This window comes from Phodopus roborovskii, unplaced genomic scaffold (assembly GCF_943737965.1).
Source record: "Phodopus roborovskii unplaced genomic scaffold, PHOROB, whole genome shotgun sequence".
Lineage (NCBI taxonomy): Eukaryota > Metazoa > Chordata > Mammalia > Rodentia > Cricetidae > Phodopus > Phodopus roborovskii.
In genome coordinates, this window is record NW_026126511.1 from 25,055,415 (window position 1) to 25,127,503 (window position 72,089).

Below are 72,089 nucleotides of genomic sequence, written 5' to 3' on the forward strand. Positions count from 1 at the left end.
AGAAGCAATTTTGAGTTGGTTACATCACTCTTTACAGAGCTACATTGCAAGATGGAGGGTTCAATTACAGAAGAAATTACACATCTTTTTTCCAATAGTTTCTATACAGCCTTTCTCAGAATGAGATGAAGTATTGAGGTAGTCACGTTTAAATAAAGAATAGCAAATATTAGGAAATCAAACAACAGCAACAACAAGTTCCTTATTTTGTGTGCAAACAAACTGTATAATTGATGCCATGATCAGATCAACTTCTTACGCCTCCCCCTTTTTTTCTTGAGACAGGGTTTTTCTGTGTAGCTTTGAAGCCAGTCCTAGAACTAGCTCTGTAGACCTCGCTGGCATGGAACTCACAGAGATCCGCTTGCTTCTGCCTCCTGAGTGCTGGGATTAAAGGCCAGCAAGGTCTACAGAGCCACCAAAGCTCGACCGACTTCTTAATTTTTATCATTGACTCAATTATGTATTTCTGCTGACTACATTTCTTAGAGGTTATTCCTGTTTTTTTATTTTGCCCTGAACTTAAATATCACTTCAATTTTGTCAGTAAATTTATTTATAACATAGTAGTTTAAAATTGTATCAAAGAATTTTTGTATAAACTGTTTTACATTAAATTTTATTGCATTCTAAACTGTTTTTATTTTAAAAAACAAAAACAGAAAACCTTGAAAGTTTAGAAGATCACTTTTTTATTGTAGCTATTTATTGGAACCAGTGAATATTATTCCAGTAATTCATATTATTGTTGCACCCTATTATTTGTAATAAAAGCCACACAATAGCCTTGTCTGATTATTTTAAGTTACTTTCTTTGTATAAATTTTAAACATACTATTAGATGGCTTTGTTCTTATTTAGATTGTTGTTGATTTTCCTTAAAAATTATACTTAGAGAAACTAACATTTTCATACAGATACACAAATAGCAATAATATCTGATATACCTGATATTTTATGTACTACCACTGTGTTGAATTTTAGGTCAAAGAAGCTATATAATGTAAAATAAGCTGATTAACTCTAGTTTTCTTTTACTACTACATATGTGAAATAAAATAAATTTTGGTGTGGCTTTAGGTTACTTTAGGAACCGTTTCATTTATATATGTATATATATATACATATATATATATATACATATACATATACATATACATACATACACACACACACACACACACACACACACACATATATATATATATATATATATATATATATATATATATATATATATATATCTCCTTGGTTCTTTAAGTATAGTCTTAGTGTTCTATTGCTATGAAGAGATGCCATGGCCACAGCATATTATGTGATATTTCATTTGTGTTCTGACAAACAAATCTTGCCTGGAGATCAGAGGGTGGAGGTAGCCACTAGTTAACCAAGAGGTCTTGAGGTCTATACAGAGAGGAGACAGGAAGTGATAAGGCTGGGCAGAAAGAAGAAGTGATAAGATGGGGAGGATTTGGAGAAGTAAGGATTGAATATAGCTGCTCCTTTGATTCTCAGATATTTCAGCACTAACCTCAGTATCTGACCCTGGGTTTTTATTGCTAAGACTAATTAGGATCATGCTTCAACAGCAATACTTGTAAAAGAAAGCATTTAATTGGGACTTAATTGCAGTTTCAGAGGTTCACCCCATTATCATCATGGTGGGGAGCATGGCAGCATGCAGGTAGATATGGTCCTAGAGAAGCAACAGAAAGTTCAACATCCAGATCAGCAGGTAGAAGGAGAGAACTCCACTGGGCTTGGCTTGAATTTTTTGAAAGTTTAACACATGCCCCCCATGACACCCTTCCTCCAAAGCCATACCTTTTTATCCTTCCTAAATCATGCTACTCCAGAATGACTAAGCATTCAGATATATGAGCATATGGGAGCCATTCTTATTCAAACCACCACATATGACTGTACATACTACATAGTACATAATAATGGGCATGGATATAGAGAGATGATAGTGTGAGTGTTAGTATATGGTTACTCCAATAATACTCCAATAATAATAATAGTGTTCATCTACTGTAGCCATCTACACACAAAATTTTGTTCATGTACACATACATACATACATATATACATACATGTAATTCCAAAGTGTAGTATAGAACAATTAGTAGCTTTCCATGAAGAAAAATATATGCAAACACATATAACTATACACAAGAAAAAGTTAGGTTTTTTAAAAAAAATCCATCAATATAATTAAAGATAAATCAGAAGAAAATACCCCCAAGGCTTTTGAATACTGTATGTGTGCTAAGAAATTAGGAATGTTAAGACTTTAACATTTCTTATTTTTTTTATTTAAATTAGAACAGTCATATATATATATATATATATATATATATATATATATATATATATATCCTAGTTTCCTCTCCTTCCCATCCTCTAATGCCCCCACAGACCCCCATCCCAACTCTTCTCTGCTCCATAGAAAGGATGAGGCCTTCTATGGGGGATCATCAAAGTCTGTCATATTATTTAGGACAGGGCCTAGGCCCTCTCCCATGTGTCTAGGCTTAGAGAGTATCCCTCTATATGGAATGGGCTCCCAATGTCCATTCATATACTTGGTATAAATGCTGTTCCATTATCAGGGGCCCCATAGACTGCTCAGGCCTTCTAACTAAGACCTACATGTAGTGGGTCTGGGTCAGTCCTATGCTGGTTTCCAAGCTGTCATTCTGGGGTCCATGAGCTCCCCCTTGTTCAGGTCAGTTGATTCTGTTCAGGTCAGCCTGTTCTTGAGCCCTTTACTCAACATGCCTCCCTCTCTACAACTACATTTCAGGATTTTCTCTCAGTGCTTAGCTGGATGAAGCTACTGGATGAAGGCTCTATGATGGCATATAAGGTAGTCATCAATCTCATTATCAGGGAAGGACATTTAAGGTAGCCTCTCCCCTATTGTATAGATTCTTAGTTGGGGTCATCCTGGGGTAGATTTTGGACATATCCCTAGTGCCAGTTTTCTCTCTAAATCTATAATGGCTCCCTCTTTTAAGGTATCTCTTTTCTTGACTGTAACATTTTCCTCTATCTTACCTTTATGTCTATTTATTAATGTATAATGTTTCTTAAAAACATGTTGAGCTATGCTTGTGATCCCTTTGAAGGGAACACTGAACAGTGGTAATAGGCTTTGAAATTTGTTGGTATGAGAGGAAGGAAAGGTTTTTAAGTCTTTTGAGATTTTTCCAGCATTGGCACAGTGTTGCTGTCTCCACAAAATGAGGGTGAACTTTCAGGTTGGCTTTTCTTCTTTATTAAAGCAGACTGATTATGGGGGCATACCATAGAGCCAGAAGAAAACATGAGATTTTCATTTGTTTACTATAAAATATATATATATATATATATATATATATATATATATATATACTGTCAATAAATTGTGGTGTACAGCTGTAATTGAACTCTCTAAGCTGCTTATGTAGGATGATTTTGAGATTGAGTCCGGTATGTATTACATACTGATTTCCAGACTATATGTAGGTACATGATGAGATTGTCTCAACAAAAAAACAAATCAAAACAAAAACTCTCATGTTCCACATTTATTTACTCTTGCATCTGACTGTTGCATTTGTTTTGATATATATTTTAAATTCATAGTTGAATATGCTCATATTTATAAAAATAAACATAAGTACAAAGGAATTTTTATTATACATAATAACAAAAGAGTTTATTAGATATTAGCAGAATCCATAGTGTGAAAGGAAAATTTATTATCTTGCTGTTGTAGATAAGCGAATAAGTAATCTCTATACAAAATTTTCTACTAATCTAAAACTTTTTAATGAAGAAATATTTTTAATTTAATTATGTGTACATGTGTAGAGAGGGTGGATGGGTGGGCATATGGCATATATGTGAATATAAGCAGAACTGCTTATTTGAGCCAGGGCTATCAAATCTCCTCATATGTAAGCTGTCAAAACTGGGAAGTATGAATTGAACCAAGATACTTAGTAAGAGAAATATATACTGTATTGCTAACCCTCCTCCATCCCCCATTTTCTTGTCTTCCTTTCTTTTTCTTTTTTTTTTTTCTTTCTTTTTTTTTTTTTTTTTTTTTTTGTAGCTGGGACTGTTTATTTTGTTCTTACTTTACTTTTTTCTTTCATTGAAAGTAATTTTGGAATTTTGATATGTTTAATTAAGAGCATTTACAGAAAAATTTACTGGTTGCCTTTGAATTAGTCAGATAGCAAAATAAAATAGATATGTTTATTGAATTAATAAAGCTTATTGTTTAAATCATTTGAGAGTTATGAGCATGTATCCATGTGTGTTTGTGTGCATGTGTATGCATGTCTGTCATCACAGACATACTGAATTTGTATACAAGATTTGAAATTTGAAATCAAGACAGTTTCATCCTTACATGTTGAAATGACAAAGTGATGCATCTAATTCCTATTAGTTGGGAATTGGTATCATTATTGAAAGTGTTATTGTTTGAAATCAATAAACTTTTACGTGTGTAAAAATGGCAGTTTAAAAGGAAAGTTTACAATAAGAAACTTTGAAGTGACTAAATATCTTTTAAGGCTATTTTTTTTTTTTTTTGACCATTTACAGAGATTCAGGGTAGAGTTAGTTCAAAGAACAATATCTTGGTGTATTTAATATATTATAAACTTGTAACAGTGATGAACAAGAGCTGGCTATTTGGGTAGTAAAATTATAGAAGGATTATTTGGATGTTTAGTTATTGTGCTGAGGGATAAAGGCGATTACCGAAAAATTCAGGCTGCAACTGCTATTGAAGAGAATTTTTAAGACACCTATTATTCAGATGACTCATCTAAAGTGGGTAACTGCTCTGACTAATTATTGCTTAAGACGATCTAATTTATTTAAATGACTGAATCATGAAAAAGTTCATGTAGAAGTTTCGATTCCAGGTAATAATTGAAAGACAAAAATAATGTTGGTAGACAGTAAGGCTCAGTTTGAAATTAGAAATAAAATGAGAACAATAAAACATGGACCATGAAATCTTTCAAGGTTAATGATAATTCAGCTTTAGGCTGAATGTTCAGGCATGGTTGACTCTTTGTAATACTAAGGAAGAGAAAGTTTGTCACTGGCACATGTAGTCTTTGGTAAGCATTTTTTTGCTTCAGTTTATGGGAAAATCTTCCCCATAACTCCTTCACCTATTTTCAACTGGTGTTCTAGAAAAATTATACCAAAATCCCCTGCACTAAAGGACCTTGATCAGAGTCTCATCAAAGAGCCACCAGTCAAAGCTGTCTAGGATTACACTCAGGTATTTGGGTCCTCTGTGTAGCCCTAAACATTCAGATCAAGGGACTCTTAGAAAAGGAAAACCCAAAAAACACAAAACAAACAAACAACAACAAAACACCTACTTCCTGGTGTCCTGTTCAGTAACTGCATCAGGAGGTTTGAACAAGCAGGAAGTTTAATAGAAGCTACAACTAGTTCGGGAGGATCCTGCACTAGAGGATACTTTTCTAAATTCCTAGAATAATGTTGGGTAATTTTTTTCTTGAGATTCTCCATCAGGGAGATTAACTACTAGTTAAAGCAAAAATGTTCTCTACAAGACGCAAGAACTTCTATAAACTCTTACCCTGTCATAAAAGTACTTCCTTTCCTTTCTGTATTTTCATTTGTTTAATTTTACTCATAGAGAGCATTAAGCCATTTGGATCTGGAATCCCAGATAGTTGAGAACTCAACCAGGGTACTAGGAGCAGCCTGTGCAGATAACTCTGAATCTCCAGATCAAATGATTTTCATCAGTTGTACTGTACAGTAAGGAAAAACTTCTCCAATTTTTTTTTTTAGGAGGAGGAGAGGAGCAGAATAGTTTGAATTGTACAGCTAAGATTTTAAAATTGAACTTTTCTGGGAAAAGACCATATTTCCTAAAATGCCCAAAAGAGTTTTGTTTATATCCATTTTTCTGACATAATCTGACATAATCACTAAAAATTTTCTTCTTTTGGTTGATAAATATATAACTAGTTAACTATAGAAACATATGTTTTTATTTTACACTTAAATTTTATGGGACACAGAGACAAATTTTTAATATATATTTATTATTTTTTGTTATTTTTTCTTATTGATCCCAGTTTTCTCTTCCTCCCTCCCTCCCGTGTTCACCACCACCCTCCTGTCCGCCCTGCCATCCCATCTCCCTCCCACTCCACAGGGAGGGTGGTGCCTTCCAGGAGGGATCATTAAAATCTGTCAAGTCATTTGGAGTAGGGACTAGGCCCTCCCTCCTGCCTCTAGGTTAAGGAAGTATCCCTCCATGGGGAATGTGATCCCAAAGGCCTTTTGAGCACCAGGGATACCGTCAGAGGCCCCTTAGACTGACCAGGCCTTCTAACTGAGACCCAGGGGATCTGAGTCAGTACAATGCTGGTTTCACAGCTATTAGTATGAGGGTTCATGAGTTCCCCCTTGTTCTGGTAAGCTGTCTCTGTGGGTTTCAGTAGCCTGGTCTTGACACTTTTTCTTATCACTCCTCCCTCTAACATTGAGCCAAACTCCTGGAATCCAGTTGCAGAGACAAAATTTTAAACCTATTTTTCTTTTCATATTGTTGCAGGGTAGAGACCCAAAGACCAAACAACCAATGTCCAAAGAGACAATCTGCATTGAGCTGTTAGAGACTGCCTTGAAAGAAACAAATCTCACAGAGCACTCCCAAATGGATTTTACAGAACGCTATTAAAGGCAACAATCACAGAAAAACCTATGTCCCTTTTGGCAGTTACAGAAGGAAGTAAAGAAAGCAAGCAGATTAACAGAATCCAAAAATATACACTTACCTGGCTTGGTACTTTCCAATGAGAATTTTCACTTCAGTTTCAGGTTAAAGTGAAGATGGCTTCATTAGAGACAAGATAGAAAAGACTGACTGCCCTACACAAAATATTTAAAAGCATAATCAAGCTGGGCATGGTGGTACATGCCTTTAATCCGAGCACTAGGGAGGCAGAGTAAGCAGATCTCTGACTTTGAGGACAGCCTTGTCTACAAAAAGAGTTCCAGGATAGCCAGCGCTATTATAAAGAAAAAAAAAATATATAATCCGTTTTGTAAAGCACACACATACATTCATATGTATATTTCTATTTCCATATTTTAATCCCAAGTACAAGGACAGAAATAATCTTTCTAATTTCTAGTCCACAAAAAGAAGAATATATCATCCAACTCAATGTAATTTCACTTTGGATTTATATATTTAAACATCTTTTCATTTAAATTATAACCTTATATAGCATTATGTTTTGCATACAATAAAAGTTCTAGATGTAATACCAAAAGCAAATGCCCAAATTTCAAGATTTTAACTTAAAATAGGTTTATCTTTGATTGAAGAGAATTCTGAAACAAGTTGGGAAACACTTCAGGAGTGCCCCTTGTGCATAACAATTCAAGACTCTTGTTTGCTTCTATTTTGCACACTTGTTTCCTCTCTAGGAAATACACCCAGGTTGTGTAAGATGAGAGAGAAAACTTGGAACACTGTAGGGACTCCTTTTATTGTGACCATTCAGAAACAACACTTGTTTCTTCCATTCAAGTACTTCTTTTCAAAACTAGTTGCAATCATTGTCTCAAACAGATCTTTTTTACCTCGTTACTGCAGCAGAATACACCTCTTTTTATTCACCATAGCTAATTTAAAATTCTGGAATCTCAGGTTGCACACAGTGGCAAAAGTGTAGTGGTGTGAATGAGAATTGTTCTCCACAATCTCTTATGCCTTTGAATGACCGTTTCTATTTGGTAGTGGTGTTTGGGGGTGGAAGGGATTAGAAGGTGCGGCTTTCCATGAAGAAGTAAATCACCATCACCGTTAATGGGATTTGACAGGATAAATGCATGCACAATTTTGAATACTCTCTTCTTGTTTCCTGTGTGGGGTTGAAAAAAAAAATGTGGCTTCTAGGTGCAATATTTCCCTGCTGAGACTGAAGCACTTATCCCCATGGAATTCTAAAGCCCGCCCCACCCCCACACCCTTTCTTCTGTATGTTCTCTTGATCATTGTGCTTTATAGCAACAATAGAGATGTAACTCACTCAATCAGTTTCTACTGTCAGGGAGGTTCCCTTCTCTTTCAGTGTGACCATGGGCCGCAATTTCAGGGAGACACTTCATTTTCTACTATTTCCTGTGACAACTGCAATGGATTTTTGAAAACTACATTGTTCTGGATATAAGGCTTTTGGATTTGTTCTTCATTGTCCCTTATTTCTTGATCTGATGGTGGACAACCCGATTGAGCACTTGGAATAGTGAAACAATGGGGAAGTATTGCCTATAATTTGCATTGTTTTGTCACTATTCAGTTTTGAATAAGTTTGAAACTGTACATTCAAGTTGTCTTATTTCATTTATTCTACATTGAGTGGGATGAAAATATTAAGTTATTTAATATTTCACCAATATTAAACCATTCTTTTTTATTTATAAAAAAAAATGGAAAATGTTTGCATTGATTGCTCCAAGACCACCGAACGTGTCTTACCTCTCTCTGTTCAGAGAGTAGAGTCCACAGTCAGCTGAGACTGACCAGAGATTCCGGGCAACTCAGGGGTAGAGAAAAGGACACTTAGAGGAGGAAGAGGAGAGGTTGAGGAGTTGTGAGCTCTTTCTTTCAAGGAATTGCAAAGGGGGCAGAGTTGTGTTTTTGTCAGTCTGTGGATCTCTCTGGCTTATTCCCTAACACTTATCTGTGAGTTTTATATTTCAGGAAAACAATAAAAGAAATCAAAATAGAATATTAGTAACATTTGTTTGGAAAATCCCACTAAAAATTTATACGTTAAAGTTAGATCCTCTATATTTTACTTATTAAATTATTGAAGATATTTTCATCATATCTTTTCGATTATTGGATATCCGTTGTGAAATTTTCCTCTATTAATAAAAATATTTTGACTTGTAATTTTGTTTTTGTTGGTTTTTTCTGGTTGTTTTAATGGCTATAATAGGTTTCAGATTATTACTTTATTTAGAGAGGTAAAATTTTCATACAATTAAAGTAATTTTATAATATTTTATAACTATTATTTTAATATAATTCTGTTATTATAAAATATAGATTTTGACATGGAAAGTAAATATCATGGAAAGGAAGGAGTATCCTTCTTTTGAATTTTCCTAGTCCTTTCCTGATATAAATAAACCTTTTAAAAATTATTATTTGTTTGGTTTTATTCTACTATCATTTTTAAAGATCTTTATTTTAAATGTTTATCACTTTAAGTTATATTATAAATTGATTATTTCTTGAAACCATTCGAGAATAATTATTTATTTTGACTGTGAGTCATATTTTACATTTTAGTGTATTTATTGATTGTATAAATTAGCTCAGGGCAGTTTTCCTCTTAACAATCGAGATTGCTATGTCATAATTCACTCTATCTTTGGATTACAACATGGGAAAAAAAAGAAATAACTTTTTAAACAGATTTTCTAGGCTACTTACTGTGGCACATTACCTTAATTCCAGAACTTGGAAGGTAAAGGCAGATGTATCTCTTGTGAGTTTCAGGAAAGCCTTAAAACTATATAGTGAATTCCAGGAGAGCTAGAGTTATTTAACAGAAGCACAAAGCATGCTTCATTGTAGCAGAGGTTATCTTTGAAATCCATGTGTAGCCAGCATGGACTTTGAACCTCTGCTCCTCTTTACTCTGCTCCCTAAAGTCTGGGAATATAAGCCTTTTATAGCCAACAATAGACAGGGTTTCGATTGGTTTTCTCTTTTAATATTTTTTTTCATTAAAAGAATGACTAATTCTAAAATTTAATTTGTGTAGTTACCTTTCTATTTAGTGATTTTTACCTCTAAATATAATTTTTCATTTACATTTCCATAGTATGGAAAATGTTTTCTTTTTGGAAGCATCGTTTCAGATATATGTGTAAATACTAGATAAGTCTTAGCCTAACTTATGATTTATTTTAATCATTACTAAAAGTACTTAAAGATTTACTTCCTCAGATTTTCAATTTTAATATTTTAAGCATCTCTTGGCAATAAAAGTAACAATTGTGTGTGACTTTATAGTAAATACTTAGAGATTTATACTACTATTATAATATATTAATTATACTAGTAGACAGATTAAACCAGTACTCTCCCTAGAGTGTTAACTGAACAACTGGGCACAGATTTAGATTATATTGTTTAATCACCACAATTGATAAGGAATTAGATTATATATCTCCATTTTGTACATAAAAAAATTAACTCCTAAAGATAGGTAAACTGATGATGTAAAAGCCAGAGACACACCTCTAAATTCTTCTTTTTAAATTGTATGTGTAAAAATATGTTTTCACTACATGTTTTAGGCTAAATAGGGTGCATAATTAATGTTGAATGCTTGATACCAGAACTAAATCTTATGTACTGATGAGTATATATTGTATCCCAGAGCTTAGAAATGTGCTGGTGATTTATTTCTTTTAAATAATAATTATAAAAAAATAATGAGTTTGTAGAAACATTGCGATTGGAAATAACTTTTAAAACCTGAGCTGAGATTCTTTTGTTCTCTAATGCCCTTCTTGGTACAGTTAGGGAAATAATTGCTTGTATAGAACTACCCTTCTGAGGCTTTCCTTTCCCTATAGACAGACATCAACAGATGACTGTCTGCAGGCACTTGCCTGGGGAAAGCTATTGAATGTCAATGCAAATCAGGCCAACTTCCTCAAATGTAGAAGTTTACTGGCATGATCCTCCCAGGGACAGGTATATTTTAAGACAGAATAGCTGCACATTGTGTCAATAAGTTTAAGTTCGACTTTGCAAGGAAATGATTTTCAAACTTGATAAACCTTGCTGTTGAGTTTCTTTAGAGAAGGCATTATGCTAAACAATCTTAGTAATGAAACTTAAGAATGTGATAGATTGTTGCTTTGATTTTAAATGTAACCTCCTGTAATTGTTAAAAAGTGTTCCTTTTAGTAACACATTTTGACCAACTTGAATATAGAAAATTTAAACAATAGTTACAATAGTTACTAGATTGTGTTAAGTATTTGATTGCTGAAGTTAAGCAATCATTTTAAAAATCATTTGGGATATATCTAGTTTTCTGAAAAATATTTTAAAAACTGAGGAACAGAATTCCAAGCTGGCATCACTTGCATTTCCTTCATCTGTTCCTTTTCATCTTCCAAAGAAGTGGCACGTATTTCTAATAACTTAGGACCCAGCCACCTGCCACTCTAATAAGTGTTTTCTTCTTCACAAGTGAAATGATGTGCTAATTAGCTGTTAAATTTTAGGGTAGGAGGTTGACAAACCGAAATGATAATGTGTCATGGTGGAAAAAAATAACATCATTTTTTCTTGTTTATTTGCATTCATTTTGACTATTCCTGATGGGATGAAATTTAGAGGAATTGTGTTAAGAAGAAACAATATTTCCTTTTAGATATCTATTTAGATGAAGGTCTATGAAACAGAGACAAAGTCTCAATGAAATTTACTCTACTGTATTTGAAGAAAATCAATACTTGGGTCAAATATATGGCACCAAGAAGAGAATTGTATCCAATCTCCATCAGTTATTGAAGAGTTATTTCTATTTAAACCAGACACTTCACTTTAAAGGGGTATCTTATTAAATCACTGACTTCACCTTTTCATATTATACAGATATCAAAGTATTGGAGAGGTCTTCAGTTTTCTTTGCCCTCAACCATACTCTAGGCCTTGTGCTCTATAAAGATAAGAATCCAGACAGGGCACAATGTTACAGTGAGCAGTCAGAATAAGGAAGGATGCAATAACATATTCATTAGTGAAATAGAGGGCCAAGAAGAGTAGGCTTATATTCCTCCTTTCTATGTTTCTTCCTGATTGGTCTCCCCAAGAGTTAAGGTATCTAAGAAAAGAATATAATCTTGAAAACCCATTACATTAAGCATCAATATCTCTGAACCAGGAATGTCCATTAGGAGGAAGCGTAACACTGGGGTGTGTTATTTCAGGATGTCCCTAATGATGCTTTGAGCAGATCCAACTAGTAGATGTTGTGGAATAAATAAGGATCGGGGAAAACAGATAGGGTGACAGATGTTTATTTGGGGAGAAATCATTTACAAGAGTGACAGATGAATGCCAGCAGGTTATTGTCTCGAGGATGCCTCCAGATGCTATCTCTCCGACCAGGAAGCTAGAGAGAGCCTCTGGGGTCACCGACCCCAGACCTAGTTCTCCCAGGTGACATCTGCACCTGTTTCCACCCATAATGGTCATGCTGCATGCAACAGGTGTGGGCAGAGTGAATATCTCACTACAAGTAGACCATAATTATCTCCCATATTTTATATTCTGTGCTCAGGAACCTGAACTGGTCCAGTTAAGGATAACTGTTGTCACTATCTTTATATAATAAAAGCAAATTGAAAATCACTATTACCTGCACATCTACTCTCAGGAACTTGAGCTGACACACCTACTTTTTTTATGACTTTCATTTTTCATAGGCAGAAAGGTTTGTAGATCAGTCCATATCAGAATTAGCCACTTACCTAACATAAGGAAAGAGAATCCATATAGCATACTATTTTTTAGAGATACAGAAGAAAGCATACGTAATTATCAATATATCATTAACCATATTTTACAAAATGTATAGATTTCATTAGCAGGGTGTCTTTTTAGTAGGGAAGACTTTGACAGACACTTAAGTTTGGATCTGGAATGCCCCCGAAAGTTCACATATTAAAGGCTTGGACTACAGTTGATGACTGTTAGTCAGTGGTGATGTGTGACAAACACACATATCTACTTGCCTCAGGTAGGGAACCTATGATAGACCAAACTACAGGTACCACCAAATTCCAATTTGGCAAACAAGTGAATTTTATTTGGCTTACGAACATGAATCTGAACGAGTGGTTAGTTACAGGAGAAGAAACAATTAAAAAACAGTTGCCTCACCAAAGCCCACTCCATCATGGACAACTCTCTTAGAAACTTTTTCTCTGATCAACATTCTCAGCTCCCATTGTTTACCTCTGGCAGGTAGGGACCTCATGACTCTGTTCAGTTTCAGCAACTTCCTGGAGCTATTTGAGTTGTTTACTTCCTTATTAAAGGAACACCCTGAAGGATGGATGGTTTCAATCTCCGAGGAAGCTGTTACACAACAGGTGGTCTAAAAGCTAGGGACCACTTGATAGAATTCAGTTTCTGTGTGTGTGCTCTCCAATGGCCCCATGAGGTTCTGAACGTATCCCACCCCAGTTCCTTTTGGTTGGATAGTGTAAGGATGTCATCTTTGCTCCACAAAAATACTATTTCACTGACATGATGTTCTACATAACTTTCAGCCCACAAATACTGGCACCACCTGACTCTGACTAAAGTTCATGAAATACTGAGGCAAAATTAATACTTTCTTTTTTGTTGTTGTTTTTAGATATTTTGTGATAGCAATACAAAACCCAAAATTGTGTTTTCGTTGATCTTCTTTTCTCTCTCTCTCTCTCTCTCTCTCTCTCTCTCTCTCTCTAGCTGTGTGTGTGTGTGTGTGTGTGTGTGTGTGTGCATCTTGGTAAATGTTTATGTGGATATACTGTGGGTATGAATGAATGTGTGGAGGTTAGAGTACAGTCTTAGGTATCATTCCTCAATGGTCATCAATGTTGTTTTGTGAGACACGGTCTTTCCTTCCTAGAGCTTGCTGAGTAGGTTAGGCTCATACTGGAGAACTAGGTCTACAATCTCTTTCTCCTCAATGCTGGGATCACATCAGTGTATTACCACACTAGGTTATTTTTTAATTGAATTCTGGTAATTAAATGAAGATTTCCATGCTTGTGTAGTAAGTTCTTCACTAGCTGTGCCCTCTTCTTAGCCCTGAGAAACAGATTTTCAAGGAAATTCACCAGCTCCATCATTTTTTTTCATGTTACCATATAAGAAGGCTAGAAGTAAGAGTGTAGAGTACTCAGCGTGAGGTTGTAGTAGAATTGTAGTAGAATTCAAACATTTGGGAGGTGGAGGTAGGATTTCAGGGTCAGTGCTAGCTACAAGATTTTTGGAATCTCAGAAAGGAAGGGGTATGAGGAAAGAGCAGCAAAGAAAGGAATGTAGAAAGGAACATAATAGGGTTAGCCTAGATTCACTTTTAGCTACTTACCAAGGACTCAGATTATCTAAGGTAGTAGCATTAGCTGAGTTAGTAAACAATCACTCAAAATGTTTACACACGAAGAAAATTTCAACTCAAATTACAGTAGATAGACAAAAAAGTTTAGCAGGAATCTCCACTGACAGCAAATATCAATGTCATCTTGCATTCCATTTAAGCTGTCAATGACTATGATTGGAAATTTCTCTCCTTAAAATTAATGATTAATAATATTAATTTGTAATGCTGCACAATAAAAGGATGATGTCACATTAAAAGTTGAAAGCAGGAATATACCTCTGAAAATTTTGTTCCTGTCAAGTTGAAATCAGTTTAAAATCCTTAAAATATTAAATTTTTAATAACTGGAGGATATATTGAGAAAGCAAATGATGCAGACACCTAATTTATTGCCAGATGGCCTACATAAAATGTAAACTATGAATCAAATTTTATAAATGGCCAATGCATTATTATTATTATTATTAAAAGACAATAAAACAGTTCTAAAGTATAAATAGAAGAGACATCAAATTTATGAAAAATAATTAATAATTGTGATAAAGGAATTGCAATTTAATTTCAATGCTTAGAATAAAAACTTTCAAAGAACAAGAACCAATACCCCTAAGTTTGAAGTAAAGAAAGTAGAAAATAAAAAAGCAAATCAGTCAATGATTTAAGTGGTTTTACTGAAAATTTTTACACAAAGTTATCTGAGTGAAAAAATATTTAATTCTGCACATAAGGAATTCATTTTTTTCTTATGATTTATACATAGACACATAGATGCAAGCATGTCTAGGCAGAGGCACTTCATTCAACACAGTTCTTTAAAGTAAAGGCAGGGAAGGCTAGCAGAAGACTATCGAATAATACAGATGGAAGGTTCTAGAGAACTGTCACCTCAGACATAAATGGAAGCACACACAGAAACATGGGTAGATAAAACTGATAGATTTTTCCAAGGTGGTTACTGTGTTGAGAACTTGTAAGGCATGTCAGTTTTACAAAGAAAGGATTAAGGTGGGTAGAGAAAGAGAGAGCAAATGCATAGATATGAGTTAAAAGGTCAAAACCCAACAGAATAAGAATTCCAGTCAAGCAACATAATGCATGCATCCCAACTCAGCCATATGGATCTGAATAGTTATTTACAACAGTAGCTTGAAAATTCAATCTCGATTGAACAAATCTTCATTATAAATGAATAAGAGGGATTAACAGGAGTGTTGTGACATTCCCCCTTAAATATTTAAAACTGAAAATTCAGAACACAGGAGCCTGTCATTGAGAAATTTGCTTGCATCCATCCAAAAAAAAAAAAAAAAAAAAAAAAAAAAACCAAAAACAGTGAAGCATACTGAGTTTCTACTTCTGTTCTGGCGCTAGAATTGGGAACAGGCTGGACCAGCAGGACCTCTTTTTTTTTCACTTATATGTCATGCAGATTCATTTAAATAGCATTTCAATACCAATAGTGCTGAGCAAAAATAGAAAGCAAATCACTTCCTGTTCTATACAATGACATTAATCTAGCCAGTGCAATGATTCTAATTATGTGGTAATTATATATGCATATATAAATATATAATCATTTTCTAAGCAACATAAATGCAAAATGTATCAAGAAAAAGAAGACAAATGAATTATTATTATTATTTAAAGAAAATAGAAAGGAAAGTTTTCATTAGCCTGTGCTAAGAATTCCATCTTCATCTATATGATTGGCTACTGTTTTCTCAGCTTGTGGTTTCTTCTAAAGTATCTCTTTCTCAGTGAGATCGTCCCCTCCCACCTAGAATGCATGTGTAACACTTCTTCCTTCCTGGAGTAGGTGCTACTTTCTTTTTATTGTTTCTTTGCTTCTGTAACATGACAACCACATGAAGGCTATTATAGCCATCTCAATCATACATCTACTGTCACAAATGTAGAATAGCATTAGATAATCACCAGATATATGCTTAAATAAATGAAAAACATTTTAAAAAATCACAGGGCATGCAAAACTAAAGAGAATAAATATTTCAAATTTTACCAAAATATTAGTGGAAGAATGTATTCATAAAAATTCTATTCTAAACTTCAGTTAGGAAGGATTGTAGGAAAGGACACTTTATGACTGTATAATGAAATCCAGGAGAAGGAGAATACTTTGAGAAAAATTAAAATAAAATTTCCCTATAAGAGTTGCTTATGTCTTACAAGGCAAAATGGTAAGTAAGCAGAATATTTATCCTTGAATTAGGCATTAGTGTTGATCAGGGTAGGCAAAATACAACACCTATTTCTTTTTTCAAAAATTATATTTTTAAAAAGTTATTTATGGTGTGTGTGTGTGTGTGTGTGTGTGTGTGTGTGTGTATACATGGCACAGCATATCTATGGAGGTCAGCAAACCCCCTGATGGTGTCTGTCTTTTCATGACACTCTGTTCTGGGAATCAAGTCAGGTGGTGAGGTTGGTAGCACATACCATCCATAAACAGGTGCACCATCTCCTCAGCCCCATGGACTGTTAATCATGTGCTTAAAGGAAATCTAAATATGCTAAAATGCTAATAATACTAAAATATATCCAATAAATCACACCAATTTATCACAATAATACAAATTACTTTCCCCTCATCTTTACATAACAAATTCTGAGTCCTTTTATTGTGATGCATGTACTATGAAGTATGACAATAATTCACTCATATGGATAATCACCATATGGATATATTGTGATTAGAAATAACTTGATGTAAGACAATCATTTGCATTTTTCTTATTTTTAGACTAAAGACAAAACATTTTTGTAATTCAAAGAAAAAATTATGTACCTATAAACTTTGCCTGAGAGCTAGAGAAATACTATCCCTATCTCTCACAATTTAGATCCTGGTATTTTCATGACTGTCACTACGAGGAGTCAGAAAATAGAATGTATCCATGAAGGTTGGATGTCAGCTTGTGGCTTCCCTGGAAATTGTTCCCCTGGAATTGTCACTGTTTTTTAGTGACAGCACAGAGGATAATTGGTAACAGTTGCCTGGAACAAGGAAAAAGGTTCGAATTTCTGAAATTTTCCATAAGAACTATATTTGGGGATGTTCTCAGTGGTCAAAAATCTCCATCATCAAGAGTTCATTTGTTTAAGCCACTGTGCTCTCTCAGACAGAGGATCATAGCCATCACACAACTGCAAGTAAGCAATAAGACATAAATGCTCTATACACAGTTATAATTATCAAGGGATATAATTTATTATGAAACAATTGAGGAAACCATGAACAATGATTTGAGAAAACTAAATTATGTGACTTAAAGGCAATAACTAACTAAATAAAATTACAACCTAGGAAAAATTGACCTTGTAATAAACCTGTAAACCCCTATCTCTTTTGTTTTGTATTGCAGTATCTGTGTATTCACCCTCTTCTTATGCCAGTTTTTTGTAATGTTGTATACATCTGATAGATACTTTAAATGGTGTCCATGGATAAGTTTGGAAATAAAAGAAAAGGTAGAGTTACAAATAGTTTTCCCACCAGCCTGCTCTTACTGCTGTGCCAGCCCCAAATAACACACAGAGACTCTGTACTAGATATAAATCTGTTGGCTCTCTCAAGCCTCGACATCTTAAATCCTCTACTTCTCCCGTAATCATCCTTGTCTCCTCATCATGCCTATCTTGCTTTCCTATTGGCCTACATATTTACAAAATGGCATCTTTCATCAAGGTCGGGTATGGGAAAACACAGGCTCTTAAGGAGTTCTCCTCACAGTGCAGGTATAGGCCCTACTTCTTTAATGGGACAACTTACTTAATGTCCAGTGCAGTCTTGTGCTATACTGTGCATGCCGGACACAAGGAATTAAATATGTTGCTTCTCTCACAGTTAATAAATGAGGCACTAGATGTAAGTGATGGGGAGGTTTCTTAAATACTTCAGTTTTCAGAAAACAAAGACATTGCTCTAATAACTTATGGAGCCCCCTTGCACCAAACAATACCCCCAAATCTGTGGCTCTTTTCCTTTAGAATAAGGAAAGCACATACTTGTACTGTCACTCAATTTGGGATATGGTTTAGCAGGATGCAAAGAAAAACAACTTGAAACTGGAAGACAAAGGCATTTTTTTTCCCTGAAAGCTGCAAATCAAAATGACTTTTAAAGCAGATTTTTTTTTTTTGGGATAAAATCAAGCCACACAGACTCAGCATTAAAAGCAACATACATTTTTCTTTTATTTGCATTTTTGTTCATGGTATTTCTAGCAATTTTATCTTTACATCTTTGAAATTATTTACCCCCAAAAGCAGAGACTGTGAGAAGGCAACACCAATCTACTCCCCAAAGTACGAACTTCAGTACTATAGCCACTAGCAAGAAGTGGGATAAACTCTTCATGACACTTTGGATGTAATGAAATCATTGTGACTTAGCTTAGGTCAGTGAGGACAATAGAATCTGAGCATAGGTCATGAAGTCCCTTTTCTATCCATTACTCTCTCTATCCCAGATCACCACCGCACTGCCCTTGGGGAAATCCCTGATTGTACATTCTGAGAGCTATTTATTGCAACTTGATTTTTCTTAAAGCATTAGCTCTGCATTTTCCCAGGCAAGGCTCAGGCTAGACTCATCGACAGAAATTGTACAGCTGTTGGTGACAGGACAGAAGTGGGACTGCAAACATTGTTCTAGATGTAGCTTTTCTTGCCTGTTCCAACACTTAAAGTTGAGCTCCATATTACAGATGGGGGGGGGGAAGCAGTCTTGTTGGTGTCAATTTACATGGGCATAATTTATTGAATAATCCACATATGACTGTCATGATCTGCTGTAAACTGGGTTCAGATCCCAAGATGGGAAAGGGAAGTTGCAGTAAAGAAATAAATTATCCACTGATGAATTTCACATATGTGGCGGGCCTGGAATTGCTTGAGCAGTCTTTCATTACACTTTAAAACAAGTATGTTTTTCCATACTAAAAACCACGTGTTTCCTACCCTCCAACATAAATCTCCATCAAATACAAATATGTCACATATGTTTTTATCAGGCTTTTACAGCAAAACATCTTTAACTGCAAAACAACAATTATCATTTTGCTAGCTTGGCAAAATATCAGGCTAGGTACATCTTGTCTTTACAAAATGTGATTAACATAGAAACACATATTCAAGAATAACAATATCATCCACAGCTTAACAAAGCATATTTACAGAAATAGGTGCAAATTGCCTCCAATCCTCTCAGCCCTGAATCAGGACAGCTCCCTGTGTCTGAAGTGACAGCTGGCATCCCCAGACAAGAAATCAAAGGAACATCAGCTCCCAAAGAATTTTAGTGGAAAATATTTGAGAAAAAAAATGGGGTTTCTTGGAATGATCAATCTCTTCCATGCATTACTGACAAAGTGACACTAAAAACTGCCAAGAATATCATCAAAATTATGAGAGGGAGGTGAGCGTGTGTAGACTGCATGGTTCCAGCAGTATTCTGCGCTGTTCCCAAAGTCTGCTGGTCATTGTTGAGCCAGACTGTCCCTGATGGCTTTGTTTCATTTAGAAACCCGTTGGACAAACACTCAAGTACTGGATTGCAACCACATGATTCCCAACATACAACTACATTCAAATTTCTGCTTTCTTATTAAAGTAAGGGAAGTTTTTCCTGGCCCAATGTAAACATCAGCAGGAATTCATAAGGATGTAAAGACACATCTCAGGATAAATTGGCTTCCATCCTTATGAGTTACAACAATTTCAACATGTGTTTTTTTTTTTTTTCTTTTAAGTGTGATCATATTACAAAACTTCAGGCTAAAGGCTTTAAGTTGATAATGAGAGCCTATCCAGAATTACTTTGCCCAGTAGGTATCATTATTTCAAATTCATTGTGCACATTATTATGTAACACTCCCTGATGGCTTGAGGGGTCTGCTCAGATGGGATGGTGATCTTTCCTTAAAAGCTACTGATGAGTCATACTTGCTGATATCATTACACCTACTTCAATTCTAACAAAAAGGGATCTTTTACAAAAATGAAAATGTCCTAAGATGGGCTAACAAGGGGAACAAAACAGGGGACAATTCCCTTGCTGTCAATATATCCTTTATCTGCCCATAACTAAGACATATTTTGGAGAGAGTCAAGTTGATGTAAGATCCAACTCTATTTATCATACATGAAATATGTTAAATTGCATTCTTCCCATCTGCATTCCACTGTTTTAATCATTACATCTGATGGGAGATGTAATTCTGTAAATATGTTTCTCATACTGATTAATGAATAAAGCACTGTTGGCCAATAGGAAAGCAAGATAGGCAGAACTAGCAGAGAAGGAAGATTTGGGAAAATGTAGGAGGGGTTTTTAAGTGTAGAGCTGAGAGAACAGAACTCTGGAAACTTTCTTTGGTAAGGTAAGACCATGTGGAAATACCTCTTCCTTCTATAAATTCATTAAAAGGTTAGCTATTTGAATCTCACCAATCTTGGCGAATGAATTTATGACAATAAGGAAGTATTTTCTAGGAAATGGTGACCGAATGAGGCAAAAAGTGCACATGTTTAGTAAAGCATCTTAGGAAGCCTTAGCAGTAAATACACATAGACTAGGTAGTACTTGACAACTACTTTGTAAGAACTTGGGGTATGTGAATGCAACAGCAATACTCTTGCTCACAATACATTCATTTTAATGAAGGAATTTTAAGCTCCGACATGGCAGAGCTTGGGATTAAATACTCATTAAATCATATCAAATAGTCAGATGCACCTTTGTATTTCCCAAGTGGTCTATGTGTTTCCACTCACAAAGGCTGTGGTATAAAATGCCATGGTATTTACTACAGATTGGATCATCTATCTGGGGCAGATAATGAGGAGATAAAATAGTTTTACTCATCAGCAATCTGTCCAACAAATATGCTAATATCATTGAATCTAGTAAATATAATTCAGTAGCTAGATTTTATTCATGAGAGAAATGAAGTTTAAAAATATTTTTTTTTCTTTTTGCAAAAATTAATTTGTGTTTCCAGGACATTTTCATATAAAACTATAAGACACAATTTATAAGTGGAAAAATACATTTAAGAATATTTTTTGGTCATCTAGAAATTTTTTTTGAGTCTAGCATGGTGCCAAGGGACAGACTGGCTTAGTTCATTTAGTTCATTTCAATTTAATTTAAATATGCTAAATATATCTTTTTATCCTATGATCTGAAACTTCCCTTTATATTAGTCTCAAATGCTATTGCTAGGAAAAACAGTAATAAAATTGTGCAAAAGTTGAATGTTAAAATCTTGTTAAATGTCTATTTTGATTATTTTTTCTGCTTCTATTAGCAATAGTACTTATGTTTACTCAGTCTATAATTCTGTATTTAATACATAAGGGAATGATGATGAACTGTGTCAGTGACAGGTATTAGGCATAACATCTCCTCTTTCCAATAAACCTGATCATCCTCGTGATTAAGACTTACTAAATTTTCAGTTGTCCAGTTTAGACACTGCATAAAGTATAGTTTGGGCATAGAGAATTAACATCTTTTATGTTTTATATTAACATAAAGTATAGTATATAGTATTGGTAACTTCCTTCTTTGCATTATCAATAGTGTTTTGATCTCCCCAATACTTCCATATTCCTCTACAATCTAATTTTAATGGATTTATTCTATGACTATTACAGATTCTGATTATTATATTGAACTACTAGTATTTAATATGAAATAACATTTAGCAAAAGCCATATGACCAGGAGAATTACATGATAGAATTTTGTGTATCATGCCTTGGCATCTTAATTAGAACATAGAGGTCTGGTCGGATGTGATGGTGCATGCCTTTAATTTCAGCACCCAGGAGGCATAGGCAGAAGCAGATGGATCTCTGTGAATTCGTTACCATCCTGGTCTACAGAGCTAGTTCCAGGGTGGGCTCCAAAGCAATACAGAGAAACCCTGTCTTGACAAACAAAACAAAACAAACAAACTAAAAAGGAACATAGAGGTCTGGACATGAAAAAAAAAATTCTGTAATTTAAACCCACTAAAGAATTGCAGCATAATAATAAAGGTGAATATTTTCACTATTTCTTTAGAGTAATTTGCTAAATGAGTTGGTTTATTTTTGGCAATTGTGGATGTACCAGGATCAAATGTTAAATTAGATATGACTTTGTTATAGAAGGCATATATTACTAAGAAATTTTGTTTGAACAAAAATCTTAACGTTTCAGTATATCTGGAAAAAGAAAGTTAAAAAAGAAAAATTGAGTAGAGCATTATGTTTATGTGCAAATTAGCCCAGAGTTTTTCTTGAAAAAAAGTGTCTGTATGTGAGTCTGTAAATTATTTTTACTTACAGGCATATCAAGGAGGAGTTAAATGCAAAGACTAATAGAATATAATATAAATGGATCCAAAACTTGCTGTGATTGTAGAGATTCTTTTCTATACTAAATTGTATATGGCTAAATAATTCAAGAGCCAAGAAAGGATATGGGGCTAAGGACCTGAGGTTTTTGTGTGTGATTTTAATTTTTCAAGTGATAAGATTTTTTAAAAATGAAAGACAATGATTATTCTCTGTTGACATTAATACAGCAATGTTTACTATTATGAAACACACAAAAATATAATTTAACAGCTTCAAAAGTATACCTAAGATGAGCAGCCCAAAACATACATCATACAGAAATTAATACATGATGCAATGCCTGTGGTGTGGAGAGCCCTGAATTACCTTTCATTTACTTACATTTCTACTTCAGCTACATACTTTTATTTATTGAAAAGACTGTTTTTAATTAACTATTATAATTAAATAATATAAAATATATTAAATGTTAGTTATTTATATTTTTCTATGTAGATGTTTTTATTCAGTTAAAATGCTTGCTGTATATATATTAATAGTTCTGGGACTCTGCTGAGTTTGTAGGTACAATTTTAGCATATGTAAGCCTGATTCATGTTGAGACAGGTACAAAAGGAAATACAGGCTGAGGGACAGAAACAGAGGCAAGCATTGCTTGTTTTCTATTTAAACAAATTAGCACATGTTATGACACAATCATCCATATTCTTTTTTAAATATTTTTTTATTGATTCTTTGAGAATTTCACATCTTGAATCCAAGTTCTAATTTTCCAGTCCCTCCATATTTGCCCTTCAAAATGTAGTTCCCCACAAAAGAAAATAAGAAAAATTATTAATTAAAAAACCAAACCAAAACAACTACAAAACATACTTCACATCTGTTTTCTCCACATCTCCATCCATTCTTTATGTCTTGCTGGCGTTGGGAGCTGCTGTTTGTCACTCGGTATACCCATTGTTTGGTCCAAACAGCTTTACTTGCAAATGTTTATTGCAATGAATGTTGGTCTGGTCCAAGGCCTCTGGCTTCTGGTACACCATCTATACTGTACCCTCAAACAAACTGTTCAGATATCCTGCTGTTGCCTTGAGTCATGGACATGCTGTTGCTGTGTTTCCAAGCCTGGCGCCAGTTGGCCTGGACAGTTGGGAGACTCTCAGAGGCCCTTCTGTTGCCACTGGTCCCAGGCAGGTGGACGACTTTCATATGCGTCCATTTTCAAGTGCTCATTGTTCTTCAGGTTCATGATTGAGGGGCCATACCTGGTGATTCTTGTTCATAAAATCCTAGTATAGTACAAAGCAGCACATGTTTTTCTGTTTGTTGTTGTCTTTTTTGTTTGTTTGTTTGTTTCATTTTTCTCCGTTTTTATAAGGTTACCAATAATAAATTCCATTGATGACTTTGTCCAATTTTCTTCACTTCCCTATAACTTATCAACAGTACAGCTGGACCAATGTTGTATACACAAGTGCTGTCTCTCTCTGTCTCTCAATTGAAAATAGATTCTTTATTCATACAATATATCCTTGACACTCCTTCCCAACTCTTACGCATCAACAATGTATCTGACACCCACTTCCCTTCCATATTTATTAATTTGACCTTAATAAATAAACTATGTTGGATATATGAAACACAATCATTGTTACTGCCTGGTGACTTTAAATTTACACAAAGTGGTAGAACTGTAGAGTTCTGGAATGTCCCTTTGTATCGTTATTTCCTGGATTTATTAAAAAGTCTAAATGACATTTAATAAAACCAAAACTGCATTTTTCTGCATTTATAGTTTTAAGATATTCCAGATAGTTTTGCAAATTTTTTTCATAGTAGATAGTAACACTCTCAACCAAAGATGATAATGCACATCTACTTGCTGAAAATGCATTTGAAATGATTTTTTTCCAGTAACTAGAAAAATACTGCTCACTGTTTTATATAGCAGTCAGAGGATGAGAACTTAAAAAGACTGAGGCCAAAATGAAATATTAGATCTTAATATTTGCCACTTACTCTAAATATATAATTCATCTTTGTGATAAATGCATACTTTTCTATTTTTTCAAGATTAGTAGACACTGTTTTTGCCACAAATCTGCTCTTAAATTACAGGAACAGCAAAGTGCATGTATGTTTGCATGCACATATTCATTCAAATATGTGGTTATACAAATGTATAGAAGGATATTAACAAAACCACAGAGTCCCATAATCTTCTGTATGTCACACTGCCTGCCAGTATAACCACAGAGCAGTACCAATAATGAGATGTATAAGGAAGATGTAAGGAAGATAAAATACATCAGCCTTCTTGTGTCTAGTGACAAAACAGCTAATTCAATAAGCTTTGGGAGATTTTGAAATCCTGAACATTTAGAAACGTTTACTTTAATCATCAACTTGGAATTACTAGCCTAAACTCTAAATAGTCCATGCTTAGTTCTATATAAGAAAATTAATCTGAATGTATGAGGCAGTTTGTGTCTTTTAATTTAATGTTTTTCAAGTTCCGAGCTTCTGTACTCTTGCCAGACATGCAGTGTGTCAATAGCACTGGATATTTATTAAAGGCAGATTTTTGGAGCTATTGAATGTTCACCTAAATAAATATTATCCACATGTGAATGAAAACTTTTTATTGATAATCACAGCCAATTAAACTTTGACTGATAAGAGGAGAACTAGAATTTAATAATTGTATCATATTCTTTGCATTGGTACATAAAACATTGGAAAGAATTTTATAAAAACTTACTAGTGTATTTTTTTTAATTTAGTATTTCTTTGTTAGAACTTCCACTCATACCCCATCTATTCCTTCCACTTAGCCCCCTTTTTCCCTTCATACTACTTTCATATTTAAAAGATTATTTAAATAGATTTTCTTTAACAAAAAATAATCTTATTGAAAACTGTAAAACAGCCAATGTACTTAGTCTTTTAGTGTACAACTGACTTTTAATATATTTCATTCTTTGGAAAAACCTTTTCTGAAAATACCACTAAACTTCAGAAACCAAAGCTTTGCCAAATTATGCAACCAATTTAGTAAAATATGCCTTAATATCTTAATATCCTTTAAAATATGTACTTACTCTGTGTTCCTACTGTGTATATTCATCATGTTTAAGTCTAACTTGTATTTAGGAAAACAAATGAACCAATATTATTATTATGTGTTAGATGTCCCATACTATTATAAGTTAAGATGAATTCACTAATTTCTTAGATTCTGTATTCTTCCATGACCTGACATAGAATAGTGTGTGGGTGTGCACAAGTGTGTGTTTGTATGTGTGTGTCATTATCACTTGTTGAAAACAGGTGAGAGATTTTAATTCACCTTAAAGAAGACTAGAGTCTACCATGATGTCTGAATGAATATGAAGATACAGATTGATAATATCTATTTGAGGTTTTGAATGCTACTCTTGGTTATTTGGGATCAGTAGAATAGCGTATTATTTTGTAAAATTCTTTTTAAAATGTTATTTATAAAAATAATTTTCCATTTACCAATTTGTACAAGAGTACCTCCTACTTTCTCTTCTAAGAGGTTCAGTGTGGCTGGATTGATGTTGAGGTCTTTGATCCATTTGGAATTGAGTTTTGTGCATGGCAACAGACATGGGTCTATCTGCAATCTTCTACACACTAACATCCAATTGTACCAGCATCATTTGCTGAATATACTTCTTCTCCCCATTGTATTCTTTTAGCTGTTTTGTCGAAAATCATGTATTCATAGGTGTGTGGGTTTATATCAGGATTTTCGATTCGATTCCATTGGTCTACCTGTCTATTTTTGTGCCAATACCAGGCTTTTTTCAGAACTATAGTTCTGTAGTAGAGCTTAAAGTCTGGGATGGTGATGCCTCTTGAAGTTCTTTTATTGTACAGTTTTTTATTATCCTGGGTCTTTTGTTTCTCCAGTGAAGCAATGCATGAGATATATGGCTTCAGTAATCACAGTTTTTAGTCTTCTTCAACATTTTTGCACTTTTAAGAACTCCTGTTCTCTAGGCATTTTATCTGGGCTCATCTTTTCAAATCCTTCCTGATTCTTAACACCATCTGGTAAAAGTTGCCATCACATGAACTCCAATGTTTATGTTCTTCCAAATGTTCCTCTCAAGGAAAGATGACTCTCCTGATATTTTTCATTAGTCTTCAATTGCTCAAATTCAAACATTGATTTTTGACCTGCTGTTTTGCCATTTTAGACATGATGAAAGGACTAGAGAATTTTAGTAGAGAAATTCCCCTTTTAATAAATAATATACACATATATAAATATTTAAAGACAAAATTCTATTTGTAAATATTCATGAATAAATTTTACTGTTGGGTTTTGAGTTTCCATACAGAGATCAAAATGTGTTGCAAGCCACCCCAAGGCAGAGTCCATGCAGAAATATGTTTTCCTTCTAAGACTGTCAGATCTATACTTCAAGCAAAGATTTCTTCCCCTACCTCTCTAATGTCTTTCCACTTATTCCTCCTTTTTTTTTCTTTCCAGAAAAAGGCAGCCTTCCTATGGATATTAACCAAATATGACACATCAAGTTATAGTAAGACTAGGCACCTCCCCTAGTATTAAGGATGATTGAGTCAACAGAATGAACTGGACTCCCCAATGAGGAACAGGGTTCCAAAATACAGCAAAATAGTCAAAAACAGCTCATGTTCCATGTTAGGAGTCACACAAGAGTTAGGAGTCACACAAGAAAAACAAGCTACACAATTATAACATATGCAGAGGACCTAGGTCAGTCTCATGCTTGCTCCCCCCCCCTTTTTTTTTTTTTTGTCTCAGTATCTTTGAGCTCCCATGAGTTCAGGTTAGTTGAGTCTGTGGGATTTCTTGTAGTATCTTTGACTACTTTCACTACTACAATCCTCCCCTCCTCTTCCACAGGATTCCCTAAATTCCACTTAATTATTGTCTCTGGGTTTCTGCCCTTTCCTTCAGGTGCTGAATGAAGACTCTGATGACAATCGAGCTATTAACCAATCTATTAGTATAGCAGAATATCATTAGGAATCATTCTATTTGTTTGTTTGTTTATTTACTTATTTATTTTGAAATCTTGTTTGGCTCTATCCTATGACTTTAGACTATCCAGCTTCTGGGGCTTGGCCATGAAGGCAGTGTCAGGGGTGGGTTTATTTTCACCGTTGTGGGTCTAAAGCTGGACCGTCATTAGTTAGCCACTCTCACAATTTCTGAATCATCCTTAAATGCATATCTTATAGGCAGATGAAATTGTAGGTCAAAGGTTTTTCTGGCTGGGTTGGTGTTTCAAGCCCTCCACTGCCGGTTACTAGAGATAGCCACTTCAGGCTCTGTGTCCTCTTTTACTAGGAGTCTTACCTAGGGTAACCATCCAGGTCTCCAGGAAGTTCCAACTGTACTAGATTTGTAGCTCATCTCCAAGATGCCCCCCCCAATTCCTGTTACCTCTCCCAGTACTCTCTTCCTCCAACTTTCTACACCCAATACCTCCTGTTCCCATTCCTACCACATCCCAATTTCCCCAACAATCCACCAATGATATTTATCCTATTTCCAAGCATGGGAAGATTTGCAATTCCTCAGCATGAGCAAATCTTTATTCATTTTTGTTTTTTTTAAAATAAAACTATGAATGTCTCTGTTCTTTCTGTATGATTATTAATATTATATGTAAAAAGGAGAGATTGACTACTAAATTTTAACACCAGCACTCATGAAAATCCCTCTCCAAAATAAAAGAAATTAATTTCACATATGATTCTGAAAAATTGAATAAAAGAAAATCACTTCAATGTCATAACACTTAACAAGGTATTTTAAAATATAGCCTTCTACAAAAACTATTTTAACCTTGTCTGGTACTACACAAGAATATCTTGAGAAATGAAAATTACAGTTGAGTCACATCTTGGACATTGTCTCTTTCTCTAAAATGTTGGTATATTTACAGCTGTGTTGTAAGTAGCTTATATCCTAAATGTTTATCAGGAAGAGAATGTATGTTCTCTTAGTCTCATTTCTACAAGACTTTACATAGGGTGTCATCCACTGAATGTGAGATCACATGTTCCTGAAGAAAATGCACATCAAGATCATGATGGAATGAAAAATACAATAGTAGACACTTCAAACCTGATATTTAACAATATGATCTGGAATGGCTTATAGGTTCCTCATTTACAATATATTAAAATACCAAATTAAAAGTGGAGAGGAAAAAAGAATAGCAAATATCAATAGGTGTCACTAATAGCTAACAATCTAGCAATAATTTTCACAAATTTAATGACTAAACTTTATTAATTTCAAGTAAGTAGTACAATATAGTAAAATTAATCAGTGCATTTAAAAATATTAAGAACAAATACTGTGAGAAATGATCCCAATTGATAAAGATGGAATTAAATAAAATTTATTATCAATTATGATTTAATATATACCAAAACACATGTGAGATAAAATAATAATTAAAGCAAAACAATAACTTTATATTCAAACTCATAAATATGCATATATATATAAATCGTATATGAAAACTACTAGAGCAAAGAGGGATAAGTAGTGTAATATACATTAATAATTATTGATAGATCTAAGTATTATCAAAGTCTATGAAGATAAATATCAATTTCCTACACTGAAATCTTAGCATGAAAATACATTCCATTCCATTAAGACAGATTAGATGACAGCTTATCAAGATCCTTATGCTAATATTAAAAATGTGAAAGTCTTCCAAACTCACTTGAAGGCTTAGTGCCAGAGAGTAGGAATCAGAGCAGCCACAGAACAGTTAAGGCAAGGTCAAACTGCACAGTACAGAGCCTGACCAGATTAGACATGGGGCTTGTTTATGATGGAAGTCTTAGTTCAGGTTTTTGAGGTCTCAATACACTGTAGGAGATGCTTGATATGTATCAAACAAAAGTTCCCAAGGATAATATACAATACAGGATTTTTTATTGGATATTAAAATACTCAATGCACAAAGGTAAAATTTTAAAACGTTATACTACACTATACTATAATATAGATGAACTACTAGGAGATTCTTGTCTTTTATCTCCTTCTGTTCTACTGTTGATGATTTACCCTGTCCTGATGATGCCATTTAATTTTACATGTCAGAAACAGCACCTCTCTAATACCTGCTTAATTGGTACATTTTCTCTTCTCTCACTAACCGGTATAATGGCAATATACTCAAATCGATACTTCAGGTCAGCTGATTAACAACCTTACATCGTATACAATTTAATTCCCTTGAATTTAGAATATAATATATTCATAGGTCCCAAGAGTTGCAAAAATATATATTTGAGGTGTTTATCTTTTAAAGTACCAAAATGCATTTGCAATAAAAAGTACCAATGCATATTTCTGTTAATAATAGCCATTTATTAGAACCATGGGAATATAAGAAAAATGTTAACCACAAATGGTATGATGGAGTTATGGCAAGTGAAGAAAAGTGATGGGTCTTACATATTAGGGCACCTGTATTGGATAACTGACAAATTGATAATTAAATATTTAATAATTTTAAAATATTATGTCTGCTTTGAAGTGTGACATGTATTTGAAAAGACAATTGAAAGGCAGAACAAGAATAATTTAAGGGTAAGTAACAAAAATATCATCGGAATAATAAACAAAAGAGTTCTATGATCAAAGAAATAATGTAAGGGGGAGGAGACCAGGCTGCTTTAAAATCTTGCTGATGTACTATCAACACATTAAAAACACAAACTAAGAAAGCAGAAACTAACTTTCAAATAAGTCAATAGTTACTATGATTCCATTTCTATTTGGTCTGTAAAATGACTCATGGTTAGTATTTCAAAAGTACAATATGGTTAATATTTTAATGTGTAATACCCACCACAACAGTTTAGTGATCTGTCAATTATGTTATGTGAGGGAATATCATAAAATAATATCAAATTTAACATTTTCATTTAAATTCAATTTGCTGTCTACTTGTACTTAAGTTATAAAGAATCCAAGGTCTGTAAGTAGACATAAAATATTAAATGAAATTGGTCCTAAAGTAATTTGGCTTTTTATTTCCTTCTCTTGTTTTTCCTTGAAAAGCATTTCCTAAATCCAGAATTAAAATTTTCTTTGCCTTAACTGTGCATTCACAAGACAAGTAATTACTTAGAATGAATAATGCTAAAATTACAGGAACTTGGATTAATAGGAAAGTGGGGAGGAGAAAGTGGGGAGGAGTTTAATCTCATTAAAATATATTGTAAGATGTTTTTCCAAAAAAATTAACAATGCTTTTCATGAAAATAATATGTACTGAATTTAATTTAATTTAAAATTTTATTTAATTTAAAAATTTAAGAGATATTCTGGGGTGTTCCAGTTGAATCACAAATATTTCTCATAATAAATGCAAAATTATTTTAGATGAATTTTATACTAATATAAGGATATGAGAGATAAGATTAAGAATGAAGTAAAGCAATATTTCAATTAATACATTTAACAACATTAAATATAACTTGATATATATTAATACTGACTCTAGAGATCAAACCCACAGTCATGCTAATGGTAGGCTTATGGTTAACCACTGAGCCATATTCTCAGCTGGCAGATTTAAATAGAGTGACAGTAATTCACACAGATGTAGAATTTTCCATATCATACTTCCATAATAGCAAATGTAATTAAATGAGGAAAAAAGTTAATCACATTCTCTCCTCAATTAAAACTACATTACTAAGAAAATTATAAATTTGTACAAAAATTAGTGCTATTTGTTTATAAATTTGCGTTTCTATAAACTGAGCAGAATTTTCAATTGAATATTTTGGCAGAGCATGATTCAGATATATCTCTGTGTTAACATATTAAACAAAGCTCAAGTACGCATTTACATATTATTTCCTTCACATAAATTGTAAACTTTTAGGAAAAGGAAACAACATAAGTACTCAGGAAATGGCAATTTTCTGGGTGATTCACAATGTCAATTTTAACATGAATGACAAGTATATAATGACAATACCCTGAGGGTTTCATGCTTAGATATGAATTGTGGCTTATAAATAACATCTAGCAGCCTCAATTTTTCATAGCAAGTAAATAGCTCAGAGGAGTGAGACATCCTAAGTGTATTGGTAATTGAAGATGAACTATTAAAATCCTTTTATTGAAAATATTAAAATAAAACAGTTTCTTCTTGAAATAATTACTTTAACATTAATATTTTCAGCATAATTGAGAATAGAAATTAATCATACAATAAATATGTCACATGAGATATTAACTGAAAAGTAAGTATAGCTGCTCTGCTTGAGTTGTTATGTTCTATGGGGAAAATTCAAAAATGATATTAATCCAATAATCAAAATATAACTGATAATCACTTTGAACTTATATTTTATAACAACAGTTATTACATTATAATTTGCCTATGTATAACTTAAATCCTGTTTTCCACAAAATCATGATTTGTGTTTTATCACTTGTTTACAATGTATTTCAAATTTTATTTTCTCTCTAAAACAAAGCTTTCATTTATAAATTAGTATATTGGATTTGTAATTCCTGCACAATTTATTTACTGTAAGACTGTTGATCCACTAGGGCTAGTTAAGTCATAGATGTTGGAGGTAAACTTCCACATATTGGTATAGGTCACCCAATCACCACTTTACTAAAACAGTACAAACCATCATTTCATTCTAAATATTTCTCCTATTAGCCATAGACAAATGTCCTTACCTGGTGTCTAGGAAACTTATCTTTGTAACATAAGGAGACCATTACAAAATACCATAACCAGTTAAAAGGAAGAGTTGTAGTAGAACATAATCCCAAATGATAACATCTACAACAGTATTTGTGTGTATATGGTTTGGAGACATTTGTGGAAGATGGGTAGATACAGTGTAAGAGATAGAGGATTGTGAAGTTTTCTACAAGCTCTTGTCTCCTAGAAATGTCTGAACCTACACCTATAAAGTGTCACCAACATGGGCATCTAAATATGAACTGAACAGGGATATTAGGAGACAAGCTAATTATAGATGGGCAAAAGCTCACTAAGCCTCATCTCTACATTAAGATCTAGAAACAATGGGGGAATGCTAAGAATAGGAGAAATAGTTTTTCCCAGCTAAGAGTATTCCAGTAATACTAAATGTCCATCCATGAAAACAGATACATAAAAATTACATATACAGATCGAGCAGGCTATATTTGTATATTTAGAAATGCAAACACATACACGTACATGTATGAAACAATAATGAAAAAGGAACATTGATTTGAAAGAGCAACAAGGTTATGTGGGAGGCTCTCATGGAGGAAATGGAAAGGGTAAATAAAGTTACTGTGTTATAATATCAAACATTTTTAAAATATTTTCAAAAAGGAAGACAAGAGACTGGTGATACAGTCATAATTACTTTGTGTCATCATACCCATTCCTGTTTGGTAGAGTATTTTTGTTTGTTCATATCTTGTCTTATAATTATATCCTAACTAACATGGAGATTGATTTTTAAGTATTGTCAATACACGAAAGGAAGTGTCTTGAAAAACACTGACACTAGCTTTTAAGATGGGTGATGAATGATTATAGTCTTTCAGGAATCATAGAGCATCTTGCCTAAGAAAGAACAAATCAAGAAATGATTCGAACTTTTCTAGTTGGTTCTAGAATTCAGTTGAGTAACAGGAGATATGCAAATGTGTGTTCTTCAGACAGATTTTTCTGTTGAAATTGATGCTTTGATCACTGCTGAAAAGGAATGATTATTAAACACAATTCCCATGGGAAATTAAAATTCAAATAGAGACTTCTAGTTCCTTGCCATGACAGAGCATCTGCTACTAGAATTGCAGTCTTGCTGTAAACAGCTACAAAACTAGATAAAGAAGTATAGATTGCACAATGAACAACACAGGGCTGTGCAAGTTATAAGCGGAAAGTATGAATAAGCAGAAAGGATGAGGTGGCTACCGTAATCATGACAGCTTCTCCCCGAGGCTAGTTTTCAAACAGCATCACAGACAAGTGCATTTTGACTGAGCAGTGTTACAGTGCTGATCAGAAAAACAGGTCTGGCTTGAATAACTTAGATTGAAATTCAAGTCTTTCAGACAGCTGGAGTTCTGCAGGGTGATTCACGAGCATCTTAAGAGAGAAGGATTGCTCAAGTAAAGTACCTGCTCTAGGATGGGATATGAGAAAAATGCCAAAAGTTCAGGGAATCATTTAGAAAGCTTTCTATTAGTAAAATCCTTAACCATTATGTTAAAATCATTTATATCCTAGGACAAAGGGGGAAAAAAAACCTTTTCCAACAAACTTTATAATATGTAATATTAACCTTTACTTAACAGCTAATATTCACTCATGAGTGAGAACATACAGTGATTTAACCTCGTTCAGGATGATTTTTTACTAGTACCATGCATATGCCTGCAGATGTCATGATGTGTCTTGCCCCTCTATGCTGTGAATATATTTTATTATATTTTATTATCTTTGGTTAATAAAGAAGCTGATTCTGCCAATAGCCAGGCAGAATAGCTAGGTAGGAAATCCAAACAAACACACAGAAAGAAAGAAGGTGGATTCAGGGAGTTGCCATGTAGCTGCCTAAGTAGGAAGATGCCAGAACATTACCAATAAGCCTCAACAATGTAATAATATATAGATTAATAAAAATGGGTTAATTTAATTGTGAGAGGTGGTTATTAACATGGCCAAACCATTGTCCAAACTACTATAATTAATATTAAGCCTCAGAGTGATTATTTTACAAGTGGATGTGGGGTCTGGTGGGATCAATAAAAGCATCCAGCTACAATTTCATAAGGTCATTGTTTCTTACAGCTGGTAATACTCCATTGTGTAAATGTAGTACATTTTCTTTATCCATTCTTTGACTGAGGGACATCTAGGATGTGTAGCTTAATCTATTTATGGGGCTTCCTTCTGTGGCTACAGGGTCTGTCCCTGTCTCTTGAGCTGGATGTTTGGAACCTATCCTTCAGGTTTGGTTGCCTTGCACAGGCTTGAAGCATGGGGAGGAGTTTGGTCTTGACTCGAATAGTCATGACATGCTTCCTTGAAGCCAGAAGGAAGCTTGCCCCTTTTTGTATGAAGATAGAAGGAGCAGGAGTGTGGGGTGGACATTGAGGAGGGGAGTGAAGAGGTGGGTAGCAGGAAATAGAAGGAGAGGAATGAGGGGAAACTGAAGTCAAGATGTAAAATAAATGAAAATTTAATTTATAAAAAAATTAAATGAATGAAATATGTAAGATTAGGCCCAGAATATAAATGACAACCTGAATAAAAACCTAAGACTTTTTCTTGAGACATAGTCTCACTCTATATCTCTGACTAGTCTGGTACTCCCTATGTAGTCCACAACTCATAGAGATCTATCTGCCTTTTCTTCAACTCCAGTGATGATATTAAAGATGCACATTGCCATACATGTACAATATTTAGATATTTTGTGGTATAAAAAAGAAAACATCTTTGCAACCCATTTTTTCTTTATCAATTTCTTTCATAAATTGAAATGTACATTTAATTTAAACAGTGATAAGTAATACTAAAATTAGATATCAATCAAAGAAACATTATCACCAACTATTAAGGTATATGGTATCAATATACAAGGACATCAAAATATTTATTATATTAGATAACATTTTAAATAAAAAAATTGGAGAAAAAGTGAATTTTTATAACTAAAATCAATTTTGAAAATGAAAGACATGCTTCATTTTCATACAATAAAGTATAAAGTGATGCAAAATATTTATTTTTGTATTCATAAAAATGAAGTCATAATGACATAAAGTGTATATATCTTATAAAGTCTAGACATTTTAGATAGTAATGACAATATATATGTATATATACACATTCACAGATATATATACATGTACCTATACACACATGTATAAATATACAGTATTATTAAGTCCTGGGAAGGCAAGAAAAAGTAAGTTGTAAAATATAAACTGCAGCTATATAAAATATATAATGGAAATTTTCACCCTCAACCTTCTGCATACTAAGAATATCCCTAAAATAGCCAAATGGAAGCAAATTAAATTTTATTTAAGATTATTTGGTACATAATGCATTATCAATAAGATGGGTTATGATTATATACCACATACGTTTTCCAGAATACTGATTTTGTATCTTCTCCTATGAAAATGCCTCTTTTCTGATTGAGCTTAATGTTGTGCATATTAAATGTAGTGTAATATTTTAATATGCATATTAAAGTATGATGATTGGATTAGTATTGCTATCATATTCACCAAGTACAATATTTATAATTTATCCATTAGTGAATATAAAATCTCTTTACTATATATTGAAATATACATCTTGTTGCTGCAAAATATTATCTCTCAATTTTTCTTTAACACTAATAGCCTAGAATAAGGTAAATATTGCTTTACTCTAATGCATATATGTTATAATTCTTAAACTCTCCAGGCTAGACAATAATAAAAAGTAAGTCAACTCCAACTGTGTCAACACAAACAGTAAATAATCACAAAACCTTAAAATTAAAATAATAAAGTGAACTAGCAAAAATGAAAAACAAATGGTAAACTTATTTGCTCATAATCGATATTATAAATTATGTTAAATATAAGTGTCCATATATAAAAGAGAGTATAGATGAATTATGAATGAAAAAGCCAATTACAGATACTTAATTAAAATATAAGGTTACAAACATTGTAAATGAAATACTCTGAAAATAAAAAATTCATAGTAAAATCTAATAAAATTGAATTAATAGAAAATATATTTTGCATATAAAAAGGAAAACTAAATAAATTTTAAATATGTAGCCCTAAGGAATATGTAATATTTCAAAGACATATTTACCCAATAACCTCATTTACAATGCATGTAGTAACCATTAGGAAAATTCGAAACAGAAAATCAACACATAGCACTTATAAATACTGTCTTGTGATTGTAAAATATACATTTTGACTTATTTTTCTGTAATATTGAATCTTTTAAAGGCATTTTTGCATGATAATATATTTATAATTATAGTTTCTCAGTTTCCTATTTATGAGTGTAAACTTCTAATTAGACATTATTCACAATTCTACAAGGAAAGTCAGAAAGGTGAAAACATTAGAAATTCAGATTTATTGAAGAACATATTTTCTCCCACAAACTGGGCTTTTGATAACATACAGGAATGATGATAACATGCATGAAGAACCATACTGGTTAGGTAGAGAATAAGGGACTAGAAAGATGGATAGATCTTCCTAGGAAAGGGAAATAACATAAATGCTTATAGATGGACAGTGGAGGACTGGAATGGGAGGATCAATCATGAAGGGAAGGGAGGGGAATTACAGAGAGACAGCTAAAATTCAGGACAATTTGAGTGGTAACACAGAAACCAAATACACTATAAGCTTCCTAAACTGTATACACATATGAAGGGATATAAATAAAATTGCCAAATAAGGCAGAAAAAAAGAGCCTCAGCTGCATAATTCTTGTCACCAAATGAAGCTTTCAGTACCAGGAACATATTACATTGAATTGAGTTGTTGAGCATAAAGTCCCATGGGAACCCCCAAGCAAACCAACTCATTGAACACAGAGACAATGATCTGCTGTCTTCTTACTGACTTCACTAATGCTATCAGTTAGTTTTCCTGGTAGAAGAAGGTACTCTGAGTCCCTACTCTAAATGACTTGACAGATTTTGTTGACCCCTCTTGGAAGGCATCAGCCTCTCTGTGGACTGGGGGTAGGGAGAATGGGATGGGAGAGTAGTTGGAAGGCATGGAAGGGAGGGAGAGGGAACTGAGATCAATATGTAAAATAAGAAAAATAAATTAAATAAAAAAAGAGGGTACTCTGCATGTTACCAAAGGAGAAATTCAAACACTAACCGAGCTACAAACCCTTGGATTAACAATGGTGTTCTGCTAGCAGGATATAATATGACAATGGTGGCTTAAATTTGAAGGAATAACCAGCCAATAACTGTTTGACTTAAGACCATCTCTATGAGATAGAGTCCATAGTAAATGTTTCTTGGATGACAGAAACACTTGTGACTATATAGTCCAGGAACATAGGAGATAACAAAATAATGCTGCTCTACTAGAGGAACATAGCAATAAAGTGACTTCTCATATCATTGTGCTATATTAATATTACTGCCTTGCTCAGCTATTGTGGTTTAATAAGTATCAGGTTAAACAATTAGTCTGAACAGATGTTTATTCAGAGAGAAATAACTCACAACATAGACAGATGAACACCAACAGGTTCCTGCTTCTAAGAATTCCTCCAGAAGTCCTCCTGTCCTCTTGTGGCTTGAAAGAGAGCACTCTCCAGCACCCCCCCCCCCAGGCTCCTGGGACTTAGTTCTCCAGGTCATTTCTGCCCCTGGCTCCACCCCCCAATGGGTGTGGTCAGTGCCACAGAAGGAGACAAAGTGAATATCCCACTACACTCAGCCATCATCAGCAAAGCTTTCTTCTACAGCCAATGGGAAAAAATACAGAGATGCAGAGTCAGATGATATGCATAGAATGAGAGACCTGGGATCTCTCAGTCCTAAATAAAATGTCTTCACCAGTCTCTGCCCACAAGTCCCAGAGAACCCTGTACAAAGGAATACAGAAAAAGTTTAAGAGCAACAAGAGCAATAACAACAGCCAAAGTAAATTAGTACAGTTTTTTTCTTGGTCTTATCGCATGCTTTCTTCTTTAAATGATACCAAAATACTATTGAGAGTCTGTAGGTTTCCAATTCATGTTTGCTAAGATCTCAATAGAATTTATAGAAATAAAATGGCTGGACATCAAAACAATTTCGAAGGGGAAGTGTTAGGGAACAGAAGGAGAACTTCTTGCTGTGAAAATAGATATTAAATAATGTTCACCTCAGAATGTGTCACACTCAGCAGTTTAGACCTTTATACAGAGTCATTTTAGGTAATTAATAATATTTCCAAAGAAAGAAAATGAACTTGAGACCAGACTACAGTGCTTCAAATCCAAACTCCTTCATTAATTATCTTTGTGAACCTTGGGAAATTCCTATAAGTATGTTATTAATTGTATAACTTAATAGTGTCAGTGTGATAATTGAATGCATATACATATTATGTAATAATTGAATGAAGGTAGTTAACATTTTCATCACCTTACAACTAAAATGAACATCATTTAACAGTTGTACGTATTTATGAAGTATAGTGTACCATTAAAAGCTGCTTACAATGGTCTGGTGAAAGTTGGTTGATCAACACTTCTGACAGTTTATCTTCTTACCAGCATCTGTAAGCTCATATATGTAATGAGTCTCTGTCCCACCAGCTCTCAAATAATGACAGGGAGACTTTTCGTTAGTTATGGAACTCAGCCTATAGCTTTGACTTGTTTCTAACTAGTTCTTGTAACTTAAGCCAACCCATTCATATTAATCTACATTCTCCCTCATGACTTGTATCTGTACTGCTTCTCCTGCACACCTTTGCTTGCTTTGCAACTTCTGACATCTCCACTGTTCTCCTTCCCAGGGCCCTCTTTGTCCCTAGAAATCCCACCTAACCGATTTCTTGCTATGGGCCATTCAATTTTTTATTATACCAATCATAGCAACATATTTTCACATAGTATAAAAACATCCCACAACACATACAGGCTGATTTTTAACAAATGTAATTCGATATTTTGAACTACAGTCACTTCACCGTGCGAAGACACACTAGAACTCATTATAGATTGTTCAGAATTTAAAACATCTTCAGCTTGAGAAATATTAAATTATAATTTCACTAAAATATTCCCAATGTGTTACAAGGCTTTCTGACATGTTCATAGTAAAACCTGCTTATGATAATATCATGTGGTTTTAATAGAGATTATGAAGCATATAGGGTTCAACATAGGTTGCATAGCTAAAAGTATCCGCCAAGTATAAAAGTCATTCATTTTAAACTTTTGTTAGTCATACAAATAAAAAGGTTTGTTTTCAAAAAGTAAGTTGATACATACATAGAAACTGTGTGGGAATAAAATGAATGTCTTAACACCAGTGTATAGTAAACTGTCCAAATCATATAAGAAATTTTATATTTTTTTTCATGGAAAATTCATTGATTCTGTACAATGTAAAAGTAGCAAGGGCAACATAATATATTTTCAGAATAACTATACAACAGACATGTTTTTAATTTGTGGACTCTGTGTGTGTGTGTGTGTGTGAGAGTATGTATGAGTGTGTGTGTGTATGTGTGTGTGTGTGTGCATGTATATATGTATAACTCTATGTGTCTATATGTTTACAGCAAGTATATTTCAAGGTGCAAAGTACAGAGGTAATTTTTGTGTAAATCCTCAAATCTTCCTTCTACATTTTTGTAATGGAGACATTTACTGCTCCTGGAATGTGCCACTTTGGCTAGATTGTCACAACCCAAAGTATCCATTTTTTGTCTCTGTCTTCTCAGTACTAGACAAAGACATATGCATGGTATCAGAAATAGTATCTCTGTACTTCCATAGACGGTCTCAAGCATGAATTCATCACCCTGCCCAGAGTAGAATTCCTAAGCAGGAGAAAACTCACTATATCAATTCTACCACCTTTTAAAATTAGTCTGACCCATATTTTGATCAAGACATCTAGCAAAAATTAACGTTATAAACAACTTTAGTATACTATTAATTTAGTGAATTCCAATTATATAGAACTATTTATTTTATTATAACTTTTCCATCCATGTTCCAATTCATCTCAGCTTCCCTGTATGTTTGTCCTTTATTATGGTGATTTAGCTACAAGTTCATTGTCCTTCCTCTAGGTGGCCTGGATTGGTAATGTTCCTATTTTCTTTTCTTGTCTGATGCTTTGCCTTTCTCTATATTTTTAAATGTCCAGACAGACAACTGTGAATATTCTCTGTATTATTCCTCTTATTTTGTGACATTCAATGACTCCTGTCATGTAGAACATCAAGACACACAAATGGCATGCTAATGAGGGTATAAGCAGCATCATAGGTGAATAATACACTTATTAACTATTATGTCCATATGTAGAATATGGTATCATTTGTCGTAGCTCTTTAAATGGTGAGTAATTACTCCAGAGTGTGATCTTTGAGAAGGGACTTGATTATAATAGCCAAACTTAAATGCTCTACTCTGAATACAGTACTTACAGTAGAGTACATATAGATTATATTTTAAAACACATTTCCACAATATTTGACTGAAAGTTGTAAGTACAACTATTTCAAATTGTAAAGTTTTATATTTGCATTGCTAACGAAGACAAATTCAAAATAAGGTAATTTATAAAATTCACACCAAACTAAGAAATGGCATTTGCTTTTTATGTTATTATTTATTATTATCATTGAGGAAGTAGGAAGAATAATTATTTCTCTAAAAGTTAAGATGGTGCTGTTGATGTTTGGGTATGACTTCTATACCCACTCAGCTACTTCAGGCCATCATTGATTTATTGTAACAACAAATACCTGAAACAATTATTTTGACCCTGCTGAGAATATTAAGATTCCTGATAAATGTGAGTGCTGGACCTCCATTGAGATCTCTGTGGGAGAAATATAGTGAATTTCTTTTCTTAAAAGATCCAGGCACTGTTGGGGACTTCTTTTGTGACAACTTGGCTAAATTTGTTAAGTCAAATTCAGTGAATAAGTCACAAAAACTAGCAGGCGGTTGAAAATTGATTCAAGTAATGAATTGCATTTAATCTTGAAACATGCTAAGGTAATTAAGGTAAATTTTGTAAATATTTGTAGGCAGTCAAATGTGAGATTCTTGCCAAATCTAGTTTGCCTTTTCTATTGCAGAGGACTTCTCAGAAAATGAGGTGGGAAGGTGTAAAGATCAGCTTAAGTTCACAGTAACCTTGTCTAGTACAGGTTGCATCTTAAAAACGTGGACATCCATCTGTTTTATTAAAAACTTTTGTGAAACATGTTGATAAGAGCCCTAGAGGAGAAAGGGCTTAGGCACTACCTCAAATGACTTGACAGATTTTGATGATCCCTCCTGGAAGAACTCACCCTTCCTGTGGAGTGGGTAGGAGATGGGATGGGAGGGGATTGGGAGTCATTGGGAGTATTGGAGGGAGAGGGAACTGGGATCGATGTATATAATAAGAAAAAAAAATAGTTGTAAACATGCTCATTATGACTTTTACCACAAAATATCCCCCAAAAGAAACCTTTGGGTGGCTTTAATTTACTCTCCATGTAAGATGGTTTAACTAAATACACATGAGTGTAGAGGTCAATGTCATGCATTCTAAATTCTTCAGGAAGAGTAACTATGCTGGCTACTACTGAAAAGCCTCGATCATTCAGCAATATATTTTCTTTTGCTGTAAATTTATGTCTTATATCATTCTTTCATTTCATTTTGCCTCCCCACATTGAGATAAAGAGCAAAGAGTAAATGCTATTCAACGATCTGATTATCAATTTTGGTGCAAACAAGGATTTTGTTTGTAGCAGAATCATTCCTGTTATAACCATGGATTTAAGTAATGCCAGCATTTCCAGAACATCAAATTGGCTTTCAGTTGTCAGCCAGGTGCATGATATAGCATGCAATAGGTTGCATCTTAAAACCATGTGTTGGAGCATTGTCTTGTATTTTTATTTTCATTCTTCCATATAAGAAATTAATTAGACTGTAGTCAGATGATTTTGATAATCTGATAAACAACTATTCCATGCTTCTCTTTTATATAATTTTAATATGAAACCTGATCTTTGAAGTTTATACCTTGGTATTAATCCTGAAGAAACAGTTGAATGGAATAGATTAAGGATTTAGGAATATACATAAAAATTTCACCTAAAAGACACAGATATATAAAAAAATCTCTATAAAAATATACATCTTAATTGGGCTACGAAGCCTCTTTATTACTAGTTTCCAAAATATAGAAACATGAAAACTATATGATGACATTGAGAGACTGATGTAGGTGTTTAGAAGTTATTTTACTTGATAAGAAATGAAATAACACAAATACACACACACACACATATATATATATATAATATTATTTATTAAGAAAATAACTCATTGTAGCTTTCAAGGATTAAAGTCAAAGGTATTATGAATCACACATTAATTAAAATTCAAAATTCATCACCATGTTAAACATTTGTCAAGGTAAAATTACCTTTTATCTTTCTAAGTGTTGCATTTCACAAGCTCAGAAATTACTGCATTTTATTTTCTTCACTATATATTATGGACTTATGCAAATAACTTTGTTGTGTTTTTTAAAGGTACAATGTTAAGAAAATTCCTAGTGGGAAATTCTTATTCTTCTTCTGCATGAGGCACTATAGTCAGTGCTCTTAAAACACATGAAATTTTCTTAGGGGTGTACAGTTATTAAATAAATGGTAAGTAAATGACAAGGAGAGACAAGATCATTTCCCATAGTTAGTACTGACCAAGTCCACATGACCAGATAAAAAAAGACACAGAAACTTCATTTTCAAAGAATTTGAAGTGACTTTGGATTCAATTCTAAGAATCCCATTGTTGATATAACTGCTTGTAAACACAACTGTTGAGTTAAAACAAAGCTGTCGCCAAGTTAATAAAACCTATGTTCGCATGTATTTTTCAAGATTCCCAGTGAGGCTTTTCTCTCTCTCCTACCTCCATCTCTGTCTCTCTATCTCATTCAAACCCTCTCTCTTTGCACCTCCCCCTTCCTTCTCTTCCTCACACTTTCAGTCTTTTCCTTTCTTCTCTCTTGTTCTTTTTCTTGTTTTCTAGCTCTCTCTTCACTGAATTATTTGGCTAAATTTATTTTTTTCCCAGTAGATAATTGGGCAACATATTGAAAATTGTTTTCTCTAGTTTACAACTTGAGTATATAAGAGAGATGAAACTCACAGTCTACAACGTTGCATTCATATTATTTCAAAGCATTAAAATTATTCTATTAGCCTATATTTCATATATTAACACAATGTAGTTAGATCATACTTAACTCTGTCTCTTTTACTACATTTCCTCCTGGATTTGCTCTACCTTATGCTCTTCCTACAGTCATATAACCTTCTCTCTCACGCTTCTTAATTATTATTTTAAAATCTACCAAGTCCTGTTATTATTGCCCCCGAGTATATAAGTACAAGGAAATACCCAGTGTAGCATATGCAGCCTAATAGATGCCACCCCACTGACAAAACTGACTCTTCCTTCCACAATGGCTACTGACTCTAGAGGACTCCTCATCTAAATATGATTTCCTTTACTCTTCATTCTTCCACATAAACTGATTTAATATTTGCAGTTCTTGTTTCTAAGAAACAGTTGTAGTGGGCCCGTGGGTACAATGGCTGGGTCATGTTTGAGAGACATTATTTCCCAGGAACTTCTTTGACCGCTGTTTATTAGAAGGTGTTCCATAGCCTTATGTGAAGGAGGTGTGATACTGATGTATATTTAGGGATTACCTTTCTACAATCACTTATTCTCTGTGCTTTGATTACTTGCAAGTCTATCTGTTTAAGCCAGTATCCACTACATAAAGATGGTTGTCTAAGGAGGAGTTGAGTGGCATTAGTCTATGGGTATGTGGACAACTATTTAGAAGGCAATTTAATGTTATATCCTTGTGGCAATATGTTAATAGTAGAGCCTATGTCTAGCCAAATCAGAGGTTCTTGATAAGGGTTGCAGTATCAAGAATGAAGACACTCTGGTTAAAAAAAAAAAGCCTTAAGTTAAATTATTAATTATCAGTTCATTCATAGCACTATTGAATGAAAAGGCACATATTGATAAGCAAGTCAACATTGAGACTTGCAGAGTTCATACTGTACATGTTTATTGATGGCTTTTCTCTTCATCCAACCTGCAAATCACCTTCTTTCACTGTAAGAACTAGACCATATACAGAAAGATTCCTGGTTAATAGCAGCTTGACTTTCCAGATCCTGTGACCAAGATGTGAAGTCTATTCTATACGTGGTCTTATCAGACATATTTAAACTGCTATTGTTAATCCAAGATGAGATTAATAATTTAAACAGAGTCTAACAAACAAGGAGCTTGAAGTAATAATAACATTTTATTTTATATTTTCCTAGTTTTGTTCATTTTTAGCCATGCCCTTTTTTCTTTTATTTGTTAAAAACATTTATCCATGCATATGCACACATCTGAACATATTGTCTCTTGTGTTCTCTAAAATTTATAGTCTGTTAAAATATCCATTCATGTAAAACAAAGTTAGTAGTTAAACCGTGTTTTTAAATGTTTTCAGATAATGTCATGTGTTGATAAGTTTTACAGAAAAGATACTGTCTTCATTTTTGAGACACATGGATTCACAAACACATGATGCTATGGGCATTTAATATGCATTAAATTCATCAGATTTTAAAAAGGTCTTCCATAATTTAGTTACTTATTTAGAGCATCTTAAGGGAGGGCATTTTAGAAACCACTCGGTGTTGAATTCTTGTGTTCTTTTATTAAAAGCAACTTAGTATTCAATTATAGAACTTTAATCATCTAGTTTTGAAAGTTTTGGGAACTGTATTTAGATGCTAATGAATTTATAAATCATTGAGGAATGATTCAAGGAGAATGATAAAGTTTGAAATTATTACTAACCACAAATAGTTGGAAATTAGAGGCAGAGGAAAGATTAATATAAATGGTATTTAGATGATTACAACACTTTTGGGAAAAATAAATCAAGCACTGATTCATTTTCTACACAAACAAATTCTCAATTAAATTCTTTTTGCTTAAGTAATAAGAATATTAAAACTGAAGTAATTATAGATGAATACATCTGTATAGTAAATTCATACCTTTTTATAAATTGTGTAAACTCAAAACTAAATCAAAGTAAAAAGATTTGACAAAGTCAAATAACCCATGTCTCAAAGCACTGGACAATACTAAAAATTAGCTAAAAAAGAACATTTCTTTCATACATAACAGAGGATTTATATCCTTATAAAATTTTCATAGAAATTATACAAATACACACATATGTATTTTTTCTGTTTATATTTTAGTTTCAAAAGAAGACAAATAAAGCAGAGAGAAAAAGAGAATGAGGGAACAAAGACAATGTATTGTCATTTAAAAGTGCATTTAAAAGGGCATGCACATTCTTTCCACTTGTTAAAAACCAGAAAGAAACATTGTGCAAAATGCTGCTTAATATTGTTTATGTTCATGAAGCAAATGTCAGGAAGTAATTCAAAATAAAGGTATTCTAATTCATACTTGCTTTTATTTTACTTATGTAAATATTCTTAATTATTAAAAATAATTCTAGAAAAGATTTCACTTTTCAGACATTTATATCTTTATTGTTAAACTGTATAGAGTAAACATTTATAATAATAAAGTATAAAATTAAAATCATGATAGGAATGTAATTGTTCCCATTCTCTATATAACCTTTAGTTCATTGAGATGCCTTTGAACACTTTCTTGATGAATTAGAAAATAGATGCTACAGACAATAAAAATTACTTTTCTTCTTCTCTATGCTATTGAAGTAATTGGCTCACTCAGTCTATGAAGAGATACACATATCCTCTGCGAACTTAAATCATTGTTTTGGTTATTTTAGTTATTTTAATATGGCTTTCTTTTTATTTACTGCTACTGAAGTATATACAAGCTGTATAAAAGAATTTCTTAGACAATAGAGATTACATCAAAGCTGGTTATTGTCCTTTGGATTAAACAACTCAGAATAAATGGTAAAATAATACATGGATGTGAAGTGGAGTATTGGTAAACAAGACATTCTTCAGGTTATTTTTAAACGCAATATTCCTTACATTGCTTTTCTGCTAGTGTGACATTTTTTTAATGTTCCCTTTCTCTAACAAGAGAATTTTTTTAAACGATTGTTTCAACAATGTTCAGCTAGATAATAGGTCCCTTAGCAAGCAAAAACGAAGTGGTACAAATATTAAAAGCATTCTGTGCCCTTTGAAAATATTATGAAAGTTCCTGCACAGATGGGCTGAAAGTTTAATTACCTCTAAGGAAGAGTGTCAGAGTCATTGCTCTTGCAACAACTGGAAAATGTGCAACCCAAATAACCATCAGGAAATTAGTCTGTGAGCACATATCAAACACACAGAAGAAGCAGCTGCCACTCCATTTATGTCACCCAGACACTACCATTGCCTGCGATGGCATACCGTGGAGATGTCACACAGTCTTTTTCTCAAACTGAAAATTTCAAGGCATTTTGCAAATGTGACTGACCCACTGAAAGAAATATATGAAATTGAGCAACGTGCACCAATTTAGCTAGCCGTATTTTTCATACTTTTGTTATGTGTTGTTGTACCGTAGTTTAGAGGGCTAAAAAAAAGAAACACAATTTCATTTGATATACATTTTTATTGTGGAGCTGAGACAAGTGCCTCAAATTTATATCACAATTATATTACACATGTGAAACTATGAAGCTTTCTTTTGTACTGAAAATGGGATCCTTTAAGGTATGTATAAGTAATAGAATATTATTGAAAGTTCTCATATGGAATACATACTGAACTAAAACTTACTTAATATCAGGTTTATTCAAGATATAAGAAACTGATGACAAGTTACTCAGGGAAGATAAAGTATTAAAATAAATATTCATCAATCTGCACCACAGGAGGATAAGTATATTAAATGAAAAACAAGCATATTTACCGCTTTCCCTTGTAGCTCAAAAGCTAAGAGCACACTAACTGTTTTGCCAAAGGACATAAGGTCAGTTTCCAGCCCTCACATGATGGCACAAAATTGTCAGTATCTCTGCTTCCACAGTAGCTGTTACCTCTTTCTGGCTTCTATAGGCACAAACTGTGTACAGACATACATACTGGCATGAACATGAAATAAGCTAAACAGAATAAAATTTTAAAGTTCCATTAAAACAATGTCTAGAGTCCTATAAACCCCTGCAGCCTTATCAATCTCTATTTTCAGTAAAGTTCAGGTCAGTCCTCTTTGAGCTTAACACTATTAAAAGTAATGGCAAACTATGTACCCTAGGAGATTATTTTATCTAAAAGGTATAAAAGAAATGGTTCCCTATTTGGGGAAATGTTTAAAAAAAAAAAGCATTTGCAAAAAATTTGTAAAACAATAAATCCTTGATTCTGTGAACAGATTTACATAATTAATATTGTCAGTTTCTTTGCAACAATTTAAACTATTTGTTTTCAAAACAAAATGTACAGTTCCAAGTGAATTAATGGAAATCTATTTTATCTTATGTGCTGGATTGAAAGATAAATGTCTCCCATTGTCTCTGGCATTTGAATTCCTGGTCCCAATTTGGCAGTACTTTTTATGTAGATTTATTTAGTGTGGTCTTCCTGAAGGTAATATGCCACTTGGGAAGGTCTTTGAGGGTTTAAAGACACATGTCATTTCTAATCTGCTTCTGGCTCCTTGCTTGAAATTGAAGATGTGAGCCTTCAGCTTCTGCTCTGGCCACCAGACCTGACAATTGCCATGCTTGTGAACTGAAGAGATCATATTCCTCTGAAAAGGGTAAACAAAATGAACAGTTTCTTTTGTAAGTTGTATTGGTTACGGTGTTTCATCACTAATATACCTTCCAAACAAACTTGCCTTCCAAATAATGTAATGTGAAACAAAAATATAACTGAGTACATAGATGTATACAGTCTAGAAGTTAATGAATTATTAGAACCATTTTCTGATAATTTAAGTGTATATATAGGACTTTATGGCCAAAACACTTCCAAATATGATACTTAAGGGACTATGAAGGAGGGCTGGAGAGATGGCTCACAGTAAAAAGTGTAGTCTGGCCTTATACTATCAGCAATGTTTCTGTCCCATGCTCCTCAGGGACCTGAATCAGCCAGTCTTTTAAAAGTTCTCTTAAAATAATTTGATGGTGGGGGGACACACTTTCTATGGAGTGGTTACTGGTGGATATGTGATAGAGGATTGAGAAACACTATTGAGGGTACAGTACTGGTAGGTTTCCATGTTCCAGTGAGTCTCCACACCCCTAGGCATGGACAGAAAAAACTGGATTTAGTGGATTCTCAAAGCAAAGAAAAGAAGACATGAAGTTGGAATAAGAGAATATTGACATGGATATAGGAGGAGTTGAAAGGGGATAAAAAGGGAATAGGTATGCTCACACACACACACACACACACACACACACACACACATACACAGACATATATCTCAAATGCTATAAAATAAAGTAGACATATATAGAGAGAAAATGACAAATATGATATTGCAGCTTTACATTTCAATTCTGTGTAGGGGACAAATTAGACACTGAGCAGGAGAGTAGCTAAGTAAGATATCAAAGACACTGTCTCCCATAGGTACATCAACTTTCATAGGTATTCATATACTAGAATAGCTTCCTGACAATGATTTTTAGATAGAAATTGTTGCCTGCATCGTAAGTGAACTTAGTAAAAAAACACTGCATGGTGGAGAAAGATTCTGTGGGTTAGGCAGAGAGAAAATACATGAAGTATTTCCTTGCTGGTAAAGCTCAGTGCTGGGCATAACACCTCTCTCCTGCCCCCATGCCAGTACCTACAGAATAGACCATAAATCATGCCTCCCTATATTAACCGAGTATCTTTTTGATTCCTACTCATCACAATTATTCAGGTCTAAAATTACAGATAGCAATAAGAACAGCAAGATTATTTGAAAAATGTTCATGTAGGAGGAACACGAAAAGAGTATCATAGAGTAGCTAAAAGTGGCAGAGAAATTGTGTGCTAAGAAATCGGCTATATTGTTCAAAATAAAATGTGTAATGAAAGGAAAACAGAAAAAGAGAGAGAGAGAGAATTTCCCCTCCCATCTTGTGAATTGCCAGATTCACAAGAATTGGGTTGGGGGGATGAGAGGGGAGAGTGGCTAGAGTGAATGTGAGAGGACAGAGAGGGTAAAAGGGTGGGAAGGAGAGAGAGAGGAGGAGGGAGGGAAGGAGGGAGGGAGGGAGGGAGAGGGAACTGGGATTGACAAGTAAAAAATTAAATTAAAAAAAAAAAGCTTTGACTCCAAAATTTAAGTTCAAGGACAAGTTACTGGGGAAAAGGATTTCTATTTTTGTTTCCACAGAAAATGAAAAGATGTGGATTCCTTCCAGACTAATGTGGTTTGATCAAGCCAGACAGCCTGAAACAGAGTACCAGGTGATTCTACATTCAAAACCGCTGGACAAAGCAGCCTTACAGACTATAGCCAGGTCTGAATCTTCTTCGAATCCCCCATGACAGTGCCCCTTACCAGCAGGAAGTAGTTTGGAAAGAACGTCGCCCAAATTCCCAAATATTGTCTATAAATGTTTGTTTTCATTTAAATGGACTTTGTTATATAAAATAAATAAAAAAAAAAGAAAGGAGAGAATAAACGACAAAATGTTTCCAAGTTCATAATCAAAAAAAAAAAAAAAAAAAAAAAAAAAAAAAAAAAGAGAATTCCCCCCTCCCATCTTGTGAATTGCCAGATCCATGTATGTATGAGTGTGTATATATATATGAAGAGACCCTAAAGTCAAAATTCCACTGAAGAGTTTCTTTGATCCAAAAAATAATAAAAAAAAAAATACACAGAAGCCATGTGATATCATTAATGGGGTAAAGTCTGTGCTAATCTGCCAGTAGAATGTAATAATGTTGTCTTTGTGATATTGCTTTCATAGGGAGGAAACTTAAAGAGTGAGGGTTTTGTGGTCTCCTTTGTGAAGGGTTCAGGCATATGCAGTGGCAAAAAAAAAAAAAAAAAAAAAAAAAAATGTGTAGCACAGTTGGAAGTCCTGTTAAGAGAACATGTAGGCCATTTCATGAATCTGGGGAAATGAAATCTCAGTTTTCAGTAGTGACTCCCAAATGGTGGAGCTTCTATGATTATGGAGTATAGGTCCCAGAAAACATGGAGGTATCTCATACAGCAGGCTCAAAATCTAACCTCATTTTAGAGGATTCATGCATTGGATCCAAAAATTGCTTTAATACAGGCAAATCATATAACCTGTAAATATGAAGCAACATAGTATTAAAATCAAAGCTTTGCACTCATCTCAAAAGACTGTTTCCTTCATGTTAAAAATCTTGGGCAAATTTACACAGAAGAAATATATCTGAAATTAGCAAATGGGATATATAATAGATCATAAAATAACATAATGAATGGGGGTTTGGGGGAGTTTCCTAAGACCAGAACAAGAAAGGATATTTATGGATTAACATTTACTCTCCATAAAATGGAATTTCCTAGACATCATAATTATATGTGATAAAAAATGTATGTAAAGAGTACAAAATTTGATTAAAAAAGAAGTCATGTGTTTTTGAACTATGAATAAAATGTAATTATATAGAAGAGAGTCATAACATTCCAAAACAAGTCAACCTAAAACATTAAAAAATCTCTGATGAAAAAGTGGGAAGGAGCAATTGACAAACATCCTATCATCATGATTTGGATATGGTTAAACTGTCGAACAATACAAGCACTACCAATCTAGTATCAGAACAATATTAGGAAATTTTGCAAGGTCTATTGATGAGTATAAAATTTGACCTTCCTGTCTCATAATTTTATACTGGATATGTATATGCACATATACATGAATATAACTAATCTGAATTGTTTCCTGTTAACTGGTGAAGGGAGATCTGTATTAATATTTAGGTGTGTGCAAGATTAAATTTTCCCAATACCCTTTTTTAAATGATTGTGCTTTATCCAATGTGCATTCTTAGCACCTGCATAAAACAAATTTATTCAGATATGTATGTGGCTTCATTACTAAACTCCCTAATCTACTCCTTTATTTTGTATCAATTTTAAACATGTGTTATATATTATATATAATATATTTATATATTTTAGGAGCTCTAACTCTTCAGAATGGTTTGAATCCAGTGTAATATCTCCAACTTTGTTCTCTCTGTACTAGTTTGAACATGCTACTCAGTTTTCAAATATTGTATACATATTATTGAAGTTTTATATTTCATAAAACACTTGAGGAAGAAAGGCACAATAAATATAATATTTCTCAGCAAATCATGAGAATGGTTTATGGTTTAATTTTCTACGCAAATAAGGGAATGCTTAGGGCATATGAATAATAGTAAACTATGTTTGTGTATGTATGTTCTAGACTTCTGCCTCCAATTCTATTTAAGAATAAATGACAGTACTTTTAACTCATCTTTGTGCTCTTCATTGCCTTATATAATGAACACTCACTTCACACATCTCATTCGTATTTGAAATAGGGTGGAATGTAGATGTTGTGATTTAACTCTGTTCCTGTACCTACGCATTACAGATGTCATACACATTAATCATTAAATCTTCATCAGGCAATGCCAAAGGGGTTTGTACACACTACTTAGCCTATCTTTGGGGCAATTTTTCCATACACTACACTCTTCCCTTCACCGAAGACCAATTCAAGGCTCAAAGAAGAGTTGCTATTGGCAGTATGATGTTTGTACTAACTACCAGCTATTGTCTTCAGTGTCTGTAACAAAGTTTAACCTTCTGAAATATGAGTTCTATATTCTGTAATAAAACTTAATAAAAATCTACTTAGAGTCTATGTGTATGGGGCATAAATGCATGTATATGACCGTGTGTGTGTGTGTACTATGAGAAAGGGTAGGCATGTGTGTATATTTGCATGTATGTGGTGGAATTATGCCAATAGTGAGTTTCTTTCTTAACCTCTACTTTAGCCTATTTTTGAAACAAGTTCTCTAATTGAACCTTGAACTGACCAGTTTAGGTAGAATAGCTGATGAGCAAGGCCAACTGTTTTACCCATCTTTGCCTCTTGGGCATACAGGCATTTGCTTGCCTGTCAATTTTATGTGTTCATTGGGCATTTAATTTCATGGTCTTAAGCTTGGTTGCCTAAGTTGTGTCCTCAGCACAAGAGCTGTGATTTAACAGCAGCCCATTCCTAAGGAAGCACACACTGAAGGTAGACAGCAGAAATGGTAAGTCATCTCAAACTTTTAAAGGGCATGATTGATTCTAAGTTGGGAACTTAGGGAACAGTTCAAAGTAAAGTGAAAGTCAGATGTAATAAGCTTAGCAAGCATCAGTTAAAGCCTGTAAAGAAAAATGTCAGAATTTCACAATTTATAAGGGAAGAATACCACTCAAGACATGTACCTATGAACAGAAATGCAATGCCAGTTTGCAGTAGGAGAAATAATATTAAGCAAATTATACACTGAAGTACTGTCAATTAACATAATATTAAATAAATTGTACTTACGTGCTGTAAATAAAAAGTAAAGTTTTAAAAATTTCATTCTATATTATTTTAAAATATCATAATTCTTCATGTTTACTTCAAAATATTTATATCTATAAAAAGTGATTCTTTGAAGACATTGAATATGTGATTTACTTGCAAATGTTAAACTACACAACTATTAATTAATTTTTTTGTTTCTGTGCCTTCTAATGCTTTTTTGATATTATGACCAATTTCATTTAAGGGGTTATATCCAATAAAACAGTCTTGTAGAATAATTGCTCAAGTTGAACTTCTCTAAAGTTCACCGTTTTAGAATGATGTGTTTAGCAGCCACACTGAAACTTAGACAGCAACTCTCTGCCTTAAATATTGTCAGTGAGAGAAGGAAAAGAATGCCTTGAACAACTGTCTCTCCTCAAATGGGAGAAAGTGACATTGCCAGTGAATAGAGGTGCTGCCTCTTATCTGTGCTTAATAACCTCTCTCGCTGGCACCCATTCACCTGCCACTTAGCACAAAGACAAGCCTGCATGTCATTTAACAGGTCTGCATTAATACACCTACCCAATCAATGGCTTCAACCCATTCCTCAAGGACACTGGTCTGTTACCATTACCAGACACTGTCAACAGAAAATGACACCAGAGTCACGAAAGGCAAAATGGTGTCAGTTTAATCAGAGAGCAGACAAAAAGGCAAACAATGCTACCCAAGAGAGAAGTGTGGCAAGGAGACTCAGAGGTGGGCACAAGTCACTATTGGCAGGTCCCTGAGAAACCAGTTTGAAATTCAGGGGTGTAAAATTCAAAAGAATGACATAGGCAATCAGAACTGTTTTCTCTCCATTCAATTAAATTTGGATTCTGCTATTGGCAGAAGAAAATTCTGCTTAAAAAGAAAAGAAAATTTGAAAAGGATGTACATGAATCAGATCCACAGAAAGAATGAAATAAAAACAACTATTCTTCTGTTCTAAGGAAATAGGCTGTAATATTAATTAGATTTAAAATGTGTTTAATCAGTTCTTGTAGTTGCCCCCTAATGAAAAATTAAATAGACATTTTTAAGGCTTGCATTACTGGGGGAGAACTACTGAGGTGGTAACATGTACAGACTGACAAGATAGCTGACCACCGTAAGTAGTACTAATAATGATGGATCTGTATAATTATGGATGTGGAATAGGCCTCAGAGATTGTCTGGCCCAACCTGCTCATTTAACAGATGAGAGAACTGACTCTAAGAAAGAATGAGTGAAATGCCCAGGAGCATAGTGGCAATGCCAGATTTGCTGGCTCACACTCCAGTTCTTTTTCCAAAACACTGCTAAAGATTCATGTTTTGAATCATAATAGGATTGCTATCTGGAATAAAGATGGTGTATTATTCATCTTCTATAAACATATAATGTTTTTAGTAATGATGGAAAATTGAGAATGGATTCATCTTAATTAAGTTACTTTTAATAGGAAGTACTACTGTGTCAATTATTGAGTTGAGAACCATCAATACTGGGGCAGATGTCAGTGATGTCATACATTGGATCTTGTAATGTTAATCTGAGAGAGCTGGCTGGCTTAACAGGCAATTTTCAGTGTTCAGTAGTCAGGCCTCCACTATGATATTGTTGTCTGTTCCTCTAGTGGAGGAATCTAGGACTTCCTGTACCATCATGTTGAGATTCATCTTTCAGACAAACCTGGTTCATTCTTTCTTGCAGTTTGATTTACACTAGTCAGGTTAAGAAGTCCCATAGCTCTGGAGTAGGTTGATTAAAAAGTGGATAGTCAAGTAGTAAGACCTTTCTCATGAGACCAATTTAAGACAGATTTCTGCACTCAGACAACAGCTTCTCCTAGTAGATAAAATACAAATTTAATTTTGAGGTTTACTCTTTATTTCTAAGTAACTATCTTTCTATTAATTATATTCTGTATTCTTTTAAAATAAATTAGGACAATTTCAATGAGTTACCTTTGTTCTGATAGTACTCCAATGACAAATGGAGCTTATATTGCAACTGAAAGTTGCTTCCACCTCAAAAGAGTAGGTTGGGCACTGAATCTAATTTCCTATTATACAACTGTATTTATCTGTATATTCAAAAGTGTCAAATACTTAATATGTATGTTCAAACAACAGACCTTTTCTTAGATTCTAGCATGGGACTGAACTAATAGTCTTTAACCTCAATAGAGGTCTTCCTAACTTAGATGGAAATTGAACAGCAGCTCCTCCTGCTTTTATAACTTTTCTTCTTTCAATCCCAGTGTTATCACTGAAAGGCTAATTAGTCATAAATGATCTTTATTCTTTCTCTCAGTTCTTCCATGACACCCATCCTTTAAAACCCTTCCTCAGCAATGCCATGCCTAATTAATGCAAGAGACCCATTATTAATAATATAGAACATGCAGATATGAATAAATAGGGAATAATAAAAATAGTGATTCATCATTGTAGGGATAGTTCTACATATACATACACACATATGCATGTTTAAGTAAATGTAAATAGATAAACTTATTATGGCTGCATTAAAAATTGTGGAAAAATTAAATAATAATATAGAAAATGATGTGACAAGTCATAATGAGAATTTACTTTTATCAGTAAGATAAAATAGGGAAATTTTCTGAAGTAATTCATGGTATGATGGGTATTAAGTGTAGGAGTATGATTCAGACTATGTTCAAGCCCTGAATCAAATGTGAGCTGCATAGTTTCTTTCTGTGTCACATTTTAAATCCTTTAACTTTTATTTGTGTGATTATATGGTGATTACATGTATGAATACCACTTTAATGTCTCCTACCCATGGATGTAATATAATATTCCTTTACATTGACTGAAGATGTGCCACTGTAATTGGTTTAATAAAGACCTAATTGTAGACATCTAGGCAGAAAGAAGTATGCAGGGCTCCTGGGAACAGAGAGGAATCAGAGAGAAAGAAAGCTGGAGTCACCAGCCAGATACAGAGGAAGCAGGGCATGTAGGAGGAGAGGTAAAAGCCACTAGCAATTAATATTAATAGATTGATAGAAGTGGGTTAATTTAAGTTATAAGAGCTAGTTAGGAACAATCCAGTTAAGACTGAGCTTTAATAATTAATAAGAAGTCTATGTGTGGATATTTGGGAGATGGAAGGTGGGATAGAGAAAGTCTTGCTACATATGGTCATAAGGGATCCTCAAGTCACCTGAAACTGGAATTAAACCCCCCCAAGTGGGTCCTGGAACCTGAATAGAATCCTTTTCAAATGAAACTCTATTGGACACTGAGTAATGCATCCTGCTATTTGTGTCTCTATTTTCAACCTATAAATTGAAGACTATTAAAACTATTAGCACTGTTGGAGAAGATAAATGAAATACTGTACATTAAGGATATGATCAGCCCCTAGCCATAGCTAAGGCTAGCAGCTTTGATTATAATGGAGAGAAGGATCAGTTGGCCTCTGAAAGTTATTCAAGTTTAGATGATGTCTCCTGCTTTGTTCTTCATTGCCATTGCTGCTCTATGAGAAAGAAGGCAGGTGATCACACAATTCCTGGAACTTCAGAGGATAGATAGTAATCACTGGATTTCTTTTAATAAAAGAATACTTGGCTATCTTGCAGTCAGTAATACTTTCAAATTATTTCTCATTTGTAGTGAGATATTCAATTTGTCCGCACTGACCACGCCCATTGGGAGTGGAGACAGGGGCAGACATTACCTGGGGGAACTAGGTTTGAGGAGAGGTCCAGGGAACACTTTCTTGCTTGCTGCACTGGGACAGGTGAGCATCCTTGGGACCAGGAACCTGCTCATGTTCATCTGTCTATGTTGTAAGTTATTTTCCCTGAATAAACATCTATTCTGCCTTTTTGTTTCTCCCAATCCTTATTAAACCTCAATACTCACTAGGACCTAGAAGGAAATATACTTAACAGACATTGTAGGCTAAATTGTATCAATTGAAACCTGTATAATTTAAACCATTAAGCTTTATTCTGATAGTTGTGAAAACTTAGGACCATCTCCACTCAACCCATTCTTTAATACACATTCATAATAGTCATGTATCAAGACAATATAACTAAATGACCATGGAATGGCAATGTTGTTCTCCAAACCAACAGTATTTATAATATTTTAAACAATCTATATTCACTATAGGCTATCCAGATTATCTTACCGATAAAGAAAATATTTGTTAAATTAATCTTATGAGGTTCTTCATTTCACAAAAATCCAATGAAGTTGTTAATATCACTGTTCAATGTCAAACACTTTGTTTCATAAAAAAAAAATCTACTGAAGACTTTTATTACATTAGGTAAATAAAAGTTTGAGGGTTTAGACTCAAATTTGGGTTTAATGATCAATGTTAAATTCTTGTTTATGGTTACCTGATGCCAAACAAGTTTAAGTTGATGTATTTGTTCGCATTGATATTGAATTTATCCCTTAATTAAAGGATTTAGACTGATTATTTTTCTACTTTGTTATATCAATGTAAAAGACATTCTTTCTAGAAGTAATAAATACATTAGGATAATAATAAAAATAAATCTTGACTTTAAACTAGTGCCACTAAGTTCTGTCCTTCTGAAACAAACTTTAAGGTTTAAAGTATAGCAATGGAAAATAAATACATTGGTCTTCCTAGTAGTATACAGGAGTCAAGTTCAGGAGCAGTCAAACTGGTACTTCACAATGTATCTGTATTTATGCTTTAAGTACCACTGGTACAAAGGAATGGAAGAAGCATACAATATTAAAACTGTGACAAGAAGTGTGGCAAAGAAAGAGAAATGTCAAATTGTAAAAATATGTTTGAGTGGAAAAGAAACATGTTTCCAGTAAGGGTATAACATACCGAAATCATATTCAGCAATAGAGATGAATAAGGGATGAGAAGAAAGATCCTGCTCATAATTAATTGAACTTATGAACTCCCATTTTTTTCTTATTCAGCACATTGATGCATTTTTAAAATAAAGAGTCCTGAAGGGGAGAACAAAAACATACCCACAGCTATCATCATTCCCTTGAACTGTGATTCTAAACCAAAAATGAGAGAGAGAGAGATACCACATCAAGTGTGTTTGATAACATTAGGTATGACAGGAGGAGGATTAAGCAAATACCTCCCTTTTTAATTTTTCATTGTGAAATAATTTTAGAGTTTCTGATAGCAGATATAACACACAAGTTTGTTTTTAATGGATTTAGCTACATTCCCCTAAAGTTAATGCCTGACATAACCATGATTTTTTTTTATCATAACTTAGAATTGACAAGGGCACACTACCATGAACACACTCACAAAGAGTATTTGACTTTTATTTGTGTTGTTTGAAAAAAATCCTGTTTTTCAGTCCAGTGTGTTTGCCACAACACACCAATGAATTATGTTTCCTGGTCTGTAATTTGTAGTTGATTTTAAGACTTTCTCTTCATTCAACATCACTGGTTATTTTTAAGAGTACTGGCAAAGTATCATACAGTTAGTCTCTCTCTGTGGGCTCTGATACTGACACTCCAATATTAGGTAATTCTCAAAGAATGGCTCAGAAGTAAAAGTACTTACTCAAAAATCTGTCTCATTAGTAGTGATGCTCAACGTCTCAGCTTGGTACTGGTGCTTTCTGTCTCATTTTTATGCTATGACATTATTTGTTAATTTTTAAAATTATTGATATAAATTATTTCCTGAATCTCAACCACTCTTAAAAGATGACAATTTATTAATATTCATATTTTGGTTGAAAAGTACTGTATCTGACAGAATAATAAATATCTCTGTGAAGGTACTCATATTCACATCTCTATAACAAATGACTGTCTTTTTTACCTATTTTACCTATTGGAAGTATTTTTCTTTGTCTTTATTATCAGTAGTTTGAATGGTGGTATGTTTTTTGCTTATGCTCTTTATTGTATTTTATTTTTAGTTGTATTTAATTATTCCATTTCAAGCATTGCTTGCTTTCATTTCTGCCACCCTACCCTCTAACCTCTTCAGCTCCATCCTGTTTAATTTTATGTGAGAGTCTTTCTGATAAGTGTTTGATGCTTTAACTAATTTCAGAAAGTGTGATTGCTTTCAACACTTGTCCTTCTTATTTCTTTTTTCTCTTTCCTGTTTCTTTTATCTCTTTTTGGAGTCAGAATTGAACACTTTAGGCCACTTGATAGTCTCTCACAGCTCTAGAGTGTGGTGGAATGTCTGTGGTTTCTAGTTTACTTCTCACCAATTCACTCTGAGTTTAGTTTCACTCATGTGTCATGAAGCCATTTCATAGCTTTCCCCCCCCCCTTGTCTGTGTCCAGACTGCAGATGCACTCAGCAAACTCATTTGTTATTTTATTATGTGGATTTTCAGCATTTCCAGCCTAAAATTTATATTCTTCCTTACTTTGCTGAAATTACTCAAGTGACTTACTATATTCATATATTGAGCATGAACGATGTTAATTGTGACTATTAAAACTTTCAAGATTTTTGTTCCGTATGAATTCAGATTGTTCTAGTGCAACCTTTTAATACAGTTTCTCATGTCATGGTGACTCCAACTACAAAATACCTGATATGTAGGATATCTGATATTGACTCCCTGGAGGTGTGATGAGCCATGTGTTAAGAACCAATGTATTTTTTTTTCCCATGATGTTGGTTTATCCCAGATATTTTTCTTTAAATGTGCCCTCTGCTTAACTTGAGAACCTGCTTTGTTCAGTAGAGTATTCCCATTTCTCGTGTTCCTCTAGCTTTATTATAATATTATTACTCATTTCACTATGACATTACAATTAATAGTAAACCTTGGGAGTGGAGTGTATGTTTATTTTTCTCATGAATAATTAGTTAATATAATTTATAAGTTAATCATGAACCTGAATCTCAAGAGTATGGTCTACATTGTTTTCCTTGCTTCTCTTCCATTGAAGGGTTAGGTAGGCCAATTAAGGTTGTCCCTATCTCAAGATAGCATTTTTGTTATTGTTCTCTATCCAATCTTATGACATCAGTGATCACCAAAAAAGACTTTCCATTATTATTTCCTTCTAATTTACATATTTGGTTTATACTTTTAATAGATGACAAAGACAGATTTGGGTGTCTCTTCATCACTCTATCTACAGATATCATCTAGCAGCCTGGGTCTTCAGTCCTCACTTAAGAATTTTCTCCTATGAATTATGGGGTTTTGTTTTGGTTATTTTATTCTTATGAATAATGAAGAATAGATTCAGATAGAATTTTTGCCTTGACTGGTATCTCATACACCTGCTTTCCTTTTTGGGAAGAGTTCTCTTAAATCATTGCCAGTTTTCTCAGTCATGGAATGGAAGGTGTTCTAAGCAGTCAACACATGAAATCTTCCAAATACCTAGTATCATGAAGAAAGGACTTTTTTTTTTTTTTTACAGTTTCTGAAACCTTCCTCAAGTGTGTGATGAATTTTCTTTGTAACATTAATTCTTTGATTACTTTGAAAAATATCACTATAAATTTGTCAAGAATCTATACTTTAGTAAAGACAAACAAGGACATGCTTTTCAAACATTGTCTCTGAGATAAATTATGTATATTTCCTTTCCTGAAAAAAAAAATTGAATATGCTTTAAATTGCAAGTGTCTTTGAAACATTTGATCATAATAGTATGATTTGAAAAATATATGCTGTTCTTTAAAAAGCATATTCCTTCACTCATTCCTTCACTAAGAGATGTGCATTGTTAGAATACTAATATATGACATGTAGATATATATTTGATATATAAATATCATATATAAATAATTGTATATGATATATAGTTAAATATCCTATATAAACAATGTCTACTAAGCTAGATTCAATATATAAAAATATTATATAAATTTCCTTAAAAACTTAAGAAGGACCTGAAAGAATAATGCCCTCTACACAAGGATGGAGATACAAGTTTGATTCACCAGAACTCATCTAAAAGGCAACTGGTGGAGGCATACCTTATAACCCCAACACTAGGGAGATGGATACATGACAGTCTTCCACCAGGGAGGTGGCAGTTACTGGTCAGAGAGTGTTTCTGAATTGGTGAGCTTCAGTAGGTTCAGTGAGAACTTCCTCCTCAAAAATTAGGATAGAAACAGCAGATCTGACAAAATTAGAGGACATGGACCCCAGTCATAGAGCTGGAGAAATAACATTGAACCAAACCAAGCCCTCTGAATGTGGGTTCCAGTTAGGAGGCCTGGGCAGTCTTTGGGACCTCTGACAGTGGAATCTGTATTTATCTGTAGTGTAAAAATGGACTTTAGAAGCCCATTCCCCATGGAGGTATACTCTCTCAGCCTATTTACACAGGAAAGGGACTAGGCCCTTCCCCAAATGATGTGACACACTTTGATGATCCCCCATAGAAAGCCTCACCCTACCTGGGGATGGATGCAGAATAAGATAGGTGATGTCGGGGGAAGCAAGGGAGGATGGGAAGGAGAGGGAACTGAGACTGGTCAGTAAGTAAGATTGTTTCTAAATTAAATTAATGAATTTTTTTAAATGAAGATGAAAGTAACTGAAGAAAGGAAGTTACAAAATGTATTCTTATTGATGCCATACAAATGGGTATTTACCTACCACACATAAGCACCTGCACACATACACACATGCTCACACATGCATGAAGTACATATCAAATATACACTCATAAATCATATGCAAAACAAAAAAAAAGAATCAAAAAAGTCAAGATAATTTATTTATCAATTGAGTTTGGAGAAAAACCTATCTTCTTTAATCCTATGGCACAAAATAAATTCAAGTTTATATAAACATATTCAGCAAATCAGAAAAGTGTTTTCAAATGAATTAGAGATATCTGAGATTTTCTATGTAATCTCCAAATATGTTGTTTAATTTGTCCAGTTCATTAAGTTGTATGAAAATTACTACTGGAGTCATCCTTTCATTTTTAAAATTAGTAACCAATTCTGTTTTGTTTGCACCTTCTCCTTTGTTTATGGACATTTGAGATTGCAAGGAGAATTGAACTGTGGAGTTTAAAATAGCGTACATTAGGCATCACCAACATTGAGGACTTTCCTGGAAATTATATGAATAGGCAATGTAACTAACTACCTATTACTATGGGCATTTTTAAAAGTCAACAAAAAGTATAATGGTCATGTGGTATGTATTTTATAAGTAATAGGTAGAAAATATAAGAGTAACAATTAAAGGGATTTTTTTTTCTTTTGACTTTCTTCATTCTAGTGTATTCTCTTGACTAAAGTAAACTTTGTCTACACTTAAATACTGTAGCGTCATATTCACAAAGCACTGTGATAAGTTTTGTTTCTGACTATTTTCCATTGAATTCCTCTGCCCTTAGTATTATTTAGATACTTCTGAGGTTTTAATGCTTTGAATAAGAGAACAAAAATTATTAAAATCTATATAGGTAAAATTATCCAACACAAGTAAGATTAAATTTAAACAAGGATCTAGAAATATGCCAATGATTTCATTTTGTTCACATTGAGAAGTTATTAAGTTAACCTTCATTTTTTTTTCTATTAGAGAATCAAAAACACAGGCAGGTGATTATCCAATGCTTAATTGTTAATCACTTAAAACTATAAACTGTCTTTTAAGAGTCATCATTTCACTTTAGACGTTTCTTAAAAATGTCAATTAACACAGTTTGCCAGGAAAAGGGAGAACATTTTCATATTCTAATTACTTTATTTAAACTCCTCATGGATTGTGTTTTATGTTCACTTTTGAAGGATTCTGGTGATGGCATGCAGATATACAGTATCTAGAGACTTTTTCTCCAAGTCCTAGCAACCTCTGTATTTAACTGTACAGTAGTTGTCTATTATTTTAAGGATTTAAGGCTTGAATCAGAGATGCCTATGGCATGAAAATCATGGGTTGCCCTCGAGAGATTTGTCATACTTTATTTAGCTCAAATGTGGACTCAGAAACCTGGAAAATGGACTCTACTTGGCAGCTTAGCACTTGTTTTTTTTTTTTTTTTTTTTGCAAGTTGTAAAGTTCAGGCTATCAAAGAACTTTTCAGTGTGACAATTATATAATACAATTTATGACCTTTACAACAAAATTTAGACGGGAAATCTATGCTGAGGGTTTTCCCTCCTGTTGGCATAGTCCCTCACTGTTCTCTGCTTCCTTTCTTAAGTGTGTAGTTAAAACAGGAAAACAGCTTGTTTATATGTCAAACACATGTTTTATATCATTCTATATAGAATTTTGAAATAAGAAAAATATTAATGTGGGCTTGCTTTACTTGATCACTTCAAAGAACTATAGCCTAAAAATTCTTTCTTTTTGTTACACAAAGATGGCAGCCATTAATGATATACTCAGAGTGAATATTAAGTTGCTGGCTATTTTCACTTGAGTATTACAGAGATGACTTTTCCTATGAAATATAAAAAACTAAGATATAATAGGGATGTAAGCTCTACCAAATAAATGACGTTAGTCACCTCACTGCATAATGAGACACATTCATGATTAAGCAGGGCTGTGCTAATCTTTCATAGGTAATATTTCACTCAAATTTCATAAATACATATTAAATGTATCAAGAATTAAACATAGATATTAAAGTGTTGATTGTAATGCAGTTAGTCTTTAGGCTTTTAAATTTGTTTATCTTACTACTATCTATTTTTGCTTTTCTACTTTATGCCTCCCTCCTGTTTCTATGATAAAATTTTTTTGGCTTGAGCTTGTATTTGTGTTGTGCATACTATCACAAATGGTGCTATGTTTAAAAAAAAGGAGGAAATGAGAATAAGGGAACGGGAAGGATTAGATGGAGTTGATGGTAGAGCTACAGGGTAGTGAATGTGATACAAGGAGAGATAACTAACACGAACAACCTTTGTATAAAGTCATATGGAAGCCCACTACTGCTGGAACCCTCCATATATCCATATATATATATATATATATATATATATATATATATTAAATTCAGTTACTCTGTAACAATACAATGACCAAACTAGACTTGACACAATAGAAAAGAAAAAGCTCAATACCGAAAGTAGTTTATTTCTTTTGAAGTTGTTGGTGAGTTAGATCAGATAGAGCCTCAGACATTCCTAGATGTAACAGATGTAACAGAGCTTGCCAGTAAGATACTTCTGCTTAAGAGGCAAGGGTCATTGAGACTCCAAGCTAATAACTGACTTTGAAGTTCCATCCTCACTGGCTAGCTTTCATAGCTTTAGAAGATGATAAGCATGATTCAAGAGGAGAAAAGTAATGACCGTGCTTACCCATCTGAGAACATTGTAAACTCTAATAGCAGTTGGACAGGCAATAGGATCACTGGTGCAATAGTGGGAAGAATACTATGGGGTACCCAATGGCCTTTTGCTTGGATTTTAGTCCTGCTTCACAACATGGAACCCATATCTAGCATCACTGTGAAGGCCAGTAAACTATGGATAGACAGGTCATAGATCCTAGGAAAGAACCTAGTTCCATTATTCTACTGATGGGAAATAGCAATAATATAATTACTTATGACTCAACTTTTACCTATGGATTAGTGCATCTCTTAACTCACTAGAGGATCTTGTGGTAGCTGATGACTAACACGGAAACACAGAGCTGCCCAAATTGCAATTTGTAAAAGTGACTGTGTTCTTTGTGACTTAGCTGTCTATATGATTCCTTTTCCTCTAAAAACTTATACATCTTTGTAGGAAAGGTTAGAAAAAGACAGTAAATGCCAGACACTATGGGTTACTATACAAAATTATGCTTCCTAAGCACAACACATAATTTTTGGACTTTAATTTTTAATTAAATGTATGTGTTTTTTATTGTTGGTAAGGAGAGAATAACATGCCATGTTTCACACATGGATGTCAAGAGCACAGTTTTGTATGTCAATTCTTGCCCCTTCACCTTGGTAAGAGCCAAGAAACTGTTCTTCATTGGTATAGATGTCAGGCTATCTGGTCCTAGAACTTGCAATGATTTTCCTATCTCTGTCTCCAAATCTTTGTATGGGGCAACATGGGATTATAGTTAAGTGAAATTGAAATTTCATTTTTCTCTGAGATTTAGAGTTCTAAAGTTGTGTCCTCAGCTTGGAGGACAAGTGTTTTAACCAAAGACACATCTCCCAGCCAACTTAATATTTTTTTAATAGAATGCCATTAACAATCAAAGAGTGACATTCATCCTTAACTTTTAGCCTTTATATGATTAATAAATGATTTCTGTGGATACATTTCCTTAATAATATTTATCCCTAATGTACTATGTGCACATACTTTAGGAAAAGTCTTATTTGGTATATATGGGAGTTTTCATGTACCTATGTCTGCACAGCTTGTACAGCCTCAAACTTGCAGGAGCCAGAGAGATTGTCAGAGTCCCGGAAACCAGGCTTACAGATGGTTATTAATTACTGTGTTGGTGCAGAAAATGAAACTTTAGTCCTCTGGAAGAGCAGCCAAGGCTCTTAACCACTGAGGCATCTCTCCATCCCTGCAAGCAATATTTCTAAGGTCACAATACCTCACTGAAAAAACTAGTCAAAACTCCTTACTTCTTTTTTCCTTTTATATTATGTACCAGCTTGTTTTGTCTTTTAGTGAAACTCACAAATGATGGCTGTTTTTTTTGGCAATAAATAACAGAAGAATCTAACAACTGCAAACAAGAGTGGCTGTAGGGAATGTAGAGGCCATATGAATTGACAGCATTATAGGAGGAGTTGTGTGGGTTACTTCTAGAGTGCTTCTCCACAGTTCAGTCAAAGGCGACCCCGACAGTGGAAAGTGAAAAGGTAAAGACAGGTGGTTTCTGTTAAATGAGCCAAGGGGTTTGTGGTTCACTCCTACAATTTGAGGTCTATTTGTATTGCACGCTGTAGCATTTTACAGATCCAGGGTTTACAGCAGAGTGGCTCACAATAGAAGCCACCAGTTCTGAGAAACATACTTTTTATTCTTTTCTCTTCTAGCCTTTAATTTTTTTTTCTGCTTTCAATTTCCATAGCCTTTTCCCTTGCAATAACATTTTGATATTGTTATGCCATGAAATACAACTATAAAATACAATACAAAAATCAAAATAAAGAAGGGCTACTCTTAATAATTATCTTAATACATTGAACAGAGGTTCTATTCTAATTCTTGACATTATTATGCCATTAAAAATTAATGAGCCAATGGCACACAAAGGTTTTACTATGACAGCTGATTTAGTTGAATAATTACGCTGATATATTTTCAATCTATTCCTAATAAAATATAGGCACCAATCCCTTTGTCAATTAACATGTGTCAACTATTCAGAATTTCTATCTCTTAGAATGAATCAATATCTGACAGAGAAACTGTTTGACTTCAATATAAATATATTATCACAAAATCAAAATTACTACTCATGGCATTTCTTTTGTAATTTAAGCTTTTGAGAATTTTGTATGTGAATACTAACCCTTGATATTGGACAACTTGTCAGGGCTCTCCCCCTTAGAGGATACAAAATCTTCTACTATAAGGAGCCATTAAATATCTGAATATTTTCATCTAGGGGTGGACTCTTTTGAGATTTCTTCCATCTATCTTGGCTTGTCAAGTTGCACTGGACTTGTTACTGGTGCTAATGTGGTTTCGTGTGCACAGATTCCATTTGCTCTTCACAGACACTCTTGTCCTCTGTCTTACAACCTTTTCCCCACTGTCTCCAATCATGTTTTCCAAATCTTACATGTTTGTCTTGCATTTCTACGCATCAATTTATTTTGGATACCCCACTGATGGTTGTTCTCTGCATTTTGACCAGTTGTTAATTTCTATAATGGCCTATGTTTGCTGCAAAAAGTAATTTCTTTGATGCGAAGTAAAAGCTACAGGTATCTGTGGGCAGAAGGCTAAGTGTTTCGAATGCAGTTAGAAATCATACTGTTTTAGGAAAGTGTCTTAAGTAGGTTTTTACCTAGCATATACTATATCACCTTTTCTAGGGAGTATAAATTCTAGTAATGGGCATAAAATCTTAACCTTGAGAATATCTTAACACCAATTGGACAGATTTAGGCTATTCCCAGAACACTAGTCTCTATAATACCCTTGAGAATACCTTGGAATAGCCATTGTGGTGGTTCACAAGCTCTCCAACTAGGTGTTGACTGTTGGCTGCTCATTTCACTTGGCAGCATGCCTAGCATCTTTAGATATTAGCACATCTGCATGTCTATATTCTAGCAAGGGTTTGCAGGTTGTTTCCAGTTTGATTTATTCCAAGTTGCTTATTTGAAGTTTGTGATATGTTCAGCAATAGGGTGGTACGTTCAACCTCTGTGAATAAATTGATGGCAAGAGTAATTATCTGTATTGTAATTGAACCAACAAATATATGGGAAATTTCTCTTTCTGTACTAGGGATTTTGTTAGATAGTCTATGTGTCTTGGAGGGAATATGATCATTACAAATGACATAATTCAATTAATGTGTGTGTGTGTGTGTGTGTGTGTGTGCGTGTGTGTGTACAGTCCTTTCAAATACTATATATAATATATGTATACATTTTATGTATACATAAAATCATATGCTTCCCTATAGATTTCTAAAATGCCATAAATAGTTTTCTTCTGTTTCATTGTCCTACAGTAAAACTCTCCTCAAAAGAAAAGACATGCCATAATAGAAGGAGCCATTTTAGGTTTTAGAGACATCCAGCACTAAGAAAATGACCAGAGATCTACAAGGATGACCCTAACAATTTAAGCAATAGTAGAGAAACTACCTTAAATGCCCTTTCCAATAATGAGATTGATGACTGCCTTATATGCCATCCTAGAGCGTTCATCTAGTAGCTGATGGAAGCAGAAGCAGACACTCACAGATAAGCACTGAGCCAAACTCCCGGAATCCAGTTGCAGAAAGAGAGCAGTGATGAGAAAAGGGACCAAGACCAGGCTGAAGAAACCCACAGAAACTGCTGACCCGAATAAGGGAGAGCTCATGCACCCCAGTCTGATAGCTGGGAAATCAGGATAGAACCCCTCCCAGACCCACTGAATGTGGGTGTTAGTTAGGAGGAGTGGGCAGTTGATGGGGCCTCTGTTAGTGGATCAGTATTTATCCCTAATATACTAACAAACTTTGGGAAACCATTCCACATAAAGGGACACTACCTCAGCCTAGACACATTGGGGAGGGCCTAGGTCCTGCTCCTAATGATATGACAGACTTGGAAGACTCCCAATGGAAGGCCTCACCCTCCCTGGGGAGCAGAAAGGGAATGTGATGATAGTTGGTGGTAGGGGGAAGCAGGGGAGGACAGGAGGATGCAGGAACTGGTATTGACATGAAAACAAGCTTCGTTCAAATTTAAATTAAAAAACAATATCAAAAAAGGCCATAAATTAGAGAGAGAGAGAGAATTGGAGAAGTACATGAGAAGAAATGGAGGTAGGAAAAGAAAAGGGGGAAATGATGTAATTATATTGTAATATCAAAAAAATAAAAGTATTTGTGATGAAAGAAAAAAGAGAGAAAGAAAAGAAAAGGGAAAAAGGAGGAAACTCTCCTCATTCTTCACAGTTAAGTTCAGCCTGACACTTCTCATCCACTTTCATGGCATCTATGTTCTACCATACTCCTTTCTGGAGCTCTTTCTTCTTTTTCTCCATGTTCCATGTTCACTTTCCTGGTGTATAATTGGTGACTTCGCAGTTTCAGGTTAAAACTCATGTCTAAAGATTATGAGGTAAACTCCCAAAATAAAAGAGAAAGTGTTATTTTTATTTCTGCATCATGATTACATGACTCATTATAACACTTTCCAGTTTCATCTGTTTATCTGTAAATTCCATGATGTCATTTTTCCCTATATAGCCCAATAGTGTTTCATTGTATGCAACGCATTTTCATTATCCATTTATCAGTGGAAAGGCATTTAGGATATTTCTACTTCCTAACTTTTTATGAATGGAGTGGAGTGAATATGGTTGAGTAGTGTCTGTAGAATATATAGTTTGTTGGGCATATGCCCAACAGCTGTTTCCTCTGTTACATTTACTCTCATATTTTGATTTCTTCACACTTATGACAATAATAACTATACCAGTTTGCAATCTCTCTAACAATAATTGAAGACTACCCTTTTCCACACATCCTCACCTAAATTGTTGCAGCTTGATTTTTTTTTTTTTTTTTGATATTAGTGATTGTGACTGGCATAAAACTAATTTGTAACTGTATTGAAATTTAAAGTACATGATGCATGATAGTGGATAAGTTAGTCATCAATCTCATTATCAGGTAAGGGTATTTAAGGTAGACTTTCCACTGTTGTTCAAGTTGTTATTTGGGGTCATTTCTCTAGAGTCAGTTTTCTCTTCAAACCTATAATGACCCTCTCTTTTATGGTCTCTCTCTCTTTTTCTCTCATATATTCCTGCCCTGACTCAATCTACATAGTCCCACATGCTTTCCACTCCTCCCCTTCTCTTTCTCCTAGCTCAATACTAGCCTACAGAAACCCACAGAGACAGCTGAGGTGAACAAGGGGGAGCTAATGGATGCCTAGACTGATAGCAAGGAAACCATCATTGAACCTACTCAGACCCCCTGAACATGGGTCTCAGTTAAAAGGCCTGAGCAGTCTAAAGGACCTCTGACAGTGGATTCAGGATGTATTCCTGTTGTACAAAAGGATTTTGGGAGCACATTCCCCATGGATAGATACTCCCTTAACCTAGTGGCAGGAGGGAGGGCCTAGTCCCTACTCCAAATGACTTGACAGATTTTGTTGATCCCTCCTGGAAGGCATTACCCTTCCTGTGGAGTGGGAGGAAATGGGATGGGAGGGTGGTCAGGGGTATGGGAGGGAGGAAGAGAGATAGGGAGAGGGAACTGGGATTGATATGTAAAATAGAAAAAAAAAAGAAATAAGAATAAAAAAGAAATTTAAAATCCATATTATATTGGTTGATTTTTTTAATTAACTTCATCTTTTGAGTTCTTTATATGTCCTGGGTAGTAATCACCCATCAAATATACAGCTGAAAAAGAGTATCTCCTAATCTGTGAGCTTTATCTTTACTCAGTAAATTATTTCCATTGCAGCACAGAAGACTTCCAGTTTTAGTGGTACCATTGCTAATTAGAATTAAGGAAATTGAAATTAAGCTCAGAAGTGGAATCATATTCCGAACACCTTTACTACTCTGAATATCATGTTGGGTATTACATGTCTTTTATTGTAGAAGTTTCACACTGATGTTCTTAATTTATTAGAAATTGGTTTAAGTATTAGATCACAGTGTTACTTCACTGTCTTTTTCTCCAGTATGCATGTCTGGCACTTTTGTTAAATAAGTATCTATAGTTATGTGCACTTATATTTGTATCTTATATTTTTCATTCATCTTTATGTCTGCTTAAATGCCAGTGTCAAGCTTTTTTTAAAAATTGCTATAGCTCTGTAAGGTAGATTGAAATCTGATACAATAATTTTGCCAGCATTGTTCTTTTAGCTCAATATTGCTTTGCATATTCAGAGTCTTCTTTGCTTCCATACAAATTTAAGATGCTTTTTTTCTTCAGTGAAGAATGTAGTATTACTTCTAAATATGGTAAAACATTACTGGGTGTGTAATTCATAATTTATTATTGAGATTCATCTGCACAGTTAAACCTAATATTTTATAGAACCACAAAATATCATATGCTAATGATAAATAACATTTGGACTTTCAAGATAACTAGTAGTAATGGTGTTTGCCACTAAGCTTCTATGCCTGAGGACTCAACTTTGATTCTCTGGAAGCCACATACATGAATATTAGTGTTAAATCCTGGAAATTTTCCTGTTTGCTCCACATGTGAGCCATATCACATGACACAGACACACACACAATTGCACAGACAAGTAAATAATAAATATGAACAAATAATTTAAACATCCAAACAACAAATAAAGTTGAATTAATCTATTATTAATTTGATTAATAAAGTTAATGCTTTCTGTTTTATGTTTGGATAAAGTGCAAAAATTATACATTTAGTGTGGAATCTTTAGCTGGGCAGTATAGCTTTGCTTATTTTGCAATATTTCTATCATGAAAAAATAAGACCTCTTAATGTTGTATTGCTTTTAAAATTATGAAATAGGGGATGGCACTGAAATATGCTCCAGATTGTAACATTTGACCATATAGAACTCAAAACTTTTAATCCTGTACTATCTTTGAACTGTACAACTATTTAGCAAAAATAAATATCTCAAAAATGATGAAGAGACTACTGACAAGTGGACAATGTACTAAGAACTTGGAACATTCAGTCCTATAAGGGATGTCTTTATCAAACTTATCCAGACAGGTACAAGTGATTTATGCCACAGAGGAAAAAGAAAGATTTAAGAACCAGTACAGATAAAAGACATCAAAAAACCCTTGACTTTGAGGCACAACAGGACTGACATACACTGAGTGAACAGTAACTATAGAAGTTCAAGACAGATGGGTTCTCAGATTTGACACAGGAAGCAGCCACATGCCCCAATTCCTAACTCAGAAATTATCTTTGGGTGTCAGTCACTTGCAGTACCAAAATTAGTTTTTCTCTAATGAATTCTCACTGAATTTTCATGACAATTAAGGGATGCTCCAAGTCCAGCAGTAGATAGATAATACCAAAACAAATTTAATCTTATTTTTGTAGATTTCTTTTCTCATAAGGCTTTGTTTGGACATTTTATTTCTTTACAGATCTTCTGCTTACATCTTATAGTTTTTGATTTTGTTCATTTTGCAGTGTGTGTGTGTGTGTGTGTGTGTGTGTGTGTGTGTGTGTGTATAGCTGTGTGAGTCTGTGCGTGCAATACTTTTCAATATTTATGAATGTCCAGCCTTAGGTTGACTTGTTTCTATCCAGCTTTTTCTAATCTAAATTATTTCATCTATCTTTCCAACTTCTGTATATCTTACTTTAACTTCTACTCCATGGCTGCCTGGGTGCCGAGGTGGCTGGGTGGCTCAGTGGCTGGCACCTGATGTCCTCCTCCTCTCCTTTTCTCCTTGCTTCTTTTTTCTCTTTATATTCACTGCCTACCAGCCCTACCTGTCTTTTCCTGCCTCATT